Source organism: Hordeum vulgare, chromosome 5H, assembly GCF_904849725.1.
Source record: "Hordeum vulgare subsp. vulgare chromosome 5H, MorexV3_pseudomolecules_assembly, whole genome shotgun sequence".
Taxonomy (NCBI): Eukaryota; Viridiplantae; Streptophyta; class Magnoliopsida; order Poales; family Poaceae; genus Hordeum; species Hordeum vulgare.
This window is the reverse complement of record NC_058522.1, coordinates 549,839,629-549,911,430: the sequence shown is the minus strand read 5'-3', so window position 1 is coordinate 549,911,430 and position 71,802 is coordinate 549,839,629. Positions and strand designations below refer to the sequence as shown.

At 44.4% G+C, this 71,802-nt stretch overlaps 4 protein-coding genes and 1 pseudogene across 5 annotated transcripts; 2 read left to right on the top strand and 3 right to left on the bottom strand.

Moving 5' to 3' along the window:
* Positions 1-19,623: 19,623 nt before the first annotated feature.
* Positions 19,624-22,273, bottom strand: LOC123452768 (protein RTE1-HOMOLOG). Of its 2 annotated transcripts, none has more exons than XM_045129480.1 (3): positions 22,109-22,273; positions 20,299-20,579; positions 19,624-20,206 (listed from the first exon to the last, which is right to left on the bottom strand). In XM_045129480.1, exons 2-3 carry the CDS (start codon positions 20,530-20,532, stop codon positions 19,826-19,828), a joined length of 615 nt encoding a protein of 204 aa, XP_044985415.1. In that variant the 5' UTR covers positions 20,533-20,579; positions 22,109-22,273; the 3' UTR covers positions 19,624-19,825. The 2 variants fall into 2 exon arrangements, with proteins under 2 accessions (XP_044985415.1, XP_044985416.1); XM_045129481.1 differs by having other exon boundaries at positions 20,299-20,576.
* Positions 22,274-25,768: 3,495 nt separating this feature from the next.
* Positions 25,769-26,846, top strand: LOC123397247 (annotated as a pseudogene).
* A 4,231-nt stretch (positions 26,847-31,077) lies between these two features.
* On the bottom strand, positions 31,078-49,737 carry LOC123397246. The gene is made up of 4 exons (XM_045091872.1): positions 49,481-49,737; positions 49,133-49,409; positions 31,481-32,140; positions 31,078-31,386 (listed from the first exon to the last, which is right to left on the bottom strand). Exons 1-4 carry the CDS (start codon positions 49,735-49,737, stop codon positions 31,078-31,080), a joined length of 1,503 nt encoding a protein of 500 aa, XP_044947807.1.
* Positions 49,738-53,803: 4,066 nt separating this feature from the next.
* LOC123452765 lies at positions 53,804-58,280 on the top strand. Its single transcript, XM_045129476.1, has 15 exons — positions 53,804-54,002; positions 54,767-54,861; positions 54,962-55,075; positions 55,186-55,290; positions 55,377-55,448; positions 55,644-55,756; positions 55,856-55,987; positions 56,077-56,145; positions 56,260-56,347; positions 56,476-56,547; positions 56,625-56,725; positions 56,808-56,925; positions 57,040-57,099; positions 57,867-57,977; positions 58,093-58,280. Exons 1-15 carry the CDS (start codon positions 53,819-53,821, stop codon positions 58,201-58,203), a joined length of 1,545 nt encoding a protein of 514 aa, XP_044985411.1. The 5' UTR covers positions 53,804-53,818; the 3' UTR covers positions 58,204-58,280.
* Positions 58,281-58,608: 328 nt separating this feature from the next.
* Positions 58,609-61,595, bottom strand: LOC123452766 (succinate dehydrogenase assembly factor 2, mitochondrial-like). The gene is made up of 4 exons (XM_045129477.1): positions 61,321-61,595; positions 61,088-61,214; positions 59,127-59,195; positions 58,609-59,043 (listed from the first exon to the last, which is right to left on the bottom strand). Exons 1-4 carry the CDS (start codon positions 61,506-61,508, stop codon positions 58,900-58,902), a joined length of 528 nt encoding a protein of 175 aa, XP_044985412.1. The 5' UTR covers positions 61,509-61,595; the 3' UTR covers positions 58,609-58,899.
* Between the last annotated feature and the right edge of the window lie 10,207 nt (positions 61,596-71,802).

Below are 71,802 nucleotides of genomic sequence, written 5' to 3'. Positions count from 1 at the left end.
ATTCCTGAATAGAGTCTTAGTCATCTTGCCCATGAGGCACGGTTCGCATGTGTCAAATGATTCAAAGTCAAGAGACTCTAATAGTCCATCAGTATGGAGCTTCTTCATGCGCTTAACGCCGATATGACCAAGGCGGCAGTGCCACAAGTATGTGGGACTATCATTATCAACTTTACATCTTTTGGTACTCACACTATGGATATGCGTAACATCACGATCGAGATTCATCAAGAATAAACCATTCACCAGCGGAGCATGACCATAAAACATATCACTCATATAAATAGAACAACCATTATTCTCTGACTTAAATGAGTAGCCGTCTCGCATTAAGCAAGACCCTGATACAATATTCATGCTCAAAGCTGGTACTAAATAACAATTATTAAGGTTTAAAACTAATCCCGATGGTAGATGTAGAGGTAGCGTGCCGACGGCGATCACATCGACCTTGGAGCCATTCCGACGCGCATTGTCACCTCGTCCTTGGCCAGTCTCCGCTTATTCCGCAGTTCCTGCTTTGAGTTGCAAATGTGAGCAACATCACCGGTATCAAATACCCAGGAGCTACTACGAGCGCTGGTAAGGTACACATCAATAACATGTATATCACATATACCTTTAACGTTGCCGGCCTTCTTGTCCGCTAAGTATTTGGGGCAGTTCCGCTTCCAGTGACCCTTCCCTTGCAATAGAAGCACTCAGTCTCAGGCTTGGGTCCGTTCTTTTTCTTCTTCCCGGCATCTGGCTTACCGAGCGCGGCAACGGCTTTGCCATCTTTCTTGAAGTTCTTCTTACCCTTGCCCTTCTTGAAACTAGTGGTCTTGTTGACCATCAATGCTTGATGCTCTTTCTTGATTTCTACTTCTGCAGACTTGAGCATCGAGTACAACTCGGGAATGGTCTTCTCCATCCCTTGCATGTTGTAGTTCAGCACAAAACCTTTGTAGCTTGGTGGGAGAGACTGGAGGATTCTGTCAATTATAGCATCATCCGGAAGTTCGACTCCAAGTGAAGTCAGACGACCGTGTAACCCAGACATTTTGAGTATGTGCTCACTGACAGAACTATTCTCCTCCATCTTACAGCTAAAGAACTTGTCGGAGTCTTCATATCTCTCGACACGGGCATGAGATTTAAAAACTAGCTTCAGCTCTTGGAACATCTCATATGCACCATGTTGCTCAAAACGCCTTTGGAGCCCCGTTTCTAAATTGTATAACATGCCACACCTAACCAGAGAGTAGTCATCACTCTACGTTTGCCAGACGTTCGGAATGTCCTGGGCTGCTGCGGGAGCGGGAGGGTCACCTAGCGGCGCATCAAGGACATAAGCCTTTTTAGCTGCTTCAAGGATGAGCTTCAAGTTGCGAACCCAGTCCGCATAGTTGCTACCATCATCTTTCAGCTTGTTTTTCTCTAGGAATGCGTTGAAATTGAGGTTGACGTTGGCCATCTACAATATTTATAAAGACAACTTTTAGACTAAGTTCATGACAATTAAGTTCATTTAATCAAATTAAGTACGAACTCCCACTTAAATCGACATCCCTCTAGTCATCTAAGTGATACATGATCCATGTTGACTAACCCGTGTCCGATCATCATGTGAGACGGACTAGTCACCATGGTGAGCAACTTCATGCTGATCGTATTCAACCATACGACTCATGTTCGACCTTTCGGTCTCTTGTATTCGAGGTCATGTCTGTACATGCTAAGCTCGTCGAGTCAACCTAGGTGTTTCGCGTGTGTAAATCTGGCTTACACCCGTTGTATGCGAACGTTAGAATCTATCACACCCGATCATCACGTGGTGCTTCGAGACAACAATCCTTCACAACGGTGCACACTTAGGGGAATATGTTCTCGAAATTTGAAGAGGGGTCATCTTATTATGCTACAGTCGTTTTAAGCAATAAGATGAAAAACATGATAAACATCACAATGCAATCATATAGTGACATGATATGGCCATTATCATCTTTGCTCTTTTGATCTCCATCTTCAGGCATCGCAAGATCATCATCGTCACCGGCGTGACACCATGATCTCCATCATCATGATCTCCATCAACGTGTCTCCGTGAAGTCGTCACGCCAACTACTACTATCACTACTACTATAGCTAACCGTTAGCAATGAAGTAAAAGTAGTAAGCACATGTCGTTGCATCTCATACAATAAATTAAGACAACTCCTATGGCTCCTGCCGGTTGTCATACTCATCGACATGCAAGTCGTGAAACCTATTACAATAACATGATCATCTCATACATCATACATGCAACGTCACAACTTTGGCCATATCACATCACATGTCAAACCCTGCAAAAACAAGTTAGACGTCCTCTAATTGTTGTTGCAAGTTTTACGTGGCTGATTTGGGTTTCTAGCAAGAACGCCTTCTTAGCTACGTGACAGCCACAACAATAATATGCCAAAGCTATTTACCCTTCATAAGGACCCTTTTCATCAAATCCAATCCGACTAGAGTAGGAGAGACAGACACCCGCTAGCCACCTTTACGCACGGTGTGCATGTCTGTCGGTGGAACCAGTCTCACGTAAGCGTACGTGTAAAGTCGGTCCGGGCCGCTTCATCCCACAATACCGCCGGAAAAGAATAAGACTAGTAGCGGCAAGCAATTGACAAATCATCGCCCACAACCTTTTGTGTTCTACTATTGCATAGAATCTACGCATAGAAAACCAAGCTCGGATGCCACTGTTGGGTAACGTAGCATAAATTCAAAAAAATTCCTACGCATATTCAGATCTTCCTATGGAGAGACCAGCAACGAGAGAGGGGTGAGTGCATCTTCATACCTTTGAAGATTGCTAAGCGGAAGCGTTACTAGAACACGGTTGATGGAGTCGTACTCGCGGCGATTCAGATCGCGGTGTGATTCCGATCTAGTGCCGAACTACGGCACCTCCGCGTTCAACACACGTGCAGCCCGGTGACGTCTCCTGCACCTTGATCCAGCAAGGAGGAGGGAGAGGTTGGGGAAGATCTCCAGCAGCACGACGGCGTGGTGTCGATGGAGAGACGAGGTCTCCCGGCAGGGCTTCGCCAAGCACCGGCAGAGAGGAGGAGAAAGAAGAGCAGGGCTGCGCCGAGGGAGAGGGAAAACTGTGTCCCCAAAAGCCCAAGTGCCCACTATATATAGGGGGAGGGAGGGGTTGCGCCCCCTTGAGGGTTTCCCTCTCCTGGGAGGGGCAGCAGCCCTAGATGGGGGAGGTGCGGTGGCCAAGGGGGGAGGAGGGGTGGCGCACCCTTCCGGTGGGCCTTAGGCCCACGTGCGCTAGGGTTCCCCCCCTCTCCCTTCTTCTTGCGCCTTGGGCTGAGTGGGGGGCGCACCAGCCCACCTAGGGGCTGGTTCCCTCCCGCACTTGGCCCATCTAGCCTCCAGGGGTCGTTGCCCCTTTCCGGTGGACCCCCGGGGCCACCTCCGGTGGTCCTGGTGGTCCCGGTACGTTACCGGTGATGCCCGAAACACTTCCGGTGTACGAAACCATCCATCGTATATATCAATCTTTACCTACGGACCATTCCGAAGCTCCTCGTGACGTCCGGGATCTCATCCGAGACTCCAAACAACTTTTGATAACATCGTATAACAATTCCCTATAACCCTAGCGTCATCGAACCTTAAGTGTGTAGACCCTACGGGTTCGGGAGACAGGTAGACATGACCGAGACACCTCTGTGGCCAATAACCATCAGCGGGGTCTGGATACCCATGGTGGTTCAAACATACCGAAGGACAAAGGGAATGACATACGGGATTATATGAATCCTTGGCACTGAGGTTCAAACGATAAGATCTTCATAGAATATGTAGGATCCAATATGGGCATCCAGGTCCCGCTATTGGACATTGACCGAGGAGTCTCTCGGGTCATGTCTACATAGTTCTCGAACCTGCAGGGTCTGCACACTTAAGGTTCGACGTTGTTTTATGCGTATTTGAGTTATATGGTTGGTTACCGAATGTTGTTCGGAGTGCCAGATGAGATCACGGACGTCACGAGGGTTTCCAGAATGGTCCGGAAACGAAGATTGATATATAGGATGACCTCATTTGATTACCGGAAGGTTTTCGGAGTTACCGGGAATGTACCGGGAATGACGAATGGGTTCCGGGAGTTCACCGGGGGGGGGGGGGGCAACCCACCCGGGGGAAGCCCATAGGCCATGAGGGTGGCGCACCAGCCCTTAGTGGGCTGGTGGGACAGCCCAAAAGGGCCCTATGCGCATTGGAAGAAAAATCAAAGAGAAAAGAAAAAAAAGGAGGAGGTGGGAAAGGAAAGAAGGACTCCACCCACCAAACCAAGTAGGACTCGGTTTGGGGGGGAGTCCTTCCCCCCTTTGGCTCGGCCGACTCCCTTGGGGATCCTTGAGCCCCAAGGCAAGGTCCCCTCTCTCCCACCTATATATACGGAGGTTTTTAGGGCTGATTTGAGACGATTTTTCCACGGCAGCCCGACCACATACCTCCACGGTTTTTCCTCTAGATCGCGTTTCTGCGGAGCTCGGGCTGAGCCGTGCTGAGACAAGGTCATCACCAACCTCCGGAGCACCGTCACGCTGCTGGAGAACTCTTCTACCTCTCCGTCTCTCTTGCTGGATGAAGAAGGCCGAGATCATCGTCGAGCTGTACGTGTGCTGAACGCGGAGGTGTCGTCCGTTCGGTACTAGATCGTGGGACTGATCGCGGGATTGTTCGCGGGGCGGATCGAGGGACGTGAGGATGTTCCACTACATCTACCGCGCTCACTAACGCTTCTGTTGTACGGTCTACAAGGGTACGTAGATCACTCATCCCCTCTCGTAGATGGACATCACCATGATAGGTCTTCGTGCGTGTAGGAAATTTTTTGTTTCCCATGCGACGTTCCCCAACAGTTTCCTGTTAACACAATTATAGCATGAACAATAGACGATTATCATGAACAAGGAAATATGATAATAACCATTTTATTATTGCCTCTAGGGCATATTTCCAACACTAGAGTCCTACGTGATTGTTGTCCAGACTTTCACAAAGCCCCCAAGTTAGTTCCAACTTTACTTGAAAAAGAGCGTCCGAACCGATCAACGGATCAATGCAGACCCATGTTAGATGGCTAAACACATATCCAGATGGTTGCGGGCGGTTTGAGGGCATGTTTTGGAGATGCCCTAAGAGAAACTCTAGCATGCCCATATAAGTGGTCAAACCCATACATTTTCTACATTTTACAGTTTTGATCGAAAAAAGTGTTTAGAACAGAAACCGTAAAAATGGTCCAACCCGTACATTTTTTAAGGGGCACCAAAAATCCACACCCGAAACCCTTATATTTGAAGGCTGGAAGGCCGAACCGAGGGGCCCCCGTATACCGGTCAAACCTCGTCGGAGCAAGCATGCTGCCGCGGAGTTTGCCGAAATTCGCCCTAAACTCGCTGGAATTCATCACCGCACATCGAAAAAGGCTGATGTATGCCGGAACCGATCACCGCCGGTTCGAATTGGACGAGCTCGACCTCGTCGTAGTCTCCCATGACCTCAGCATGGCTGCCGGAATCCCTTCGACATGGCTCGGCTGGCAACGGAGCAGGGCGTAGCCGGCGGGCGACGGAGCACCCGGATGGCGACGGGGCGCAACCGACGAGGTTGGGCGTGGCTGACTTGCTGATGGGTGCTACTTCTCAAACAACATCGCCAGAAATTGACACGTTGACGGAGACTGGGCTTGCGTTGGTTTTTCCCTTGAAGAGGAAAGGGTGATGCAGCACAGGAGAAGTAAGTATTTCCCTCAGTTTGAGAACCAAGGTATCGATCCAGAAGGAGGGTCTCGTCAAGTCCAGAGTACCTGCGCAAACACAAACAAGCTTGCACCCAACGCTTCAAAGGGGTTGTCAATCCCTTCAAGATTGTTTGCAAAGTGAGATCTGAAGGCGGAAAGTGCAACGAAGTAAAAAGTGTAAGGCTGAAAATATGGTGTGGAGTAGACCCTGGGGGCCATAGTGTTCACTAGAGGCTTCTCTCAAAATAGCAAATATCACGGTGGGTGAACAAATTACTGTCGAGCAATTGATAGAACCGCGCAAAGTCATGACGATATCTAAGGCAATGATCAAACATATAGGCATCACGTCCGAGAAAAGTAGACCGATACTTTCTGCATCTACTACTATTACTCCACACATCGACCGCTATCCAGCATGCATATAGTGTATTGAGTTCATGACAAACAGAGTAACGCTTTAAGCAAGATGACATGATGTAGAGGGATAATCTCAAACCAATGATGAAAACCCCATCTTTTTACCCTTGATGGCAACAACACGATGCGTGCCTCGCTACCCCTTCTGTCACTGGATGAGGTCACCGCACGGTATGAATCCAAAACCAAGCACTTCTCCCATTGCAAGAATCATAGATCTAGTTGGCCAAACAAAACCTGTTGGAAATATGCCCTAGAGGCAATAATAAATTAGTTATTATTATATTTATTTGTTCATGATAATCGTTTATTATCCATGCTATAATTGTATTGATTGGAAACACAATACATGTGTGGATACATAGACAAAACATTGTCCCTAGTAAGCCTCTAGTTGACTAGCTCGTTGATCAAAGATGGTCAAGGTTTCCTGACCATTGGCAAGTGTTGTCACTTGATAACGGGATCACATCATTAGGAGAATCATGTGATGGACTAGACCCAAAGTAATGAACGTAGCATGTTGATCGTGTCATTTTGTTGCTACTGTTTTTCTGCGTGTCAAGTATATATTCCTATGACCATGAGATCATATAACTCACTGGCACCGGAGGAATACCTTGTGTGTATCAAACGTGACAACGTAACTGGGTGACTATAAAGATGCTCTACAGGTATCTCCGAAGGTGTCCGTTGAGTTAGTATGGATCAAGACTGGGATTTGTCACTCCGTGTGACGGAGAGGTATCTCGGGGCCCACTCGGTAATACAACATCACACACAAGCCTTGCAAGCAATGTGACTTAGTGTATGTCACGGGATCTTGTATTACGGAACGAGTAAAGAGACTTGCCGGTAAACGAGATTGAAATAGGTATGCAGATACTGACGATCGAATCTCGGGCAAGTAACATACCGAAGGACAAAGGGAATGACATACGGGATTATATGAATCCTTGGCACTGAGGTTCAAACGATAAGATCTTCGTAGAATATGTAGGATCCAATATGGTCATCCAGGTCCCGCTATTGGATATTGACCGAGGAGTCCCTCGGGTCATGTCTACATAGTTCTCGAACCCTCAGGGTCTGCACACTTAAGGTTCGACGTTGTTTTATGCGTATTTGAGTTATATGGTTGGTTACCGAATGTTGTTCGGAGTCCCGGATGAGATCACGGACGTCACGAGGGTTTCCGGAATGGTCCGGAGACGAAGATTGATATATAGGATGACCTCATTTGATTACCGGAAGGTTTTCGGAGTTACCGAGAATGTACCGGGAATGACGAATGGGTTCTGGATGTTCACCGGGGGGGCAAGCCCACCCGGGGGAAGGCCATAGGTCTTAGGGGTTCCACACCAGCCCTTAGTGGGCTGGTGGGACAAATCAAGAAGCCCTATGCGCAGGAGAAAGAAAAATCAAAGAGAAAAGAAAAGAAAAGGGGAAGTGGGAAAGTGGAGAAGGACTCCACCTTCCAATCCTAGTTGGACTAGGATTGGAAGGGGAGGACTCCCCACCCCCTTGGTTTGGCCGAACCCCTTGGGGCTCCTTAAGCCCCAAGGCAAGGCCCCTCCCCTCCCACCTATATATACGGAGGTTTTAGGGCTGATTTGACACAACTTTTCCACGGCAGCCCGACCACATACCTCCACAGTTTTTCCTATAGATCGCGTTTCTGTGGAGCTCGGGCGGAGCCGTGCTGAGATTAGATCACCACCAACCTCCGGAGCGCCATCACGCTGCCGGAGAACTCATCTACCTCTTCGTCTCTCTTACTGGATCAAGAAGGCCGAGATCATCGTCGAGCTGTACCTGTGCTGAAGGCGGAGGTGCCGTCCGTTCGGCACTAGATCGAAGCGGATCGTGGGACGGATTGCGGGACGGTTCGTGGGACGGTTCGCGGGGTGGATCGAGGGACGTGAGACGTTCCACTACATCAACCACGTTTACTAACGCTTCTGCTTTGCGATCTACAAGGGTACGTAGATCGGAAATCCCCTTTCGTAGATGGACATCACTATGATAGGTCTTCGTGCGCGTAGGAATTTTTTTGTTTCCGATGCGACGTTCTTCAACAGTGGCATCATGAGCTAGGTTCATGCGTAGATGTTATCTCGAGTAGAACACAAAAGTTTTTGTGGGCGGTGATGTGCGATTTTCTGCCCTCATTAGTCTTTTCTTGATTTTGCGGTATTGTTGGATCGAAGCGGCTCGGACCGACATTACTCGTACGCTTACGAGAGACTGGTTTCATCGCTACGAGCAACTCCGTTGCTCAAAGATGACTGGCGAGTGTCGGTTTCTCCAACTTTAGTTGAATCATATTTGACCGAGGAGGTCCTTGGATGAGGTTAAATAGCAATTCATATATCTCCATTGTGGTTTTTGCGTAAGTAAGATGCGATCCTACTAGATACCCATGGTCACCACGTAAAACATGCAACAACAATTAGAGGACGTCTAACTTGTTTTTGCTGGGTATGCTTGTGATGTGATATGGCCAACGACGTGATGTGATATATTGGATGTATGAGATGATCATGTTGTAATAGTTAATATCGACTTGCACGTCGATGGTATGGCAACCGGCAGGAGCCATAGGGTTGTCTTTTAACTAACGTTTGTGCTTGCAGATGCGTTTACTATATTGCTAGGATGTAGCTTTAGTAGTAATAGCATGAGTAGCACGACAACCCCGATGGCGACACGTTGATGGAGATCATGATGATGGAGATCATGGTGTGACGCCGGTGACAAGAAAATCATGCCGGTGCTTTGGTGATGGAGATCAAGAAGCACATGATGATGGCCATATCATGTCACTTATGAATTGGATGTGATGTTAATCCTTTATGCACCTTATTATGCTTAGAACGACGGTAGCATTATGAGGTGATCTCTCACTAAAATTTCAAGCTCAAACTGTGTTCTCCCCGACTGTGCACCGTTGCGACACTTCGTCGTTTCGAGACACCACGTGATGATCGGGTGTGATAGACTCAACGTTCACATACAACGGGTGCAAAATAGTTGCACACGCGGAACACTCGGGTTAAACTTGACGAGCCTAGCATGTGCATACATGGCCTCGGAACACATGAGACCGAAAGGTCGAGCATGAATCATATAGTTGATATGATTAGCATAGAGATGCTTACCATTGAAACTATTCTCGACTCACGTGATGATCGGATTTGAGATAGTGGATTTGGATCATGTACCACTAAAATGATTAGAGATGTGTACTTTTTGAGTGAGAGTTCTTAAATAATATGATTAATTGAACTAATTGTCATGAACATAGTCCAATGGTCTTTGCAAATTACGATGTAGCTTGCGCTATAGCTCTACTGTTTTTATATGTTCCTAGAGAAAATTTAGTTGAAAGTTGATAGTAGCAACTTTGTGGACTTAGTCTGGAAAACTGAGGATTGTCCTCGTTGCTGCGCAGAAGGCTTATGTCCTTAATGCACCACTCGGTGTGCTGCACCTTGAGCGTCGACTGTGGATGTTGTGAACATCCGACATACACGTTTCTGATGACTATGCGATAGTTCAGTGCAAAATACTCAATGGCTTAGAAGCAAGGCGCCGAAGATGTTTTGATACGTCACGGAACATGAGAGATGTTCTAAAGAGATGAAATTGTGATTTCATGCTTGTGCCCTTGTTGAGAGGTATGAGACCTCCGACAAGATTCTTTGTCCGCAAAGTAAAGGAGAAAAGCTCAATAGTTGAGCATGTGCTCAGATTGTCTGAGTACGACAATCGCTTGAATCAAGTGGGAGTTGATCTTCCAGATGAGATAGTGATGGTTCTCCAAAGTCACTGCCACTAAGCTGAGAGAGCTTCGTGATGAACTATAACATATCAAGGATAGATACGACGATCCTTGAGCGATTCGCAATGTTTGACACTGCGAAAGTAGAAATCAAGAAGGAGCATCAATAGTTGATGGTTGGTAAAACCACTAAGTTTCAAGAGAGGCAAGGGCTGAAAGGGATACTTCATGAAACGGAAAATCAGTTCCTGCACTAAATGAAGAGACCCAAGATTAAACCCAAACCCGAGACTAAGTTCTTCTGTTATGAGGGGAAACGGTCACTGAGGCGGAGCTACCCTAGATGCTTGGCAGATAAGAAGGCTGGCAAAGTCGAAAGAATTATATTTGATATAAATGATGTTGATGTGTACTTTACTAGTACTCCTAGTAGCGCAAAGGTATTGGATACCGGTTCAGTTGCTAAGTGATTAGTAACACGAAATGAAAGCTACGGTATAAACGGAGAATAGCTAAAGGCGAGGTGACGATTAGTGTTGGAAGTGTTTCCAAGGTTGAGGTGATCAAACGTCGCACACTCCCTCTATCATCAGGATTGGTGGTAAAACCTAAATAATTGTTATTTGGTGTTTGCGTTGAGCATGAACATGATTGGATCGTGTTTATTGCAGTACGATTATTCATTTAAAGAGAATAATAGTTGTTCTATTTGCTTGAATAATTACCCTCAATGGTTTATGGAATCTCGATCGTAGTGTTACACATGTTCATAATATTAGTGCCGAAAGATACAAAGTAATAATGATAGTACCACTTAGTTGTGGCACTGCCACTTGAGTCATGTTGGTGTGAAATGCATGAAGAAGCTCCATGCTGATGGATCTTTGTACTCACTCATTTTTGAAACGTTTGAGACATGCAAACCATACCTGTTGGTATAAATGCATGAAGAAACTCCATGAGAGATGGATCATTTGGACTCGCTTGATTTTGAATCACTTGAGACATGCAAAACATGCCACATGAAACAAGAAGAGTAACATGTTTGGAGTAATGCATTTTTGATGTGTGCAGTCCAATGAGTGCTAAGGTACGCAGTGAATATCATTATGTTCTTACTTCACTAACGATTTGAGTAGATACACGAGTATTTACTTGATAAATCACAAGTCTGAAATATTTAAAAGTTCAAAGCAATTTCAGAGTGAAGATCGTCGTGACAAGAGGATAAATTGTTTATGATATGATCATAGAGATGAATATATGAGTTACGAGTTTTGGTACGCAGTTAAGACAATATGGAAATTGTTTCGCGGTTCATGCCACGTGGAACACCATAGTGTGATGATGTGTCTGAACGTCATAGCCACGCCCTATTTGATATGGTGCATACTATGATGTCTCTTATCGAATTACCACTATCGTTTATGGGTTATGCATTAGAGACAACCGCATTCACTTTAAATAGGGCACCACGTATTTCCGTTGAGATGACACAGTATAGACTGAGGTTTAGAGAAATCTAAGTTGTCGTTTCTTGAAAGTTTGGGGCTGCGATGCTTATGTGAAAAAGGTTTCAATCTGATAAGCTCGAACCCAAAGCGGATGAAAGCATCTTCATAGGATATCCAAAACAGTTGGATACATCTCCTATCTCAGATCCGGAAGCAAAGTGTTTGTTTCTAGAAACGGATCCTTTCTCGAGGAAAGGTTTCTCTTGAAAGAATTGAGTGGGAGGGTGGTAGAACTTGATGAGGTTACTGAACCATCACTTCAACCAGTGTGTAGCAGGGCGCAGGAAGTTGCTCCTATGGCGCCCACACTAATTGAAGTGGAAGCTGATGATGGTGATCATTAAGCATTGGATCAAGTTACTACAAACCTTGTAGGTCGACAAGGTCGCATACTACTACAGAGTGGTACGGTAACCCTGTCTTGGAGGTCATGTTGTTGAACAACAATGAGCCTACGAGTTATGGAGAAGCAATGGTGGGCCCGAATTCCGACAAATGGCTGGAGGCCATGAAATCCGAGAGAGAATCCATATGTGAGAACAAAGTATAGACTTTGGAAGAACTTGATGGTCGTAGGACTATTAAGTAAAGATGGATCTTTATAAAAGAAGACAGACGATGATGGTGAATCGTCACTATTAAGAAAAGATCGACTTGTCGCAAAGATGTTTCCGACAAGATCAAATAGTTGACTATGATGAGACTTTCTCACTCGTAGTGATGCTAAAAGTCTGTTGGAATCATGTTAGTAGTTGCTGCATTATTTGTGAAATATTGCACATAGGAAGACAAAACATTGTTTCCTCAACGGTTTCCTCGAGGAAAGATTGTATATGATACAACCAGAAGGTTTTGTCGATCCTAAGGATACTAGCAAGTATGCAAGCTCCAACGATCCTTCAATGGACTGGTGCAAGCATCTCGGAGTTGGAATATACACTTTGATGAGATGATCAAAGATTTTGGGTTTGTACAAGGTTTATGAGAAACTTGTATTTCCAAAGAAGTGAGTGGGAGCACTATAGAATTTCTGATAAGTATATGTGGTTGACATATTGTTGATCAGAAGTAATGTAGAATTTCTGTAAAGCATACAAGGTTGTTTCAAATGAGTTTTTCAAAGGAATACCTGGATTGAACTACTTGAACGTTGAGCATCAAGATCTATGGAGATAGATCGAAACGCTTAATAGAAGTTTCAACAAGATGCATGCCTTGACAAGTTTTTAAAGGAGTTCAAAATAGATTATCAAAGAAGGAGTTCTAGACTGTGTTGTAAGGTGTGAATTTGAGTAAGACTCAAAACCCGACCACGGCAGAATAAAGAGAATAGACGAAGGTCGTCTTCTATGCCTTAGCAGTAGACTCCAAAGTATGCCATGCTGAGTACCGCACCTGATGTGTGCCTTGCAGCAAGTCTGTTAAGAGGTACACAGAGTGATCCAGGATTGAATCACTGATCAACGGTCAAAGTTATCCTTAGTAACTAAATGGACTAAGGAATTTTTCTCGATTATGGAGGTGGTTAAAGAGTTCGTCGTAAAGGGTTACGTCGATGCAAGCTTTGACACTAATCCAAATAACTATGAGTAGTGAAACGGATTCGTATAGTAGAGTAGATATTTGGAGTATTTCCGAATAGCACGCAGTAGCAGCATCTATAAGATGACATAAAGATTTGTAAAGAACACACGGATCTGAAAGTTTCAGAACCGTTGACTAAAACCTCTCTCACGAGCAAGACGTGATCAAACCCCAGAACTATATGGGTGTTGGACTCGTTAGAATCACATGGTGATGTGAACTAGATTATTGACTCTAGTGCAAGTGGGAGACTGTTGGAAATATGCCCTAGAGGCAATAATAAATTAGTTATTATTATATTTCTTTGTTCATGATAATCGTTTATTATCCATGCTATAATTGTATTGATTGGAAACACAATACATGTGTGGATACATAGACAAAACATTGTCCCTAGTAAGCCTCTAGTTGACTAGCTCGTTGATCAAAGATGGTCAAGGTTTCCTGACCATAGGCAAGTGTTGTCACTTGATAACGGGATCACATCATTAGGAGAATCATGTGATGGACTAGACCCAAACTAATGAATGTAGCATGTTGATCGTGTCATTTTGTTGCTACTGTTTTTCTGCGTGTCAAGTATATATTCCTATGACCATGAGATCATATAACTCACTGGCACCGGAGGAATACCTTGTGTGTATCAAACGTCACAACGTAACTGGGTGACTATAAAGATGCTCTACAGGTATCTCCGAAGGTGTCCGTTGAGTTAGTATGGATCAAGACTGGGATTTGTCACTCCGTGTGACGGAGAGGTATCTCGGGGCCCACTCGGTAATACAACATCACACACAAGCCTTGCAAGCAATGTGACTTAGTGTATGTCACGGGATCTTGTATTACGGAACGAGTAAAGAGACTTGTCGGTAAACGAGATTGAAATAGGTATGCAGATACTGACGATCGAATCTCAGGCAAGTAACATACCGAAGGACAAAGGGAATGACATACGGGATTATATGAATCCTTGGCACTGAGGTTCAAACGATAAGATCTTCGTAGAATATGTAGGATCCAATATGGGCATCCAGGTCCTGTTATTGGATATTGACCGAGGAGTCCCTCGGGTCATGTCTACATAGTTCTCGAACCCGCAGGGTCTGCACACTTAAGGTTCGACGTTGTTTTATGCGTATTTGAGTTATATGGTTGGTTACCGAATGTTGTTCGGAGTCCCGGATGAGATCACGGACGTCACGAGGGTTTCTGGAATGGTCCGGAGACGAAGATTGATATATAGGATGACCTCATTTGATTACCGGAAGGTTTTCGGAGTTACCAAGAATGTACCGGGAATGATGAATGGGTTCCGGATGTTCACCGAGGGGGGGCGGGAGCAAGCCCACCCGGGGGAAACCCATAGGTCTTAGGGGTGCCACACCAGCCCTTAGTGGGCTGGTGGGACAGCCCAAGAAACCCTATGCGCAGGAGAAAGAAAAATCAAAGAGAAAAAAAAGGGGAAGTGGGAAAGTGGAGAAGGACTCCACCTTCCAATCCTAGTTGGACTAGGATTGGAAGGGGAGGACTTCCCCCCTTGGTTCGGCCGAACCCCTTGGGGCTCCTTGAGCCCCAAGGCAAGGCCCCTCCCCTCCCACCTATATATACGAAGGTTTTAGGGCTGATTTGAGACAACTTTTCCACGGCAGCCCGACCACATACCTCCATGGTTTTTCCTCTAGATCGCGTTTCTGCGGAGCTCGGGCGGAGCCGTGGTGAGATTAGATCATCACCAACCTCCGGAGCGCCATCACGCTGCCGGAGAACTCATCTACCTATCCATCTCTCTTGCTGGATCAAGAAGGCCGAGATTATCGTCGAGCTGTACGTGTGCTGAACGCGGAGGTGCCGTCCGTTCGGCACTAGATCGGAGCGGATCGTGGGACGGATCGCGGGACGGTTCGTGGGACGGTTCACGGGGTGGATCGAGGGACGTGAGGACGTTCCACTACATCAACCGCGTTTATTAATGCTTCTGTTGTGCGATCTACAAGGGTACGTAGATCAGAAATCCCCTCTCGTAGATGGACATCACCATGATAGGTCTTCGTGCGCGTAGGAAATTTTTTGTTTCCCATGCGACGGTGGCCAAACAAAACCCATAACTCGAAGAGAATTACAAGGATATGAAATCATGCATAAGAGAGATCAGAAGAAACTCAAATAAGATTCATAGATAATCTGATCATAAATCCACAATTCATCGGATCTCGACAAACACACCGCAAAACAAGATTACATCGGATAGATCTCCATGAAGATCATGAAGAACTTTGTATTGAAGATCCAAGAGAGATAAGAAGCCATCCAGTTACTAGCTATGGACCCGTAGGTCTATGGTGAACTACTCACGCATCATCGGAGAGGTCATGGTGTTGATGAAGAAGCCCTCCGTGTCCGAATCCCCCTCCGACAGGGCACTAGAACGTGCCCCAGATGGGATCTTGCGGAGACAGAAGCTTGCGGCGGCGGAACAGTGCTTTCGATGATCTCCTGATTTTTTTTGGGATTTTTAGGGAATATATAGAAGCAACCCCTAGGGCAGAGGGCACCCAGGGGGCCCACAAGCCTGTGGGTCACGGCCTACCCCCTGGTCGCGGGGTGGGGGCTTGTGGGGCCCCTGAGGCTCCCCTGCCTTGGCTTCCAAGCTTCTCGATCTTCTTCCGTTACAGAAAAAATCTTTTCGGGGATTTTCTTCCGTTTGGACTCCGTTTAAAAATCTCCTCTGAAAGGGGTCAAAAACATGGAAAAAGCAGGAACTAGCACTTGGCACTGAGTCAATAAGTTAGTCCCAAAAAAAAATATAAAAGGCATGCAAAACATCCAAAGTTTGACAAGATAATAGCATGAAACCATCAAAAATTATAGATACGTTGGGGACGTATCAAGCATCCCCAAGCTTAACTTCTGCTCGTCCTCGAGTAGGGAAATGATAAAGAATGAATTTTTGATGTGGAATGCTACCTAGCATAGTTGTCCTTTGCAACTTCTTTCACGTGACATGAATGTTCAGATTCGTAAGATTCAAAACAATAGTTTGCTATTGACATGAAAACAATAATACTTCAAGCAAACTAGCAAGGTAATCATGAACTTTCAAAATAACAAGGACAAGGAAAGTTATCCCTACAAAATCATATGGTCTGGCTATGCTCCATCATCCTCACACAACTAATGTAAATCATGCACAACCCCGGTATTGGCCAAGTAATTGTTTTCGCACTCTTACTTTCTCAAACTTTTTATAACTATCATGCAATACATGAGCGCGAGCCATGGATATAGCACTATAAGTGGAATAGAGTGTGGTGGTGGTTGTGAGACAAAAAGGAGGAGATGGTCACATTGACTAGGCGTATCAAAAGGCTATGAAGATGCCCATTAATAGATATCAATGTGAATGAGTAGGGATTGCCATACAAGAGATGCACTAGAGCTATAAGTATGTGAAAGCTCAAAAGGAAAACTAGTGGGTTTGCATCCAACTTGCTTGCTCACGAAGACCTAGGGCAATTTTGAGGAAGCCCATCATTGGAATATACAAGCCAAGTTATATAATGAAGATTCCCACTAGCATATGGTAGTGACAAAGCAAGAAGCTCTCAATCATGAAGAACATGGTGCTATTATGAAGCACAAGTGTGGAAAAAGATAGTAGCATTGTCCCTTCTCTCTTTTTCTCTTTTTTCATTCGGGAACTTTGCCCTCTTTTTTCTCTTTTTTGTTTTGTTTTTGGGCTCTTTGGACTCTTTTTTTATTTCCTCACATGGGACAATGCTCTAATAATGATGATCATCACACTTTTATTTACTCACAGCTCAAAGATCACAATGATGATGACTCCATAGGAAATTCCTCCGGTAGTGTACCGGGATGTGCAACGATCTAGCATGGCGTATGACGTTGAAACATCTCGCTAGCTATCTTACGATCATGCAATGGCAATATGAGAGTGACGGCACAAGTCATGAGACGGAACGGTGGGAGTTGCATGGCAATATATCTCGGAATGGCTATGAAAATGCCATAGTAGGTAGGTATGGTGGCTGTTTTGAGGAAGGAATTTGGTGGGTTTGTGCACCGTCGAGAATTGCGCGGCACTAGAGAAGCTAGCAATGGTGGAAGGTGAAAGTGCATCTATACCATGGACTCAGTCATGAAGAACTCACATACTTGTTGCGAAAGTTTTTATTAGTACTCAAAATAAAGTGCTAAACGCAAACTCCTAGGGGAAGGGTTGGTAGGTGTAAACCATCGCACGATCCCGACCTCAACACAAAGGATGAAAATCAATAGATCAATTATGCTCCGACTTCCTAACATAGCGGTTTACCATACGTGCATGCTACGGGAATCACTAACTTCAACACAAGTATTTATAGATTCACAACACCCTACTAACATAGCCCTTAATATTACCAAATCCACGTCTCAAAACTATTTGAGAGGAATCAAAACTTCTCTTTCTATTCAATGCACATGAAGATGGAGGTTTTTGCATCCTCTTTGGGTACCTATCACATTTGGTACTACTTTCATAGCATAAGCCAACTACCAAATCACGCACCGCCGTGCTCTAAAAGATATAAGTGAAGCACTATAGCAATATTATCTAGCTCAAAAGATATAAGTGAAGCACTGTGAGCATTGTAGCAAAATCGCGATGAGTGCATGTCTCTCTCTCTCAAAAAGGTGTGCAGCAAGGATGATTGTGACACAACAAAAGGAAAAGACTCCTACGATACAAGACGCTCCAAGCAAAACACATATCATGTGGTGAATAAAAATATAGCTCCAAGTAATGTTACCGATGGATTGAAGACGAAAGAGGGGATGCCTTCCCAGGGCATCCCCAAGCTTAGGCTTTTTGGTGTCCTTGAATTTGGCTTGGGATGCCTTGGGCATCCCCAAGCTTGAGCTCTTTCAACTCCTTATCTCATTGTCCATGAGAACATCACCCAAAACTTGAAAACTTCACAACACAAAACTTAAACAAAAACTTGTGATAACATTAGCACAAGAAAACAAACTACCACTTCTTTTGTTATTGTAGCAAACTTGAATTCCATCTATATTGGTGTTGGGCTACTGTATTCTCACTTTTCCATGGCTAGTACCCCCGATACTAACCATAGTTCCATCAAAACAAGCAACCAACTCAACAAAAACAGACCAGTCTGTAGCAATCTGTATACTTCGTATACTTCTGGTACCTCAAAAAATCTGAAAATTTACGACGGCCTGGGCAAAAAGCATATCAACCAGCAGAAAAAAGAATCAACTCAAAAGCTCTTTCTTAATAAAAATGAAAAATCATCTCGTGAGCGAAAAGTTTCTGTCTTTTTCCAGCAGGATCAAACAACCATAACAAAGACTGGTCATAAAGAGAGAGAAGAAGCCATCTAGTTACTAGCTATGGACCCATAGGTCTATGGTGAACTACTCACGCATCATCGGAGAGGTCATGGTGTTGATGAAGAAGCCCTCCGTGTCTGAATTCCCCCTCCGACAGGGCACCAGAACGTGCCCCAGATGGGATCTTGCGGAGACAGAAGCTTGCGGCGGCGGAAAAGTGATTTCGATGATCTCCTGATTTTTTTGAGATTTTTAGGGAATATATAGGCGCAACTCCTAGGGCAGAGGGCGCCCAGGGGGCCCACAAGCCTGGATGGCGCGCCCCCTGGCCGCGGGGTGGGGGCTTGTGGGGCCCCTGAAGCTCCCGTGCCTTGGCTCCCAAGCTTCCCGATCTTCTTTCGTTACGGAAAAAATCTTTTCGGGGATTTTTCTTCCGTTTGGACTCCGTTTAAAAATCTCCTCTGAAAGGGGTCAAAAATATGGAAAAAACAGGAACTGACACTTGGCACTGAGTCAATAAGTTAGTCCCAAAAAATATATAAAAGACATGCAAAACATACAAAGTTTGAAAAGATAATAGCATGAAACCATCAAAAATTATAGATACGTTGGAGACGTATCTATGGGGCACGACCGGCGGGGACAGGGCGCGGCCGACGGGGCGCAGCCGACGGGGTTGGGCACTGCTTGGCTGGCTAGGGGAAGGAGCGGCAGCGGACGAACCGGAGGAAGGAGCTCTTTATCCCAGTTTTATAGTTTGTTTTAGAATATCTGTTTGACCGTAGCTAAAATGAATCCTTAAAATGTTTTTTCCGATCATTATCTCAGTTTTAGGGTTTGCAATAATTTTAAATGGTCTGCTAGAGATGCTCTAATGCCCCAAAAAATTGACTTAACCAAGATAAGTTTTCAAGCGAGTTACGTATGGACGATCCGGTCCCAACTAGCGCCCTGAGAGCGTCAAGGTTTGATAACTACTTTAAGCCAGACAAAAAAAGACCAATTAGTTTAAGCCAGACAAAAAAGGCATTCCCGCTCATCTATCTACTAGTACTCCTACTTGCTTATAAAAGCACAACACGAGTTTGGCGAATCCAAATGATTTTATTCAACGTCTTACGTTGCACACCACATCATTGACAATCTGGAAACATTAATTACATTAATCATGATTTGGAAACAGCATTAATTATATTAATTGAATTAGTTTTGGAATCAACATTAATTGTAGCACATTTAATGTTAGATGTACAATGTTACGAGAAGATGCACAAGTTAAAGAGAAGGTTACAAGAAGGCACAAGGAAAACCACATCTATGAATCACAAGACCCCCCCAAGTCCCCAATCCAAACTCAAGCCCGGTGTACTGCAGCTACAGCTCTACAAGGCCCTTGATGCAGTAGGTGCCCACGAGGAACCACCCGGTCATGGCGGCAGCGAAGGCGAGGAGGCCCACCAAGAACGTCATGCCACCGAAGAGAACCCCGACCGTGAGCACCACAACGAACGGTGCCAGGGTCTTTGCCGCGGCCCCCACGCTCACCCAGCGGCCCCGTAGGAACATCACCGCGGCTAGGCTCACCACGTTCCACTTGTCATGGCCGGCATAGAAGAGCCGGTTCAAGTTGTTGGCAACGAAGGAGTGGCAGTTGCAGGTGAACAGGTTGTAGTTCCTGTTCTGGAACTCCTGCACACCTTTCCTCAGAGCACCATCCCATGTCGCCTCTGCGCCGGTGCCGAGAAGCTTATAGCACTGCGTGGGACAAGAGATTAACGGCTTGTGAGTAATAGTATGATTCAAGATTGAATGTTGCCTAAATATTAGTCTAAACACAAAGTACAGACCTCATCGCCATTTAATTGGATGTAGCGTGTAACAGCTCCAAAGGCAAAGTTGTCAACTGACACGAAATTTGGACCGGCAAAGTCCAAGGTTACACCATCTTCTCTGCAAATGCCAATGTGACCGATAAATGGCACCAGCCATGTGATGAAAGGTATGGGAGTCCACACTATGCAACAAGGAAACCGAGCTCTTCTTGGGTCTATTGGACTTAGCTGGCTTCTTTCAGCTTCCATCAGCTCACTCTAGTTCAAGCTGCTGATCCAGATGCAAGGGAGGACTGCTGCATAGGAATGCCAGAAAAATTAACATCAGAAGAAGAATGCGCATTCATGCTGTCAGGAATACAAGAAAAAAAAAACATGAAATGGATGCCAAGCACTTGACATATATAATGGCCTGCAGATGCAGAATTGAGGAAGTTCTACTCCACAAGGAACAGAAAACAAGTGCAATAACTAAAATACACAAGCAACATTTAGGCAGGCAGACGTCCTTATTTTGAGAAATAAATCTACCTTTTGTATTTTAATAGTCAAATACACCTTATATAAATGTTGGCTCAAATCTACCAAATGGTTACTGCAAGTGAGGTTAAAAAAAATGTTACTGCAAGTGTGATGTACCAATATAAAATAGAAGGAGATACTTAAGATGCTGAAACAATAACACAAACAGCATGAACACAGCACATTCGCAGTAAATCTGCTCTACTCTAGATATCTATTAAGTTGAGGAGAACTGCAAACCAAAAAAGTTGTGGACTAACTTGATTGCTGCTACCGACAGGCTGGTGCTAAAATGCGACTAAATTACATAAGGAAATCACCATCTATTTCCTATCGCTATGCAGCGTAAGACAAAATGATGCTCCTGTTCTCGGAAGAAGCATGAGTTCAGTCATAAGGTTTCTCCCTGCATTGTCATCCCAGAGTGATTTCTACAATCCTCTGTATGATTGAACCATGGTCAGACATTCTGTGTAATTCTCTAATTAGACTTTTTTTTACATGCTTGTCTTTGTCAAGATTACTATAACAGCCGTCAATCACTCAAGAAATGATATTAGACCTTAAATCATGTCATTTTGCACACCGATGCACCTAGATGATCCATCGGGGAACTTTCTTCCACATATCTAATCCACTCTAATATTTGGAATCAACGAAGCAGGAAACCCACTGTGGTTAAGGAAATTTAGCATGGTTGGTAGGCACATCGCACCGGTGTTTGGTTCCTAGTACTCCCTCCGTCCCAAAATAACTGTCTTAAACTTAATACAATTTTGTATTAGAGCTAGTACAAAATCAAGACAGCTATTTTGGGACGGAGGGAGTACATTTTAGTCCCCGTTCTAGAAAAGCCAGCATATCTCCCCATACCTACACAGGTAAAGTGTCGACTCGAATACCTCAACACAATTCCTATCTGATTTGAATTCCAATTTTGTTCCGGCGCATCCAGTACCACAGGAGACAGGACACATGATAACACCAATTCGCCCAAATCCCAGACCAACAAAGGACCTGGACCATTGGCTGTTTCACCGATCCAAGAGCAGCAAGGAAATCCCAAATCCCCTAACTGAACCAGTACATTCGAGACAGCCAGCAGCATCTCCGGCACGGCGCTTACTGGGATTCAAGAAAAACTGGAGGAAATTATATTTATACGAAACCTAACGAGGGCCGAGGGGGGTCATAGATGGGGTTAGGCCGTCCGGTTCACGCTGGAAAGCTGGAAAACACAGGAGCAGACAGGGTAGGTATGATTCCGATTCCGATTCCGCTATCTCCTGCCGATTGGACTTACCGGGAGAGGAAGTCCTCGCGGAGATCGACCTCGCGCCTTCTCCTCGGCGAGGACCGGCGGCGGCGGCGGCGGCGGCGATGGGGCCTGCTAGTGCTAGGAGATGCAGCGGTCGGGGTTGGGGGAGGCTCGTGCTTGGAGATGGGTGCGGTGGGGAAAATAACCTGTGATACGAGCCATGACATGCTACCGTGCTCCTACACTATGTGGTGCGTCCGATGTGTGGAAGGTGGAGAATATCATCACGCGATACCAACACATAAAATGTTTCAACAAAATTCCGAAAAAAACATGTATGTTCACAGTCACAGCACATGTGTCTACAAACCCTACAAAAATTCTGATCCAAATTCGATACAAAAAGACAAATTTTATGTGAATAATATAATTTTTCACACTATTAAATTTTTAGTCTTTTTTTGCGGGGTAAAACAGAGTTTTATCCCATGGTAATAGGGTTACAATATGCTAATGCAAGATTCAGAATAAATGGAGGGCCTTGCTGTAACCAACAAGCGGCCACGAGCTGTGCAAGCATAATTAGCTAGACAGCGAAAAAACCTATTTTTAGAACGAACTATCTTAATCGAAACAAACTCCCGCTCCAATACGCGCATCTTTATATCCTCCATCAAGTCGCCATAAGGCAATTTGGCGAGGAAAAATATTAACAAAGAGAAAGAGCCTCCACCGAGTTAGATTGTAACAAAATACGGAGAGTAGATTGTTCAATGGCCATTGACATCCCTTCCCGTATAGCTCGAGACTCCGCCTCGAGCGCATTGCTGCAAAAGAAAAGCAAGTGACAAGCTGCGAAAATAACCTCTCCCTTGTTGTTGCGGAGAACCATCCCTGTCCCTGCGAAACCGTCCTTCGGGCAAAAGGACTCATCCACTCGAAGAGCTACGCAGTCCAAGGGGAGCGGAGCACAGGCTGGCTCTGGTAGTTTTCGTTGTTTAATTCGGTTAGGGATGGAACCATTCATTGGGGTCTTGCCCTTGATCATCTCCTCTACATTCGATACTTTCACGTCAGATGTAATTTAGACAAATGTTTAAAAAGATCCCTCAAAACTTTTGTCTTTATTGACACTATTTCATGATCATCCCGAATATTGATATTACTTTTCGATCTCACTCTTCAAATATCCCCTTTTTGAAAGTCTGGAGACTGACAATAATACTTTGCTACGTAAACGAGGATCCCTTCTTTCGCCCTTCCTTATAGTGATTCCCATCAAGATAATATTTAGCTCTTAAAACCCTTGCACATAGAGTGTCAGGATTTGATAACAGTCTCCAAACATGTTTTGTGAATATCACAAGATTAAAAACATGTAAATAAGTAAACCCGTTACCCCTTTCTTGGGGATACACATCTTTCACCATGCCCACCAATGCATCTTATTCTTCTCCCCGGTATCACCCCACCAAAAGCCTAAGATAGCACCAGTGATTTCCTTGTAGCTTTTCTTAGGGATCTTGAACATTGAGATAGCAAACACCGGTAAAGACTTTATAGCTTAATTAGGATCTCATTTCCCCCTAAAGATAGGATCTTTTCCTTCCAACCTTGCATCACTCTTTCGACCAAACACAAGAAATTATTACTTCTATCCGCACACATCATAGTAGGAATCTCCAAGAATCTCCAAGTTTTTATTATACATTGCTTTGGTCATAATATTCATCTCAACACAAATATCAATTTTTAATGTGGACACACACATTTGGGCTGAACTATATGCTACACTTTGCATCACTAACCAGTTGACTAGAATTTGCACAATACTATTGATCAAGTACTGGTCTTAGTGAGGAGTCATCACTGAATAACAATTGTGAAATTGACGGTGCATTTCTGCAAACTCTTACCCCCTTTATGCCACGAACCTCCCCTCCACGAGCCAAGAAATAAACTTGATAACCCTTCCATGCATAGCAAAAAAAAATACGGTGATAAAGGTCCCCCTGTGGAGGCCCCTAGTGGAAACAAATTGTTATGTCTCCCGGTCATTGAACTTGACATTATATTTAACAGAAGAAACACAATCCATAAGAAGGTCAACGAAATCCTGTTAGAAACCCAATCCGAGCATCATCTTTTGTAGAAATATCCATCCAGATCTTTCATAGGACTTATGCATATCCAATTTAACTGTACAATATCCATAATTATCTTTTTTTCTTATTCTTGATTGTGTACATACTTTCATAAGCCACCAAAATATTATGAGTAATAAGGCGCACTAGTACGAAGGTACTTTGGACCGAGGATATCATCTCGTCAAGAATTACTTTCAACCGGACTGCGATCATCTTTGAAATAATCTTATACCAAACAATACAAATGCTAATGGGCCTATACTGAGTTATCTTCTCTCGAACATCAACTTTTCGAATGTGAATAATAACATTATCATTTCAACCATCAGGAATTACCTTATTCCTAATTCAATTCAGTACCTCTTTAGCTAGTAATGGAATCCCCAAGAATGTGCCAACACTTTTTAAAGAAAGTAGCATGCAAGCCATCTTTGCACGGGGGCTTCAAATCGTCAATGGAAAAGATGGCTCGTTTGACGCCATCCGCTGAATATGTCTGATTCAAAGCATCATTCATAGCCCGATTCACACGTGGTACTACCATCTCTAATAAGTTAGGATCAACGTCATCCATCTCCGAAGAAAATAAACCGAAAAAATAACTAGAGATCATGGGGTTTAGGTAAGCAAGACCCCTCTTGCCAAGCACCATGATCATCCTTCAGTTTATCTCTTTTATTCCACTGGCAACGCATGCTAGCGTAATTATGGAAATACGATGTATTGCGATTATCAAATTTTAACCAATTTAATCTGCTCCGCCGCGACCAATATATTTCCTCTTGCTCCAGTAACTTTTCTATCTCTTTAGACAACTCCTTTTGTTTTGCCATGTTTCTGTCATTCATCTCTAACCGAGTTACCTTCTCAAGCTTGAGACGAACATTTCTCAGTTTGCGTTTTAGAGCTCTTCAAAAGAGCTTTGTCCCAACAATGTAACTGATCATGAACAAAGTTCAGTTTTCATGCCAAGTCGTTTCCTTGTAAATGAGGTCCCGCACGGTTCCATCTTTTTTTAATAATCCGGTCCCAGGCTTCTACCACCATATATATCAAGTCGCTCTCTGATATTACCTTTTTTCCAAGCGAATTTATCACCAATAAAACTGAAATCCTCCAGTTTGCAATCATCGAGGGAATCACAGAACATTATTATTACCCACCAAATCCACCAAGACATCAATAAAACACGAGCATGTACGTTTATTGGGGAACCGATTGGTTTACACTTTGCAGAGCTTTATCCTCCTCCATTATTTACTCCTACATACCACTGTATTTCCCACGTGTACGTGATTGTGTTACAAGCAGCTAGGACACTTGATAAAGTACAATAATACTATTCGGTGACGAATACTAACCCTTCTTGCATTGGAGATTCGGTGACGAACACTAATCCTACTCGGAGCTCAGAGGATTTGGTAACCCGGTCCATGTACTGATGCGTACCTACGAAACTACCTACCCGATCGAGATCGATCACCGCGCCAGCCAGTTTCCAGTAACGCGCGATAGCCGATAGTGTCTGCAAGAGCTCGATCGTATGGCCGGCACGGCGATGGCGATGGCGACGCCCGACGCCAAGTCAGCGTACCCGTCTCACATGCCGGGGAGCCTGGCGCTCACCACCGAGGCGGTGGCCATGATGATGCGGCAGTGGAACTACCGGGAGGGCTCCGGCCTGGGCGCGCGGGGGCAAGGGATCATCGCCCACATAGAGCCCGTGGCCGGTACTGCCGGACCCGAACGCCGGGATCGGCCACGACGACACACCGCACGACAATGGGCTGCCGGGCACGCCGCCGGTGGTCGAGGACGTGTGGTGCCGCCGGTGGAAGGACCTCTCAGGAGCGTTGTCCCTTGAACGCGAGTGCTGCGACAAGACCATCGCCCTGCTGTGTTTGGTCCAAGTCCAAGGGGATGGAAGCGCGGAAACGGCGGGCGCGCTGGCGGCCGTCGTCGAGTCGGCGAAGGTGTTCGACGGGAAGCTCGTTCCGGGGACGTGGGAAGCGACGCTGCCTCCTGACGCGAAACGCTACGTCGTCGAAGAGGTGATCACGCCGAGGATGGCCGCGGACGCGCGGGAGTGGGAACCGCTGTGGGACCCGAACTGCCGGCACTGGCTGCGCCCGTGGGTTCCCCTCGTCGGGCACTTGCCGGACTGCCTCTACGGCACGGTGGAGAGCAAGCTCGTCGCCCACGCCGATCACCACGACATCGTCTCGGCTTGGAAAAAGTACCTTCACCCGACGCGATGGGACGCCTTTGCCCGGCGTCACATCCTGCCGAGGCTCGCGCGTCAGCTGCGGGAGCTGAGGATCACGCCGCCCAAGCAGATGGACTGCTCGTTCAGCAGGGTGATGCTGTGGGCGCTCCTCGTGCGCACGCAGGACGTGGTGACCATCCTTGAAGTTGAGTTCTTCGACAGATGGGAAGAGGCGCTGCTCCACTGGCTGCGCTCCGCCAGGCCGTCGATGGAGGAGGCCGTCGCGTGGTGCGCCGGCTGGAGGAATGTGTTCACGCCGGAGCTGCTCGACGACGAGCGCGTGCTCGCGCGCATGGAGGCCGGCGCTGCCATGGTCGATCGTGAAGCGCAGGGCCTCAACAGCCTTGTAGGCTATAGGGTATACTCCTAGATTTGCATGCATGCATCGGCCATGGTTTGTCCTGTAAATTTGGAAGTCTTGTAGGCTACCATATTTTCTTTTTTTGAGCCGAGGCTACCAGTTGTTGAAGTTGTTGAACACAAAAGATGGCTCTATTTTCGAGCATGCACTTATCCCGTATACATACACATTTTATTCTATGAACATCTTTTAAAACTAAACCGACGCATCATTCTAAGATTAATGAAGTCGGACGATCGTTTGATTTTGCTTTGTTTCCTATAAGGACGGAGAAACAAAAATTCAGAAAAGGACAATGAAATTCATTTTGTTTGTCCCTATATGAGATGATACGTAATCCCTCGCAGAAAACAAAAAAGAAAGATGGTACGTAGTAGTATTTTGCTGCAGGAACGAAGAAATCCTTGGACGTGTACATCGGTACAAAAAGAGTTTGGCTATTTATCAAGGAACCGACATTTCCTTTACCGTCAGTTGGTTCCGTATGTCAGTACAGTTTTCTTTTTTGAAAAGTATGTTTTTCTTTTGAAAAGTACGTTAATACAGTTGGTCCTCTTGTCGGCAGGCAGCAGCTGTGCCCGTCATATATGTGCAAATTTTTTACCATCGTTTAGTTCATAACTTTGGTTCCTAATCACACATTGTCACATTTTGTCATACCTCATCCTGAGACAAGTTTGATCAAGTAATCCCATAAAAAAGTTAGATCAAGTAAGGGCATTTTCAATGGCAACCCGTAAAATTTTCCCCGCATGTGTCCACGGATAGGGAAGGATCAGTCCTCGGACACGGATACGGAAGAGTGACATCCAACAGTAACCGCATACATTTCAGCCCGCATTTTAATAAATCGGATGATACTCATCAAAGATTGGATAGGAAATAACACAAATCATGCAAATTAAGTCTAGGTACATCAAGGTCTCAAATTAAGCACATGTTCAACAAGATTTTATCAAAAGATCCTATTGTTACACACAAATTGCCCCTTCAGCCTCATACAACAGTGTGTGAAGGTAAATGGTCGTCCCTCTTTCGCGTGATACGCCACGACAGTGTGTGTAAGATACATATAATGTGTAGACTAACAGTGAGTGAATGAATCAATCAACAAGTTAAGCAAGAGTAAGCAAAAGACTTACGAGCCCTTCTTCCGTCCCGTGCAATGGTCACCTTTCCTCGAGCTGTCAAACCACACGTCGCAAAACTTGATGACACTGATCTGGATCATGTGCCAACAATACGAGAATGACTTCATGTTGTGTGGTTGAATGATGTAGATGTCGATGTTGTAGGATGCAATGTCCTTTCATGCGTGAACCGTTTCGTGCACTTGCCGCAAGAGGGGCTCCCTCTGGTCCTGCCTACGAAATCCGCGGATCCGGCCAACCACGCAACATGAAGTAGCTCACCATCCTCTGAATTCTAAAAAAACGACATAGCACTTGAAAATAATCTCAATGGCATTTGATCGAACACCTGCTCGGTGCGGTGACCGTCATGAAGGTCGTCGACAGGGGGCGGAGTGTACCTGGGTACAAATCGCTCCAGGATGGAAAGCTTCGCCGTAGACGGCTACCGGGCGCGCCGGTACTGGTTGCGGATGTCGGTAATGCCTCTCTGACGGCCAGAGACGTACAAGGAGCAACGACAACGGACATGGAGGGCGGAGTGCAAGGAAATGGGACCGGGAAGGGGAATTGGGTGGGCCATGGGTGTCGGATAGTGACGTTTCTCGTGTCCGTATCCCGCAGACATCTCCCACTTTTGTTTCCAATTATCGAAAGAAATCGCGTTTGGACCGCGTCGCTGACCGATACATGACCGTGTTGGACGGCTTCAGCGGTTCAAACCGCGCACTCCGGACCGTTGCGGGAGGTTTGCGTGTCCGCCTTGGAGATGCTCTAAGGTTGGCGATTGGTTTAGCCACACGTAAGGCATATGAATAGTAAGCTTCAAATGTGATAGACATAAAAAGTGTGACAAGATTTACTAAGGCAAAATAAAGTGTGGCTAAGTATTGGAAACAACTCAAACAAGGAAAATGTGTCAAAAATAATGTGGCACTATGTGACAAGGATAGACAATCCAAACATGCCCTAAGTTTTCTTCCTTCTTTTAAATAAATATTGATCCATTAATTCATTCTAGGTTAGAATAATATTTTTTCTCGCTTTTATTAATTTATGTTCCCATTTTCTTGGTTCTGCTAATATTGCTGGCTCAAATTATTATTCGGCCTAGTCGTTTTTCTGGCTCAAATTGTTATTTCTTCTTTCAGGTAATACCAACCCTATAATTCATTCTATCTTAGATTTTTTTAATGTTTTTGTTTTCTTGCTTGGGCTAATATCGTTGGCTCCAAATTTTTGGCACATTCAAATTGTTTTTAATGAAAAGAGCTTCCTCTCTGATTTCTATATATCAGAAACCACTTGTTATGAGTGTCTTCAAACTCAGGCCTCGGTTTGTGATGAGCTAACACGTATGATACGTCAGTACTGGTGAGGAGTTGAGGATGGAAAGAAGAAAATGCCCTGGATGATTTGACAAATTGAGGCTTCCTAAACCCATGAGGGGAATGGGTTTTAGGGACACGAGGGCTTTTAATGAGGCCTTGTTAGCTAAACAAGCCTGAAGGTTTCTGGACATGCCAGAGAGCTTGTGTGCGTGACTTCTAAAAGTAAAATATTATCCTTCTGGTCAGCTGCTAGATACAGTATTCCTGAGCAATGAATCTGAGGTCTGGAAGGGTATATTGCATGGTCTTGAACTGGTTAAGAAAGGTGTCATATGGCGAGTAGGAAACGGTACACGAATCCATACATGGAGGGACCCTTGGATCCCGCGGCCTTACTCTTTCCGCACACTTACTCCTAAAAGAAATTGTCATTTTAATCGGGTGTCTGATTTCTTGAATGATAATGGTGCATGGAGAGCTAACCGACTAAGTGAGTTCTTTTGGTCAATGGATGTTGAACATATTCTAAAAATTAGAACTTCATCGCGTCAGAGGTGTGATTATCTGTCTTGGTCTCCAAAGAAGAGTGGTATGTTTACAGTGAGAAGCGTATATAAGTTAGCAACATATAATCACAATGCTACTTTTGCCAATGGTGCTTCTAGTACTAATCCATACGGGAATCGAGCCTTATGGAATCATGTTTGGAAATCTGTGGTTCCTCAAAAGATGAAGATTACTGCTTGGAGATGCACGACGGGGACACTGGCAACACAACAATGTAAGAGACACAAACACTTGTCGACAATGTCGACCTGTCCGCTATGCAGTGTTGAGGAGGAGAATTCATGCGTTGATTGCATATACACATGCGAGAATCTTGCGGGATAACATACAGAGAAGATGGCCAATTCGAGAAGACGACCTACTATGAATGGTTCATTGCCGAAGGATGGAGCTGGAGGAGGCGAAGGACGAACGACAGGTGATGGAGGAGGAGGAGCGCGCCCATGCTGCTGTGTTGCCACCGCCACCAGCACAACCCATGCCGGCAGGACAGACGACGGAGGCGCGGGCAACTCCGCTCTGGACCACGACATTCCCATAGGCCGGCCCCGCGCTTACGCTAATCGACCTCACCGGCCCTGACGATGAGGCCGCCGCCTAGGGCTGCCTCATAGTTTTAGTTTTTTTATTTTTAATTAATGTAATCCAGACGCATGGACTCTCGCCACAAATACTTTATATTTTTTTCGCACACCGGCAAAAATGAATCAGACAGCGTTGGGCGCAAGCACCGACTCAAACGATAAAACGGATACCAGTATTCACTAGGCCAACCCAAATGAATAAAAAACAGACAAAATAATCGTCCTTTTGGATCGGACGGTTAGAGTTGCTCTAAGAATTTGAAGAAGGCATCAAAAAGTGAAGGCCGCCTACCGACAAGGCGACAAGGCCATGATACTTTGGGTCTCCATGGTCCTAAAACCAAACGAGACGTACCGAGAGCGAAGGTCAAAACAATTTCATCTCTTTTCTCCATGTCTCCATCTTCCATTCAAAGGAGAAGCCTCTGCACATGTTTTCAGACTACACCTGACAAATTTCTACGCGGAGTGGACAAACAGAACATTACAGTTACAGGAAAGCACATGACCACTGGGTCAAGTTTAACAAAGCCAAATCAATTATCACCAGAACTGAAAAACAACAAACGATTGCACGACCAATCTTCGTCCCAACCTGCTGTAGTCGTCAAGTTGACTGTATGATCTATCACTTGTTGAAAAATTCACTGGTGATGGTACATTCCCTGTGGAGATAGTAATCGGCAACGGTGCACGGGTCTTTGAGATATATGCCACCGTAGACCAATTCATGGCGACACCCCGCAGGAATGGACACCCTATCCTTGATGCTGCTCTTGACGGTGGCAATGGTGTCAGACCTCGCAACCACCACTGTTATGGTCTTGCCCTGGCGGACCTTGACAAAGATCTGCATCTTCTGTTTCTCTAACTTGTTGATAAACACTTTGGTCAGTGCAGTCTTGGAAGTAAGCGCGGTTCGCAGCAGCGCAACAGCCTGCAATACCAACGAATATCATTGGCAAAAGACATCAACAAACTGAATTTAATTACATACTATTAGTTCTACACCAATTTGCGAGCTAAATTACCTCCAGCTTCCCGATGGTAATGTCCATTTCCAGTACCGAAGCCTTGTTTCTCCCCGACCAATACTTCATCACAGACATGGCAGTGGCCTGATGTATAAGCAGATCATCTCCTACAACATACCTTCGAGCCTTGACGATCTCAGGATGGAAGCAATAACATGCTAGCTCTGGCATTGTGTCCTTCCGACACCGACAGTGAAGCGGTCGGCACCGATCGGACATGATGTTGCTCAAAATGTCAAATGGCATAATGCTTGGATCCTGTAATATCACACTAGGGAGGCCACCTGTTAAGCTCCCAGCATTGGTTAGATTGGAAACGCTACTGCAGAGATTGTCAAAGCACCTGCAAAGATGGCAAGTGCCAGCTCCTGTGTGCTTGATCACACAGCTCACACGGTAAGTCAAGAAACCCATGAGAAGGTCCACGAACTCACGGTTGCATTCAGCATACATGACCTTATTTTTGTAGGTGTCGTAGAAAATCTTGATCTTGCTTTCCGGGAAAGAACCTGCGGAATCTTGATCGGACGGTGGAATTTTCTGATGGATGCTCGGTTTCGCAGTAGCATGAGCTGTCTTGCCATCATGTTCATTTGATAGAAACACATCACTGAGCACGGTATCTGATAAAAGGAAGGCCTTCAGCATGAATGAAACCTAAATCATAATTAAGTCCAGATATATTAGAAAAAGGGCCAATAGCTCCTGTGCGACGTCTTTCCTGGTAATTGGAAGCAGTGCGACATCTTTCGATGAAATAGCTCTCGTGTGACGGTTTGCAGGGAGAAAATAGCTCATGGCCACACATGCGATAAAACCTTAGTCAACTAGTCTAATTTACGTTAAGTCATGTCTTACCTAATTTGGGTCCAAATTAATTAGCACCGCATCTCGTGAAACTGCCCGACTAGAACTGTCCGAAACTGCCCGACATCTTCAGCTCCGGCGGCGGCTACGGCGGAGGAGCCCTCTTTCTCGGCGGCGGCGGAGCCCCCTTTCGGTGGCGGCGGCGGCAATGGTGGTGAGTGAATTCGATACTCTAGTCCCAATCCCCTCCGCCTTGTAGATCTGAGCTCTCTGTTTTGCTTGGTGAAATCGATAGAAGGTGAGAGGGGGCGGCGCGGTGAGAGGAGCCCGTGGTCAGGTCGAGAAGGAGCCGCCAGATTCAGCTTCGAACAGGTAATGCGCCTCCCTTCCGCCCATTTGTGAGTGCGATTGAAGGCAATCTTTGCTCTGTCTCACGCTGCCCGTCCGCCTATAACAGAGGGAATGCTGCTGAAACATTTGAATTTGCAATCAATTTCTTTCCATCGACGGCAAAATTAGTTGATAGTAGTATTGAGAACATCCAGAGAGACACAATTGTGAAATGGGAGGTTGATTGTGTAGAAATTGATCCCAATGAGATACAGTCGATGGAAGAGAAGGCAGTGAGGACATTGGTGGAGAAAATTGGGGAAACTGTGCTTTGGGGTCCAGAGCAAGAGGTTTCACTATTACGGTATGATGATTTCAAAGGAGAGTATGTCAGAATTGAAGATGGTGAAGATATTCTTGTTGAAATCGATAGGCAAGAGGGCTGGGCAAGCCTCAGGGCTGAATTTTTTGCTGAGCTCGTTGATCTGAATATTGACTCGAAGGTAGGTTATGTGCCGTCACACTTGGCTATGCAGAAGGCATATGATGATTGGGCTTCGCAGAGGCATATCGTTCCCATTATTACGGATCTAACAGTAATAGCCGATGGGGCTAATGCACATGCAGAAGAGGGAAATGTTAATGTTGTTGATTGGAATGCAGTTGAGTTGGAGGAGCCTACTGATTTGGTCATTGCACCAATTGCTGACACTGAGATGGCCAAACTATTTGGCATTCCAGTCGATGACAGAGATGAGGAGGAGAGGGATGAAGCTAATACAAGTGATAATGATGACAGAGAATTGAGTGATGTAGATGAACAGTTGATGAAAGATGTTGCACATGATGTAGATGATGCACATGATGAAGAGCTAGTGCATGTGTATGACAAAGAAAAACCATGTCATTCGAGTGGGGAAGTTGTGGCCAAACATGGATGAGTTCAGGTTGTCTTTCAAGACTTATGCAGTCAGACATCAGTTTGATGCCAAGACAGTTTGGACTGATAGAAAGAAGTTTTATGCTAAGTGCAGAGGTTTTGATGGTAGTGGTAGGAGGGCTTGCAAGTGGTACATATCTGCTAGTCTGCAGCCTGATGGAAGTACTTTCAGGGTTAACCAAATCCCTAATAAACATACTTGTCTGACAAGTTCACAGAAAAAATCAAGTATGACATCACATATTTGGGTTGCAGAAAAGATAACTCCAATTTTGGCCAAAACACCCAACACTATTGCAAAAAGACTCCAAGTAGACTTGGAAAAGTTGTACCCCATTAAACTGCATTATACCACAGTGTGGAAGGCTAAACAAAGGGCAATGAAGAATTTGTATGGTGATTGGGCAAACACATTTAGGCTGCTTTTCAATTTCAAAGCAGAGGTGGAGAAAAGGTCACCTAGCAGTGTTGTCGAGATAGATACTGAGGTATCAGAGGATGGCAAGGTTTATTTCTCCAAATTTTTTATGGCTTTAAAGCCTTGCATCGATGGCTTCAAAGCAGGATGTCGTCCATATTTGAGCATAGACTCATCATTTTTGACAGGCAAGTGGAATGGTCAGTTGGCAGCATGTAATGCTCTAGATGGACATAACTGGATGTTTCCAGTTGCTATTGGCTTGTTTCAGTCAGAGACAGAGGCTTCATGGACATGGTTCATGATGCAGTTGAAAAGATGCTTAGGGCCAGTGTCACCTTTGGCAATACACACAGATGCATGCAAAGGTCTAGAAAATGCAGTTAAAAATGTGTTCCCACATGCTGAGCAAAGGGAGTGCTTCGGCCATTTGTGGATGAATTTGATCAAAAAATTTAGAGGAGATGAATTTGGGAGAATGTGGCCAGCAGCAAGATCTTACACTAAACAGACACATTCATATCATCTTAGTAAGGTAATGACAACATGTGAGGAGTTTGGTACATGGTTGAACACCTACCATTCTTTATTATGGTATAGGTCAGGATTCAACACTGCCATCAAGTGTGACCATATCAACAACAATTTGGCAGAAAGTTTCAACAATAAGGTGAAGTAGCTAAAAGATTTGCCTGTGCATGACATGGTTGATCAAATCAGGATCATGCTCATGCGGCTGTGGGAATTGAGAAAAAAGATTGCTGATTGTCTGCAAGGTGATAAACTTCTAGCAGTGGTGCAACAGGTGGTCAACAGAAGCAGATGTCTTACACATTTGTGTGTTGAAAAATCATCACTGTGGGGTGCTGAAGTTAGAGATAACAAGACTGGAAGGAGGCATGTTGTTAACACTGAATTGCATGATTGCAGTTGCCTCGAATGGCAGGCCACTGGTAAACCATGTGATCATGCCATTCTATTCTTAGCCGGCCAAACAAAGATAAATATGCATCCATATCTCCATGAGTATTATTCGGTAGCAAAATTCAGAGTTGCATATGCAACTCCAATTCCACCTCTTACAGATCAGGAACAGTGGCCAGAAGTGCCTCTTGAATATTCCATGTGTCCTCCTCTAACAAAAAGAAAGGCAGGCAGACCTAAACAGAGTAGACTCAAAGCATGGTTTGAAAAAGGTGGGAGTAGTAAGAAGGGCAAGAAGAACAAGAAAGATGCAAAGCCAAAAAGGGCTCAAAAGGGTAACAAAAACATATGCAAAAGGTGCCAAATACTTGGGCACAGAGAGGGAACCATACTATGCATTTTCTCTCCTCCTAATCCGAGAAAGTATGTGCTTGTTTATTTGTGTTTGTTCATATTCTGATTTTGTTTAAATTATAAATATGTGGCATGTTTTGTTGTTTTCAGGAGGAAGCTTCCAAGTCAGCCTATTGTTGTTGAACAGTGTTGGCCAACAAAAAGAGCAAGAGTGAGTGGCAGCAGAAGGCAAACAAGTCAGTGGATGGAACAGTTTGGTGCTGCAAGTGACGAAATTGAAGCTGTGCACACTGTCGAAACTGTCGAAACTGAAGCTGTGCACACTGTCGAAACTGAAGTTGTCCACACTGTCGAAACTGAAACTGAAGTTGTGCACAATGTCGAAACTGAAGTTGTGCACACTGTCGAAACTGAAACTGAAGCTGTGCACACTGTCAAAACTGTCGAAACCGAAGCTGATGTCGAGTTTCATGAGGCGATAGCATCGAGTCCAGTGAAGAAAACCAAGATGATCAGTGAACTTGTGTGTGTGCAGTGCAACCAAAAACAAGAAATGCCAAGGCGAAGAAGGGTACACGGCGTGGTCGAAAGAGATAGAACTGTTGATCATTTGAAATTTATAGCATGTAGTAAAATTTGTTGGGCACTATGTGCCCATATACCCACATGTTTCCATCAAAACTTGTTTGATTATTATTGTTTTCAAACTGAATTTCAAATTTGATGAAAAATAAAAATTTCGGTTTAAATTCAAATTTGGAGTAAGTTGAACTTTTGACTCGGGTATGATGTTTTAATGCTACCACAACAACTCAAATATGGTTGCTATGTCATCATTTTGAGCTCTTTTGTTAAGTTAGAGCCATAGTCATGAAAAATGTGTGACAAACGACCTCATAAGGTAGGGTAAACGTCATCTTCTTAAAGGCATTTTCCTGCAATTGTATATATACCATGTTTATATATTTTTTTGATTGCTATGCAACATAATAGGACTATGGGCAGAAGTTTTGATTTTTTTTGAATTATTTGTGCTCATTTGAAAAATAGTCAACTTTTTCACAAAAACATTGACCGACTCAAAATCAAAGTTTATATTTTTTTTGCTAAGTATGTGATGTAAAATGACAATGTGTGCTGGTTTTATTTATTTTTTTATTTTTTTGAATTAATTATGTTCAACCCTAGCTCATTTCGTCGATATCGTGAACGTGTGAATTTTGGTTTTAAACTTTGCATATAACAAGTTTCCATTTTTTTATAGCAACTCAATTGAATAAGTACACAATGTGCGCTGGTTTTGTATTTTTTGAATTACTTATGATCTACCCTAGATCATTTCATCAATAACATGAATTGTGTGAATCTTTTTCATTTAAACATGGATATAACATGAATCAATTTTTTTATAGCAACGTAGTTGCATCAGTAGATATGGGAGAAAGTTTCATATTTTTTTGTTTTTTTTTGAATTTTTTGTGCTCAACCCTAGCTCACTGCAACACTAAACCCCATAACCCCGGAAACCCCATCCGAAACCCCGCCATGTTTATAGCCGTCGATCATTGCTGAGTCAGCGGTTGGATCTGACCCCGCCATGTTTTTGATCCGCCCGTGATCCGCGTGTGCTGATTGGCTGGCGAGCGGGGGTTTGGATCGAGGGCCCGAGTGAGGGCCTGTCCGTTGGATTTAGTCAGTTCGGTGAAGATCCGACGATTGGAAATGAATCAGTGCATGGATGTGGCGTACACGCCTCTGACTTCGTGTGCTTCTTTGTTTCATGACACGCGTCGGTTTTTCTGCATGCATGCACGCGTCGCATCAGAGCCATTAGCAGCGCATCGAGGACCGCAGTCTGAATGGGCTCTGAATATGAGGGGGGCGTGCTCGACGCGGTGCACCGACGAAAGTCTGAACGGCGGGCGTGCTCGACGCAGTCCTCGAAGCAGTGTGTGAATCGGCGACGCACCCTTTGATCCAATAGGCAAATGCAAATGGGCGGCATCCATTAATTGCTGCAACTGAATCGACGAACCGCAACCGACGCAGCCCAAAACCTGCTATTTAACCCTCCTCTGCCCCGTGCACATCTTCATCTTCCTCCTTGCCCTCCTCACATCCAAGCAACCGCAAGCCCCGGCATGGAGTTCCACGGCCCGACGTTCCAAGCGCCCGGCACCAGGCCGGAAAGGATGTACCCCGCTGGGGTCGTCGTGGAGAACCAGCTCCGGGTTTGGGCCATGTCGCGCTGGCGGGGTGGACGGGAGTTCGCGGGGCTCTTCCTTCGCGCCCTTTGTCGCCACCTCCCTGTGGGAACTCCGCAGATGTTCACCATCGACGAGTCTCGCATGGGAGGAACGGGCATGATCGTGCGCTTCCGCAACCCTTACGACGCGTATCACCTCCTCGGCCGTGTCTGGTTTGGCGGGTGCGAGTTCATCTGCTTCACCACCTACAACATCTTCACCGACCTCGACAGCATCTGTCCCAACGAGCACGCCATGAACACCCTCCCCTACAACCTCCCGCCGGCCGACGACGAGGAGTGAAGACGCGCGCCCATCGCCCCTCCATGCCGGGTTTATCGTAGTTTAATCTTTCTTATCTATCGTATCTGTAATGTTAAACACTATCTTATTTGTAAGTTTATTGTAATCGCCCGTACTATTGTGCCCTACGTACTGTTGTGCCAGTTTATGTGATGCCCGTGCCTGTTTATATCGGGCCCGTTTATATCTTTTCTATGTTGTGCACATCTATGTGTTTATCTGGGGCTATCTGTCAGTTTATATATTTATCAGTGACCGTGACGCAGTGCACCAGGTATTGGGCTGATCCTTTCTTCTCACCATTCATGGTTCTGTGTTTATCTTGTCACCATTCACCAGGAACTAATCTCTCGTTTGGTTGACCCAGGAGCAGCAGGGCCCGGAGCAGCAAGGCAGCAATGGAGGGGGGGACAATGGAGCGCAGCCGCAGCGACCAAGGGGCTCCGGTTTGGCAGCCAGAACCTGTTCCAGCCGGGCCCATTCCAGCCAGAACAGGCGATTCTGCAGAAAAGAACAACGAGTAAGGGCCAGAAAAGAAGCAGACAGAACCTGTTCCAACCACTGTTCCACGCATCACACGCGTTTGTTGGTGAACATAGCATAAATTCAAAAAAATTCCTACGCATGTTCAGATCTTCCTATGGAGAGACCAGCAACGAGAGAGGGGTAAGAGCATCTTCGTACCTTTGAAGATCGCTAAGCGGAAGCGTTGCTAGAACGTGGTTGATGGAGTCGTACTCGCAGCGATTCCGATCTAGTGCCGAACAACGACACCTTCGCGTTCAACACACGTGTAGCCCGGTGACGTCTCCCGCACCTTGATCCAGCAAGGAGGAGGGAAAGGTTGGGGAAGAAGACCAGCAACATGACGGCGTGGTGTTGGTGGAGAGACGAGGTCTCCCGGCAGGGCTTCGCCAAGCGCCGGCAGAGAGGAGGAGGGAGAGGAGCAGGGCTGCGCCAAGAGAGAGAGAGATTCAACCGTGTCTAAAACAGCCCCGAACCTCATCTATATATAGGGGGAGAGGGAGGGGGCGCAGCCCTTAGGGTTCCCACCCCTAAGGCGTGCGGCAGCCCTTAGATGGGAGAGGGGTGGTGGCCAGGGCAAGGGGGAGGGGTGGCGCACCCCTCTGGTGGGCCTAAGGCCCACCTTAGTTAGGGTTCCCCCCTTCCCCTTTTTTCTGGTGCACATGGGCTGGGTGGGGGGCGCACCAGCCCACTTAAGGGCTGGTTCCCTTCCCCACTTAGCCCATCTAGCCTCCCGGGGTCGTCACCCCCTTTCGGTGGTCCCCCGGGACAACCTCCCGTGGTCCCGGTGGTCCCGGTACGTTACCGGTGATGCCCGAAACACTTCCGGTGTCCGAAACCATCCGTCCTATATATCAATCTTTACCTCCGGACCATTCCGGAGCTCCTCGTGACGTCCGGGATCTCATCCGGGACTCCAAACAACTTTCGGTAATCTCGTATAACAATTCCCTATAACCCTAGCGTCATCGAACCTTAAGTGTGTAGACCCTACGGGTTCGGGAGACAGGCAGACATGACCGAGACACCTCTCTGGCCAATAACCATCAGCGGGGTCTGGATACCCATGGTGGCTCCCACTAGCTCCACGGTGATCTCATCGGATGAACCACGATGTCAAGTATTCAATCAATCCCGTATACGATTCCCTTTGTCTGTCGGTATAGAACTTGCCCGAGATTCGATCGTCGGTATACCTATACCTTGTTCAATATCGTTACCGGTAAGTCTCTTTACTCGTTCCGTAGCACGTCATCGTGTGACTAACTCCTTAGTCACATTGAGCTCATGATGATGTTCTACCGAGTGGGCCCAGAGATACCTCTCCGTCACACGGAGTGACAAATCCCGATCTCGATTCGTGCCAACCCAACAGACACTTTCGGAGGTACCCGTAGTGCACCTTTATAGTCACCCAGTTACGTTGTGACGTTTGATACACCCAAAGCACTCCTACGGTATCCGGGAGTTGCACAATCTCACGGTCGAAGGAAAAGATACTTGACATTAGAAAAGCATTAGCATACGAACAATACGATCTAGTGCTAGGCTTAGGATTGCGTCTTGTCCACCACATCATTCTCCCAATGATGTGATCCCGTTATCAATGACATCCAATGTCCATGATCAGGAAACCATGATCATCTATTGACTAACGAGCTAGCCAACTAGAGGCTTGCTAGGGACACATTGTGATCTATTCATTCACACATGTATTACTGTTTCCTGTTAATACAATTATAGCATGAACGATAGACGATTATCATGAACAAGGAAATATGATAACAACCATTTTATTATTGCCTCTAGGGCATATTTCCAACAGTCTCCCACTTGCACTAAAGTCAATAATCTAGTTACATTGTGATGTATCGAACACCCATAGCATTATGGTGCTGATCATGTTTTGCTCGTGGAAGAGGTTTAGTCAACGGGTCTGCAATATTCAGATCCGTGTGTACTTTACAAATATCTATCACTCCACTCTGGACATGGTCCTGGATGGAGTTGTAGCGGCGCTTGATGTGCTTTGTCTTCCGGTGAAACCTGGGCTCCTTGGCTATGGCAATGGCTCCAGTGTTATCACAGAAGAGTGTCATAGGACCCGACGCGCTTGGAACCACTCCAAGGTCGGTGATGAGCTCCTTCATACAAATTCCTTCATGAGCCGCTTCTGAAGCAGCTATGTACTCCGCTTCACATGTAGATGCTGCCACGACTTCTTGCTTGCTGCTGCACCAGCTCACTGCCCCACCATTCAACACATATACGTATCCGGTTTGTGACTTAGAGTCATCCGGATCTGTGTCGAAGCTAGCGTCGACGTAACCCTTTACGACGAGCTCTTCGTCACCTCCATAAACGAGAAACATTTCCTTAGTCCTTTTCAGGTACTTAAGGATATTCTTGACCGCTGTCCAGTGTTCCGCACCGGGATTACTTTGGTACCTCCCTACCAAGCTTATCGCAAGGTTTATATCAGGTCTGGTACACAGCATGGCATACATTAGAGAGCCCACGGCTGAAGCGTAGGGGACAGAACTCATCTTCTCTCTATCTGCTGCCGTGGTCGGCGACTGAGTCTTACTCAATCTCATACCTTGCAAAACTGGCAAGAACCCTTTCTTTGAGTTTTCCATATTGAACTTCTTCAGTATCTTGTCAAGGTATGTACTTTGCGAAAGACCTATAAGGCGTCTCGATCTATCTCTATAGATCTTGATGCCTAATATGTATGCAGCTTCTCCAAGGTCCTTCATTGAAAAACTCTTGTTCAAATAGGCCTTTATGCTCTCCAACATCTCTATATCATTCCCCATCAATAATATGTCATCCACATATAGTACGAGGAAAGCTACAGAGCTCCCACTCACTTTCTTGTACAAACAGGCTTCTCCGTAAACCTGTATGAACCCAAACGCTTTAATCACCTCATTAAAGCGAATGTTTCAACTCCGAGATGCTTGCACCAGCCCATAGATGGAGCGCTGGAGCTTGCATACTTTGTTAGCACCTTTAGGATCGACAAAACCTTCTGGTTGCATCATATACAACTCTTCCTTAAGATTCCCGTTAAAGAACGTTGTTTTGACGTCCATTTGCCAAATTTCATAATCATAAAAGGCGGCAATTGCTAACATGATTCGGACTGATTTCAGCTTCGCTACGGGAAAGAAAGTCTCTTCGTAGTCAATTCCTTGAATTTGTTGAAAACCCTTTGCGACAAGTCAAGCTTTGTAAACGGTTACATTACCGTTTGCATCAGTCTTCTTCTTGAAATCCATTTATTTTCTATGGCTCGCCGGTCATCGGGCAAGTGCACCAAAGTCCATACTTTGTTCTCATACATGGATCCTATCTCGGATTTCATGGCTTCAAGCCATTTGTTGGAATCTGGGCCCGCCATTGCTTCTTCATAGTTCGAAGGTTCACCGTTGTCTAACAACATGATTTCCATCACAGGGTTGCCGTACCACTCTGGTGCGGAGCGTACCCTTGTGGACCTTCAAGGTTCAGTAGTAACTTGATCCGAAGCTTCATGATCATTATCATTAACTTCCTCTTCAGTTGGTGTAGGCGCCACAGGAACAACTTCCCGCGCTGCGCTACTATCCTGTTCGAGAGGGGGTGTAATTACCTCATCAAGTTCTACCTTCCTCCCACTTACTTGTTTCGAGAGAAACTCTTTCTCCAGAAAGGATCCATTCTTGGCAACAAAGGTTTTACCTTCGGATCTAAGATAGAAGGTATACCCAACAGTTTCCTTAGGGTATCCTATGAATACGCATTTCTCCGCTTTGGGTTCGAGCTTTTCTGGTTAAAGTTTCTTCACATAAGCATTGCAGCCCCAAACTTTAAGAAACGACAACTTAGGTTTCTTGCCAAACCATAGTTCATACGGTGTCGTCTCAACGGATTTAGACGGTGCCCTATTTAAAGTGAATGCTGCAGTTTCTAATGCGTATCCCCAAAATGATAGCGGTAAGTCGGTGAGAGACATCATAGATCGTACCATATCTAATAAAGTGCGATTACGACGTTCAGACACTCCGTTGCGCTGCGGTGTGCCAGGCGGCGTCAGTTGTGAAACGATTCCACACTTCCTTAGGTGTGTGCCAAACTCGTGACTCAAATATTCTCCTCCATGATCGGATCGTAGACATTTAATTTTTCTGTCACGTTGATTCTCAACCTCACTCTGAAATTCCTTGAACTTTTCAAACGTCTCAGATTTGTGCTTCATCAAGTAGATATACCCATACCTACTCAAATCATCGGTGAGAGTGAGAACATAACGATAACCACCGCGAGCTTCAACGTTCATTGGACCACACACATCAGTATGTATTATTTCCAATAAGTCGGTTGCTCTCTCCATTATTCCTGAGAATGGAGTCTTAGTCATCTTGCCCATGAGGCACGGTTCGCATGTGTCAAATGATTCAAAGTCAAGAGACTCTAATAGTCCATCAGTATGGAGCTTCTTCATGCGTTTAACGCCGATATGACCAAGACGGCAGTGCCACAAGTATGTGGGACTATCATTATCAACTTTGCATATTTTGGTACTCACACTATGAAACGTCACGATCGAGATTCATCAAGAATAAACAATTCACCAGCGGAGCATGACCATAAAACATATCACTCATATAAATAGAACAACCATTATTCTCTGACTTAAATGAGTAGCCGTCTCGCATTAAGCAAGACCCTGATACAATGTTCATGCTTAAAGCTGGTACTAAATAACAATTATTAAGGTTTAAAACTAATCCCGACGGTAGATGTAGAGGTAGCGTGCCGACGGCGATCACATCGACCTTTGAACCATTCTCGACGCGCATCGTCACCTCGTCCTTGGCCAGTCTCCGCTTATTCCGCAGTTCCTGCTTTGAGTTGCAAATGTGAGCAACAGCACCGGTATCAAATACCCAGGAGCTACTACGAGCGCTGGTAAGGTACACATCAATAACATGTATATCACATATACCTTTAACGTTGCCGGCCTTCTTGTCCGCTAAGTATTTGGGGTAGTTCCGCTTTCAGTGACCTTTTCCCTTGCAGTAGAAGCACTCAGTCTCAGGCTTGGGTCCGTTCTTTTTCTTCTTCCCGGCATCTGGCTTACCGGGCGCGGCAAAAGCTTTGCCGTCTTTCTTGAAGTTCTTCTTACCCCTGCCTTTCTTGAAACTAGTGGTCTTGTTGACCATCAACACTTGATGCTCCTTCTTGATTTCTACTTCTGCAGACTTGAGCATCGAGTACAACTCGGGAATGGTTTTCTCCATCCCTTGCATGTTGTAGTTAAGCACAAAGCCTTTGTAGCTTGGTGGGAGAGACTGGAGGATTCTGTCAATGATGGCATCATCCGGAAGTTCGACTCCAAGTGAAGTCAGACGACCGTGTAACCCAGACATTTTGAGTATGTGCTCACTGACAGAATTGTTCTCCTCCATCTTACAGCTGAAAAACTTGTCGGAGACTTCATATCTCTCGACACGGGCATGAGCTTGAAAAACTAGCTTCAGCTCTTGGAACATCTCATATGCCCCGTGTTGCTCAAAACGTCTTTGGAGCCCCGTTTCTAAACTGTATAACATGCCACACCTGACCAGAGAGTAGTCATCACTCCGCGCTTGCCAGACGTTTAGAATGTCCTGGGCTGCTGCGGGAGCGGGAGGGTCACCTAGTGGCGCATTAAGGACATAAGCCTTTTTAGCTGCTTCAAGGATGAGCTTCAGGTTGCGAACCCAGTCCGCATAGTTGCTACCATCATCTTTCAGCTTGTTTTTCTCTAGGAATGCGTTGAAGTTGAGGTTGACGTTGGACATCTACAATATTTGTAAAGACAACTTTTAGACTAAGTTCATGACAATTAAGTTCATTTAATCAAATTAAGTATGAACTCCCACTTAAATCGACATCCCTCTAGTCATCTAAGTGATACATGATCCATGTTGACTAACCCGTGTCCGATCATCACGTGAGGCGGACTAGTCACCATGGTGAGCAACTTCATGCTGATCGTATTCAACCATACGACTCATGTTCGACCTTTTGGTCTCTTGTATTCGAGGTCATGTCTGTACATGCTAAGCTCGTCGAGTCAACCTAGGTGTTTCGCGTGTGTAAATCTGGCTTACACCCGTTGTATGTGAACGTTAGAATCTATCACACCCGATCATCACGTGGTGCTTCGAGACAACGAACCTTCGCAACGGTGCACACTTAGGGGAATACGTTCTCGAAATTTTAAGAGGGATCATCTTATTATGCTACCGTCGTTTTAAGCAATAAGATGTAAAACATGATAAACATCACAATGCAATCATATAGTGACATGATATGGCCATTATCATCTTTGCTCTTTCGATCTCCATCTTCAGGCATCGCATGATCATCATCGTCACCGGCGTGACACCATGATCTCCATCATCATGATCTCCATCATCGTGTCTCCATGAAGTCGTCACGCCAACTACTACTATCACTACTACTATGGCTAACCGTTAGCAATGAAGTAAAATAGTAAGCACAAGGCGTTGCATCTCATACAATAAATTAAGACAACTCCTATGGCTCCTGCCGGTTGTCATACTCATCGACATGCAAGTCTTGAAACCTATTACAATAACATGATCATCTCATACATCATACATGCAACATCACAACTTTGGCCATATCACATCACATGTCAAACCCTGCAAAAACAAGTTAGACGTCCTCTAATTGTTGTTGCAAGTTTTTACGTCGCTGAATTGGGTTTCTAGCAAGAACGCCTTCTTACCTACGTGACAGCCACAACGATGATATGCCAAAGCTATTTACCCTTCATAAGGACCCTTTTCATCAAATCCAATCCGACTAGAGTAGGAGAGACAGACACCCGCTAGCCACCTTTATGCACGATGTGCATGTCTGTCGGTGGAACCAGTCTCACGTAAGCGTACGTGTAAGGTCGGTCCGGGCCGCTTCATCCCACAATACCGCCGGAAAAGAATAAGACTAGTAACGGCAAGAAAATTGACAAACATCGCCCACAACTTTTGTGTTCTACTCGTGCATAGAATCTACGCATAGAAAACCTGGCTCGGATGCCACTGTAGGTGAACGTAGCATAAATTCAAAAAATTTCCTACGCATGTTCAGATCTTCCTATGGAGAGACCAGGAGCAGCAGGGCCCGGAGCAGCAAGGCAGCAATGGAGGGGGGGACAATGGAGCGCAGCCGCAGCGACCAAGGGGCTCCGGTTTGGCAGCCAGAACCTGTTCCAGCCGGGCCCATTCCAGCCAGAACAGGCGATTCTGCAGAAAAGAACAACGAGTAAGGGCCAGAAAAGAAGCAGACAGAACCTGTTCCAACCACTGTTCCACGCATCACACGCGTTTGTTGGTGAACATAGCATAAATTCAAAAAAATTCCTACGCATGTTCAGATCTTCCTATGGAGAGACCAGCAACGAGAGAGGGGTAAGAGCATCTTCGTACCTTTGAAGATCGCTAAGCGGAAGCGTTGCTAGAACGTGGTTGATGGAGTCGTACTCGCAGCGATTCCGATCTAGTGCCGAACAACGACACCTTCGCGTTCAACACACGTGTAGCCCGGTGACGTCTCCCGCACCTTGATCCAGCAAGGAGGAGGGAAAGGTTGGGGAAGAAGACCAGCAACATGACGGCGTGGTGTTGGTGGAGAGACGAGGTCTCCCGGCAGGGCTTCGCCAAGCGCCGGCAGAGAGGAGGAGGGAGAGGAGCAGGGCTGCGCCAAGAGAGAGAGAGATTCAACCGTGTCTAAAACAGCCCCGAACCTCATCTATATATAGGGGGAGAGGGAGGGGGCGCAGCCCTTAGGGTTCCCACCCCTAAGGGGTGCGGCAGCCCTTAGATGGGAGAGGGGTGGCGGCCAGGGCAAGGGGGAGGGGTGGCGCACCCCTCTGGTGGGCCTAAGGCCCACCTTAGTTAGGGTTCCCCCCTTCCCCTTTTTTCTGGTGCACATGGGCTGGGTGGGGGGTGCACCAGCCCACTTAAGGGCTGGTTCCCTTCCCCACTTAGCCCATCTAGCCTCCCGGGGTCGTCACCCCCTTTCGGTGGTCCCCCGGGACAACCTCCCGTGGTCCCGGTGGTCCCGGTACGTTACTGGTGATGCCCGAAACACTTCCGGTGTCCGAAACCATCCGTCCTATATATCAATCTTTACCTCCGGACCATTCCGGAGCTCCTCGTGACGTCCGGGATCTCATCCGGGACTCCAAACAACTTTCGGTAATCTCGTATAACAATTCCCTATAACCCTAGCGTCATCGAACCTTAAGTGTGTAGACCCTACGGGTTCGGGAGACAGGCAGACATGACCGAGACACCTCTCTGGCCAATAACCATCAGCGGGGTCTGGATACCCATGGTGGCTCCCACTAGCTCCACGGTGATCTCATCGGATGAACCACGATGTCAAGGATTCAATCAATCCCGTATACGATTCCCTTTGTCTGTCGGTATAGAACTTGCCCGAGATTCGATCGTCGGTATACCTATACCTTGTTCAATATCGTTACCGGTAAGTCTCTTTACTCGTTCCGTAGCACATCATCGTGTGACTAACTCCTTAGTCACATTGAGCTCATGATGATGTTCTACCGAGTGGGCCCAGAGATACCTCTCCGTCACACGGAGTGACAAATCCCGATCTCGATTCGTGTCAACCCAACAGACACTTTCGGAGGTACCCGTAGTGCACCTTTATAGTCACCCAGTTACGTTGTGACGTTTGATACACCCAAAGCACTCCTACGGTATCCGGGAGTTGCACAATCTCACGGTCGAAGGAAAAGATACTTGACATTAGAAAAGCATTAGCATACGAACAATACGATCTAGTGCTAGGCTTAGGATTGCGTCTTGTCCACCACATCATTCTCCCAATGATGTGATCCCGTTATCAATGACATCCAATGTCCATGATCAGGAAACCATGATCATCTATTGACTAACGAGCTAGCCAACTAGAGGCTTGCTAGGGACACATTGTGATCTATTCATTCACACATGTATTACTGTTTCCTGTTAATACAATTATAGCATGAACGATAGACGATTATCATGAACAAGGAAATATGATAACAACCATTTTATTATTGCCCCTAGGGCATATTTCCAACAGCGTTCTCAAGCGAGTAAGCCCCAGAAAAGGAGCAGTGAGAAGACGTGCCTGACGTTCCTCACGTGTAGTTGCCCCGTGTAGTACGGGCCCGTGTAGTACTTGCTCTGTAGATTTTACACTTGTATCTTGCAGGCCGCTTAGGCCATGTTTGTAAATAATACAAATCAGATTAGATGTTCAACCATGTTAAGATAAATGAACTTGGATTGTTGTATATAATCCGTTGTTTTTATTTCCTATTGAAAATCATACATGACCAGTCAAATAATTTTGGGCCTGGTTATTCGTATTGAAATCAGTAGTACCTTTTGTAAATTACACCTTTGGGCCTGGTTATAATCCGTCGTTTTTATTTTGGGCCCAATATCTATTCGTCAGCCCACGAATAATTTTTTTATACTGAAACTGAACTTTCTTTGGTCTCGCACTCGGCAGCCCAATTTTGTTTTTTTACTGCAAACTGAATTTGGGTGTGTATTCTGTTAAGAACAAAAAACAGAGGAAACACAACATGAAAACTGAATAATTTATGTTCCAAACTGCTGATTCATTTAAGATACATGAACTTGTCATGGCACACAGATCACATCATCTACACTGGACAGACCTAAATGCCCCCTGTAATGACGATACATAGCAAGTAAAACATAAACAGAGCAATGCCACAGCAATAAAAAAACACTGCCATGATATTTGCTTGCTTCTGCAAATCGATCATCTCCCTTTGATTTTTCTTTATCTTCTTCAGTTCATCGGTCAGTTCAGACTCCAAGTACCTCGCCATCGGCACAACTCTGCCCGCCTCTCTGTCCAAGCTCCCCCAATTCTCCATCTGCGGCACCCCGCCCAAATTGAGCTCCCAGGTTGCGGCCACGCTAGAATCAATGTAGCCCTCAGATTTAATCCTGTGAACATATTCATCAATCCACTCGAAATGTGTGCATTTGTTCAGGATCTGCAAACCACAAAATAAACCCTAAATCTCAAATTCGAGGAGAAAAAACAAAATATAAAGAAATCAAAGCAAACAACAGCGAAAGAACGGGCTTAGTACCGAGATCTAACCTTGCCATCCCTTCCTGCCATTGCTTTGCTCAAGCATTTCACAAACTCCCGCCCAATATTGCCATTCTCATCCGTCTTAGTCACCAACCGTTTGAGAGGCTCTGGGCGTGGGCAGTTAGGGCACCTTGTGAGCATCACTGGACCATACTGACGCCAGTTTGATTGCGTGGCCGAGGAGGTGAACATTTGCACTAGATCGCCGGAGACCCGAGGAAGAAGAAGAATGGGGAAAGGGGAAAGCAATGGGCGGCGGCGGACGGACGGGCACGGGCGGAATCGCTTCTAGCCGCGAGGAGGTAGGTCCCGCGCTTACTGGACAAGTGGTGGGTCCTGCGCTTACATGGATACGTTGTGGGTCCAACCCATAACAGCTAATAAGGATATCAGTTCAGCTTAAGGACCATGTCGCACAGGAGCTATTTACTCGCTCAAAAGGGTCGCTGCCGAACCATTCTATCGAACAACGTCTCATTCCATCCAATTCCCAAGAAAGACGTCGCACAGTAACAATTTCGTATTGTACAACAGTTAATTAATATGGATAGGAGGAAGTAGTATTCTACTGATTAAATCGATCATCTTACATTAAGCCAGCTGACGGTCACTTCGAGCTCCTCAAAGCCATGGGCGATTCCATTAGAACCGAACGCCTGAGGCAGCGACTGTATGATCCTGGTAGATGCGGGCTTGATTGTCATGTCATCACTGATCACAAACCGTCTCGTGCGACGTGCAAACGTCTCTTTTATGCTCACTACTTGCTCGCAGTCGTAGACATGCAAAACTCTGGCCGTGACTAGGCAACACTTGCAGGCCGTGTCGAGGGCTTTGTTGCAGTACTTTTTAGCTGACTTACAGCCCCTGACAATGAGATTTAATTAGTCAAGAAATCAAGAAGAATAACTGAAATGACACTTGGTACTACTACATACTGGAGCTCATCGTCGTGAGCAGGCGTGAGAAGCATGCCATGGCAGGCCTCGACCTTGAGCAGACGGCTGTTCCTGAGGCGGTCGACGCTGTCGCAGAGGTTGGAGAGGCACCCGGGAGATGCTGCGCAGGACTGGAGGGCGGAGAGCGGCAGCGTGAGGAAGGAGAGGAAGACGTCGACGAAGTCGGAGCGGGCGTCGGCGAACACCACGCGATTCCGCGACCTGTCCACGGCGAGCTTGATCTTGATGCCGGCCATAGCTCAGGTAGAGTCCAAGGGGCGAGACGACGGAATGCTGGTAACGTCTTGCGCCTTGCGGCGTGTTTAAGTACCGAAGGAAACGAGGAGATCACACACGCACGCATGGGGAGTTGAGCTAGTGATTAAGTGTGACGTCTTGGGAGCTTGGAGAGCCGCCATGCGTAATCAAGATTCAAGAGTGGTCGCCGAATCCGATGAGGCCAACCTCGAACTGCGGACAGGTTAACCGTTGTAAAGTTGCCAGGTCTCGTCTCCGATTACATGATGAGCATTTTTTTTTTCTCATCTCGTTACTATTTTTGTTCGTTAATATTTTTCAGTTTGTCGATTTTGTTTCTCGAGAAAACCTTTTTTTTTTCTATTTCATGTTCGTATGCCCATGGGCACAATTATCGCAACTTGCATACGGTGTTGAAAACCATTCAAACTTGACGTGGATGCCCATAATGGCTATGGCCAACCTTATTGCAAAAGTTAAGGTCGTTTCAAAGATATCCAAAAATTGACCATGTTGAAGGGAGGATGTCCCTGTATGAGAGCACGTTCTTTCTTGACATCCTTAAAATGATCTTAATTTTTTTCGTGGACTTGTATGACCAATTCAAGGTACCATGTTAGGTTATTTTGGTTTTCAATAAATATCGAATTTTTTGAAGTTTTCTCTGTGAAAAAAAGACCGATAAATGTCCGGACGTTTCACAACTTGCATTCGGTGTCAGAAACCGTTCAAAACTAGCATGTATTCCTACCATGGCCATGCCCGCCTTCGTGCAAACGTTTGGTTCTTTTCATGACATGCAAAACTAGTCTATGTTCAATAGAGGGTAGGTTAGAAGGCTCCGTTTGAGAGCACATTTGTATTTTGACATCTTTGAAATGGCCTAGTTTTTTTCATGGCCTTGTATGACCAATTCAAAGTACCATGCCAACTTCTTTGAGTTTTTCACAAGTTTTACATTGTCTGGAGCTTTTTCAGTGAAAAAAGGTCAATAAATGGCCACATGGTGTCGAAAGTCGTTCACACCAGATATGAACGCGTAACATGGACATGCCCACCAGCTTGTAGAAGTTGGGATCGGTCTTGAGATTTCCAAAAAATACGATGTTCGACGAAGTGTGTTCGGGTAGCGAGAAGGGTCTGTTGGGAGAACCTCGTTTCTCGACATCCCTTAAATGACCCCAATTATTTCATTGCCACGCATGACCAACTCAAGGCACCATGCCAAGTTTTTTGAGTTTTTGACAAGTTTTGCATTTTCTCGAATTTTCTTTTAAAAATACCGATAAATGGTCAGACATGTTGCAACTTTTATAGGATGTCGAAGGTCGTTCAAACTTCAAACTAAGCATGTATGCTTACTAGGGCATGTCCGTCTGCTTGCAAAAGTTGTGATCATTTTAAAAATGTCCAAAATAGACCATATGCAATGGATGGAGCTTGGGTAGGGCGAAAAGGGACCGTTGGACTTGGACAGGAGATCGCTTTTCGACATCCATCAAATGGCCTTAAAAAAAATTCGCCAGCTTCTATGACCAACATTTTGCATTTTTTGGAGTTTTCACGGTGAAAAAGAAACGATAAATAACTGGACATGCGACAACATGCAAATGGTGTTGGAAGTCGTTCAAACATGGCATGGATGCCTCATATGTCCGAGCCATACTTCTGCAAAATTTTGGGGTCATTTTCCATAGTCCAAAAAAAACCAGCAATTGAGATGAGTGTGCTAGACTAGACTAGACGTGTGCATCCGTGAGTGTTTATTTTTAGATAATTTGGATGCTTCGGTTGTTTACAATTTCCGTAATTATCAATCAAAACGATATACTCTTATATCCTAACCATTTCTGAAAAATTATCAACAATTTTGGAATTTTGAACTGTGTATGCAAATTTTATAGGCTCGAACATTTTTTTTTAAATGTTAATAAAATCCCAAAAATCGATGGTAAACACAAAATGCAAAACACATACATTTAAAAAAAACTGGAACTCAAAAAAATCTTAAATTTGAAAAAAAATCAAAAACTGGAAAGTTTTATAAAATTGTAAAAAAATACTGTATAAAAATTCACAAGCATTAAAAGTTCATTGATTTGAAAAAACAACACGAGTTTGACACACAAAATCATAAAATTTTAAAAATTCATTGATTCAAAAAAATGTTCACGAATTTTAAAAAATGTTCTGGAAAGTTTAAACCTTTTAGGAGCACTATCAAAAAGTAGATTGAGCGCGTTCAAATTATGCACATGACTTTCATCGGTAGTAGTTTCAGCACTTATTAAGTTAGCTTCAAAAACAATTAGCTATTTCTCTATTTATATGTCAAACAATGACCCGTCCCACGTTTTCTGTGACTAGAAACCATCACAGAGTGTGTGCATCCTATTGAGGACCAAATGTGTTCCCTAAAATCAGGCAAGGACGATCACCAAAGATGTCGAGGGGGCTCCTATTAGGAGGAAATCATCTAGTGACAGTTTCCACCGCATAAAATGTTATTAGGCGATATTTGTTTTTTAATTGCGAGGAACTTTGTCACTAACAATCGCTAATTTTAACATACTCCACAAAATCGTTCGCCAGAGTGCATGCAACCCGCCGAAATACCATTCAGACTCTGGACTGCCCGAAGCATCATCCAAATGTTCCAAAAGATATTTCGTCCATCACAAAAATCCCCTGAGTGGATTTTCAGGGGACTTTCTTTGAGGACCTAATGGTGAACATATGATGGAGACAGAGATGATCAATTTGGCTATCTTGGTGGCAATGGGACATGTATAGGAATGTACAAAAATGAGTTCCACCATAGATCCAAGGAGAGACCCCCTCTTAATAGTGTGGCTTTCTAGGACTGAAATAAAAACAAAAAACCGTCTAGTCTTCGGAAAACCGAAGCCCTTTTTCCTTGAATTAGGGGGACTATCCATCTCCCACGATAAACACCAAGCAACCAATGTCCCGAGATAAACTTGCTAACCCATATTAGTTCTCTCTAATATTTTTTCTGTTAGTGATATAATGCACTTTCAACTTCATCATAGACATGGCAGAGGACCGATGTATAAGTAGATCATCTCCTACGGTATCGTCGACAATCCCAGGATGGAAGCAATAACATGTTATCGCTGACATGATGTCCTTCTGATAAAGACAGTCAAGGCCCCGACACCGACCGTACATGATGTTGCCCAAAATGTCAAATGCCATAACACCTAGATCCAATACGATCATGTTGGGTAGCCCTCTCAAGAGAGTTATATTGTGAAGCCCCCTCAAGAGAGTTGGACAACAAACGTTAGCCCACTTGATGAGGCATTTTCCTCCGAACAACTTTCCAGCCTCGAGCAAAGTAAAAAAAATCATTGCCTTTGTGGATGAGTTTGTCCAAAATATTTAGAGTGGTGAAGACATATTTCATTGGGACCATTTGGAGTGGTTAAACTCAGTTTCAAGGGTGTTCTCTCCTCTACACTCATTCTTCATAATCACTGGAACGAAGATATAAACTGAATGCTTCTCAAGATATTATTCAACTACTAGGTGTCATCGTCCTAACCGTAGACATCAAGGAAGGATTCAAAAATGGCAAGGCTATATGCCATCTTAGGAGTGCCTATATATCTATCACACGACCCGCCCTAACGCCGTGAATTCATCTCCGGATGGGTCATCAGCCATGAAAGTGGTTGCGCAAGTGCGAGGAATTCACATGTCAGACGTGCATGACGACAATGAATGAAGTAGGCTGTGAGATGGAAAATGGTCTAAAAATAGTTTGGAACGGCATTCCTGAAAACGGAAGTATAACGTTGTTCTGGGTCATGGATTCAATTTGCGTTCTATCCAAGGATGAAAGCTCAAATTGTGGGGTCCTCGGGTTGGCCCACCCAGCAGACCGTTCGGCCTTCGTGCTCGTGCCACGGGTCGGGAAAGGCCCTCCCTTTCTCTAACGCCCCCTCGACGTCGTCGATCGCTTTGTTCCCTCTCGCCTCGCCCCGACGCCATTCCTTGCCTCGATCCCAAGCTTCGAACAATCCCGGTCGGCGCCGCTGCTATATAACGTCGCTCATGTCGCCCGCGCCGACGGTGGAGGCGCTGGGGAGGCAGCCGGACGTGCCCGGGACGGCGGCTGCGGCGGTGATGGCCAAGGAGAAGAAGGACGGGGTGGTGAAGGAGGTGATACGGCTCGAGCGGGAGTCCGTCATCCCCATCCTCAAGCCCAAACTCGTCATGAAGCTCTCCTACCTCATCGGTATACCGCCTCCCCCCGCCTCGTTGATCCGGCCGTCTCTGCCTCTTTCTTTTTCGGTTTCATTTCGTTTGATCGCCCCTTGGGCCTAGGGGCGTCGCATTTCTTGCAACTGGTAGACCAGTCCGTTGTTTCTCTGAATGAATGTGTTGTGCAGTTCTAATTAATTGGGCTGCACGGCTGGGCAAATCCATGCAAATTTCTGCAGTGCCAACTCTCTGACAGTTAGGATTGAGAGTGCATGGTGGCTGGTTCACAAATTCAATCTCACGCATTCATTAGTTTATTACTACTACTACGTTATGGCATAGAAAATACCAATGGATCAGATATCAGATCTTTCCATTATTTCCTGCATCAGTTAATATGGGGTGTTTGTGTGTGCACTGCAACATTTCAGTTAATCAGTCAAGAAGTGTTTGTTAGTACATGGAAAGAATTTAGTAGTGGACTGTTTTTTGTGCGTCCTACTTTTTCTCTTTTTCTGCTTGCTGTTTCCAGGTTTTATTTGTCAGTTGGTCATCTAAGCTTTTGACTGAACCAGGATGTATTGTGGTATTGTAATGTCTTTTGCAATCTAATGTGACCTACCGAGTGCCACTTACAATCATTGGTGCCGATCTCTGTCTCGCCGTTCATGAGTTGAATTGCATTTCAGTTACCGGGCGTAGAGGCCATAAACATAACCCCCAAAATGAGAGATTGGATTCTTAAGAGTTCTACATTCCGGTAATTCACGCATGGGCCTGATCTGTTTTCCTCTTCAGAGCAAGATAAAGACCGTGCCGAGTTTTTGAAGCTATGTAGGAGGGTGGAGTACACTATACGTGCTTGGTATCTTCTGCAATTTGAGGATCTAATGGTAGGCCCGTTCGACTATTTCCTTCTTTTATTATTCTGTAACCGTTTCCCTCCGAGCTCGTAAAATTTGTGGCAGCTGAATATTTTGTTTTGTGGTTCAGCAATTGTATGCCCTGTTCGATCCTGTTTCTGGAGAGAAGAGTTTGGAGCAGCAGAGCCTGACACGTGATGAGACTGAAACTCTTGAACTCAATTTTCTAACGTACCTTTTTCAGGTTAGATCGCCATCCGTACCTTTCGGTGCTAACAAATGCAATTTTCTCCATTTTATCTGACGACCAACCAATACTCACTCTGTTCCATATATGTTCGTTGTGTTAAGTAGATAATGGACAAGAGCAACTTCAAGTTGTTGTCTGATGAAGAGAATGAAGTAGCTCATTCTGGTCAGTATCTTCTGAACCTACCGATCAAAGTTGACGAATCGAAGGTCAGAAGCTACTTCTATAATAGTTTCAAATCAGGTTCAGAGCGCTTGCGCCCATATGATATTGACTAATTTATGAACAATTGCAGGTTGACAAAACGTTGTTGACCAAGTACTTTAAAGAGCACCCACATGATAACCTACCAGCATTCGCCGATAAGGTAAGTTTAACTGGCGCGTGCCATACATTTACTTTCTGGAAAAAGCTAACCATTTTATTTTGACGATTTCATTGGCAGTTTTGCTTAACATCATAACTCACCGACATGTAAAAGTTAGATTTGATGCTGAAAGCATTTCCTCAGTTCTTTATAATCTTTTATACGAGCTCTGATCACATCGACCATACATTGTAGTATATTGTGTTCCGCCGAGGCATTGGAATCGACCAAACAACAGATTACTTCTTTATGGAGAAAGTGGATGTGATCATATCTCGAGTTTGGAGATTCTTGCTAAGAGTCACAATGTATGATAGCTTGATCCAGAATCAACATGTTTTTCCTTTTAAGCTGGACTTATCATTTAATATGACATTTCACCAAAATGACAATTCTATTTTAAATAGGATTGAGAAATTGTTCTCTAGGAAGCGAAAATTGAAGCCCAAAAAAGACACAAAGAAGACTGACGAAGTCAATGACGAAGAGCCAGCAGACCTCTTTGTTGAGCGTATACGCCTTGAAAAAATGGAGCTGAGGTAGTAGATTAGGACTCTCCTCGACAGTAATATTTTTGGGCTAAAGTTGAACTCGCTATCTATTGAGTGTTTCTCCTTTCTTACGGCAGCATAAGGAATCTACTAAGTCAGATGACAATTCAAGAGCCTACATTTGAAAGGATAATCGTGGTGTATAGGTTATTCTCTATAAATATGTTTCCCTTATCTGGCTTAAAAATGAAGCAATTTCTTATCCTCAGTATTGACATATTGATGCAACTGCTTATTCTGCTCTGATCATAATATCATAGGAGGGCCAGCAAAGAAACTAATAAAGATCGGGGAATATTTGTAAAGCATTTCAAGAACATTCCAATGGCTGACATGGAGTTAGTTCTGGTAATATAATTTACCTTATAAGCACTTCATATGTGATCGTGCTTTTCACATATTTCTTTTGGTAGGTTCTGCTTATCTCCTATCTGACATATCTAACATTGTTAATTATATATGTGTATGTGTTCTAGCCAGAGAAGAAGAACCCTAGTTTAACGCCAATGGATTGGGTCACGTTCCTAATTTCTGCAGTGCTTGGTTTGGTATGTCTCTGATTATTTAGATACCAAACATTTTACGGAGTTTCTCTTTGACCATATCAACTGCCTTTTCTTTTCAGGTCACTCTAGTAGGTTCTCTTGAAATGCCAAAGGCCGATATATGGGTTGTCACCGCCATAGTTTCCGGTTTGGTTGGATATTGTGCTAAGATCTACTTCACGTAAGTGATTTAAGCTTACTTTTATTCACCAGCATGGTGAGTTCCTGGACTCATATGTGATGGATTTTCTTTTGTCAAATAGATTTCAGGCGAACATGGTTACTTACCAGAATTTAATTACAAAGTCGATGTATGACAAGCAGCTTGACAGTGGCAAAGGAACGCTTCTACACTTATGCGACGACGTGATCCAGCAAGAAGTATTTAATCGATCCCCGAACACATCTCTTTGTTGCGTGTACATGCCTGGTTACTCTGGTTTGTCGTGTGCATGTCTTGTATGTGGCGCTGACATACCGCAAACTCCTCGACAGGTTAAAGAGGTCATTGTCTCCTATTATATTCTGATGGAGCAAGGAAAAGCGACTATACAAGTAAGTGTATCTACCTGATGCTAATTCCTATGTCATACTTCATTTATCTACAGTTTTCCTTAGTTGCCTCCGTTGACACCTATGTTCTTCGGAATTTCCTGTTGTACTCGGTGAATATTATTCGGCGCAGCCTAATTATCCTATAGATTGCATTCTCCGTTTCATCTGAAACTTGCAGAAACTAAGTTACATGGATATCTCTTTGACATCGCCGTTAGCCAACATCATTTATTTTTCACTGTGTACATTCTTGTTTGGGAAAATTTTGTTTTTGCCAATTTTGCTTATGCCACTCTAGACTTTGACATTTCAGTTTTGCCACTCTTAGCTTTTGACAATTATCACAATTGCCATTTTGTGGCATAAACAAAAATTATAGAGTGGCAATTGTGATACATTGTCAAAGCTAAGCGTGGTAAAAGTGAAATAAAATCATTTTGTTTTTGCCACAGAATGCAATTGTGACAGTTATCAAAAGCTAAGGATGGCAAAAGTGAAATGTCAAAATCTAGAATGGCATAAGCAAAATGGGCAAAAGCTAGTGGCAAAAACAAAATTTTCCCTTCTTGTTTTCATCAATATGGGGGAGAAGAACAGCCTCACACAAAAAGCTATTGAATGTCTCACATCTGAGTAAAACACACATGTTTAGAGAACAAGTGCTATCAATTTTTTTTTACCCTGTAGGACCAAGTAAAGTATATTTTTTTGCACAAAGATGACATGCCCTTTGTGCTTTTGACATATGAATTAACTGATCTTTGCAGGATCTCGATTCGCGTTGCGAACAGCTCATCAAGGAAGAGTTCGGTGTGGAGTGCAATTTCGACGTCGTTGATGCGGTGAAGAAGCTAGAGAAGCTTGGAATTGTGTCCCGGGTAAGATTGCCAGAAGTTACTCTACGGAGTCATCCTCCATTGCCAAGTACCACAGTAACTTTTTTCTCTCCTAAATTCCGAAGTTCTTGATCACTTTAGTAAACTTCTCTACCAGGACTCAATCGGGAGGATCATGTGCGTTCCGCTGAAGCGCGCAAATGAGGTTATAGGGACTACGACCGAGGAAATGGTGATGCGTGCCCAACAAGCACCAGCTGGTTCTTAGGCTCTGCAGAGTGGCAGAGAGAGTGACATCTGTTCGCAGGAAGACGGTTTATCTTAAAGCAATCTCCTCATGTTCCATAAATAATCTGAAAGTTGCATCATATTATTCTTTGATTTGCATTTATGTTTTCTTTTCTTTTTGGTGTATGCAAGAGCAATCTCTTTTGAGTTTTTATTTTATTTTTCTGTATAAGAGTTGGATAAACGATTTGTGCATCAAGATCCAAAATAATTGTATTGCGGTGCTTTGATGCATCAATTGCATAATATATGATACTCAGCGACATTCGCTCTTCCGACTCAAATCTGATATCAAACTTAATGATCACATTAATCTCTTAATTGTTCATCATCAATACCGCAATCCACGTAGGGGCCTAAAAGCATCTTCGGTGACGGTGATACCTATCAAACATTTCATACATCACATTATCAAATTTAGTGAAAATGCAACAATGATTTGTACATACATAAACTCAGATCTAGAAAACGAGGTCTATTTGGTTGCACTTACCTGTGCAAATCATACATTTCCCTCAACGGGAACAAGTGAAACCTTCTTACTAGAACAAGATCAAATGGGAATACAGATCATGGAGCATCACTAACCATGAGTTGCTTTATTTACACAAGCATTATACACACCGATGAGAACAAACTTATTTTTAAGACTGCAATAATGGTTTCAAGCACCTTATCACTGGTTTCCGTACTTGGGTCCATCAAGACCCCTCTTGTCATCCCACCCTCTCACCCAAGGCTGACCAGGCGCTGACCGGGTCTCTGGGGAAGAGTGCTTGCTCAGGTTATCCGTCACCTTCGACTTAATGGCAGCAAATACCTAGTTTTGGTGAAATTCGTTTAGTATAGAAACAATGAGAATAATAGAGGAACAGAAGAAGATTTATTTGTGGTATGACATACAGGATTAGAGTTTACAGTCTCTGGTGGTTGCTCTTGACCAGTAAGCCATTTCCACAAATCTGGGTTCTCCTGCAGAATCAAATGGTTATAGAATAAGAAACAACAATCTGCACAAACAATATACAAGAGCTAAGGGGTTCCTTGATGACCATGGGAGTTGGCATCAGAAAGTTCAATGTCATTAGGTCATGGCAGTTATTTTCCGGAATTAAAAGTATCTCTTCTGGTTTTGAACTTTTGATGCTATTGATACTCATCAACCACGAATGATGATAAGAAACAATAACACTTGTCTAAAGCAGCATCTAACAAGATAACTTGGAAAGCATAGTCTTAAAAAAAGGTATAAAAAAGTGTGAATATGTGACTGCTACCTACCATCATAACAATAATAAGACAGTTTGGCAGGTGTATGCTTCCGAAGAAAACTATGACTCTTGTTAGTACTCCCTCCGTCCGGAAATACTTGTCACAGAAATGGATGTATCTAGACATATTTTAGTTATAAATACATCCATTCTTATCCATTTCCGTGACAAGTAATTCTGGGCAGAGGGACTATCAAATAAGCAGCTCAGTCAGAATAGTCAGTACTACTTTTGCTAAGAGTACTTTAAGCTAAGAGTTTTCTGATAACCATAGAAGCCATGTCCAGATTTATAATCATTATGGATTTGGGCCAATAGGTCTGTAATAATATACGGAAGAAGCTCAGCAAGCAGAGTAGTTGGGTTCATGAATTATTAAACCAGCAAGCGACTGACATAATGTATAGAAACAGCACTAAAGATCAACTGGTAAGAAACATAATCTACACAGTAGAGAGTTTTGAAAGAAATTTCTATATGAGCTGGCAAGGAAAAATTACTGTACCATCTGGAAGGATATCTTACGGTGCTACAAACCATAATTACCTCAAGATTCTAATGTAAACTCTAACGGTGATCACCAAATATCTAAAGAGAGAAGTGCTCACTTTTTGTGATTGCCCCAAGATATGAACAATACAATACAAAAACTTGGTCTCAGAGAAAAAAAATGATGGGGTGAAATTGGTACTTCCTCCACCCCAATTTACATGGTGCCCTCGCTTTTGTTATTTAACTTTGACCGTCAATTAGACTAACAATATATGAGTAATGTGCCATAAAAATTATACACTGGGAAAAAATTCTAGCACATATGAATTTAATGGTATAATTTTTGTGGCACTTACTGTATGTTCCATTGGTCAAATTGATGGTTAAATTTGAACACGGAAATGTATGTGCGCCATGTAAATTAGGACGGAGGGACTATATGATTATGTTGATCCAGAAAGTAATTCATGCAGACACAGACTGGACTGATACCACACCGAACTAGATATTTTGTGAAGCATCTAGCAAGCTCAGTTCACGTTCAGCTGGCAATTCTACATATTATTACCATAAGAGATGGAAAATCTAACACAGGTGGGTTATGGCACTACAGAGGAACAAGATTGTAAATATGCATGTGCCTTTGAGAATGATTGGCTGGAACACAGGTAAGATCTCTGATACTAAACCCTGAGCACGAGCCGTAATACAAGTGTTTGGGTAGTCGATTCTTGCGAAGTGACGGATGGACATCAAACTACATCTGATACTCGCAGCATGCCTCACATCACACTGAACATTCTCACTGCGAATTTTTAACCAGCACGGTACATTACATATAAGCTGGTGTGGTGGTTCGGGGCCAATTTAAGTGGGTCAAGCATGACAGACACAGGCTGAAGTGATGAAGCCAGTACAAAGAAACAGTATGTTCTTAGCATTGCACTGGATAGAGGTTATTCAGAAACCAAGAATATCCCTACTGGCTGATTTTTTTCAGTCTGAAGTATGTTACAGATACCATAGTAACGCAGAAAAGCAATCAGATGACGAGCTAGATCAGTAATGAGGGGAGGGACAGGGCAGGGCGGGGTGGCTCACGAGGTCGAGGATCTGGAGCAGGGAGCGGATGTTGGCCTCGTCCATGGAGCGGACGTGCTGCTCCACCCAGGTCCCGAGCACCAGGTCCAGCTCCAGGAAGCCCCTCTGCTTGCTCCTGTACATCAGACTGCACGCACGCACGCAGGTACACGAGGACGTACGCGGCCTCCCAATCAGCAACCGTGGTCGGTGGCCCGTAAGTTGGAGAGGAGATGGGGTAGGAGAAGACGCACCTGTTGACGAGGCGGCGGCGGCTCTCGTCGTTGGAGAGGTCGATGGCGGTGCCGGCGGTGTTCTGCTGGGTGGAGGCGGTGACGGAGAGGAGGCGGGTGGAGGATGCGGGGAGGAGGGCGCGCGAGGAAGCTGGCGACGGGAGGGCGCGGCGGAGCTGGAGCGCCCGGCGGAGGAGCGTGGCCGCCATGGCAGCCGCGGGGGAGGGAGGGGATCGCGAAGCGGGGAGGGGGAGGGGGAGGGGGAGGGGCGTGGCTGGCTGGTTGGTGGGCCGTGCCGCCTCTTCACAAGTCGGGCTCGGTCGGTGACTTTGGGTTCGTGATGGTGCGCGGTGCGGCGTGGCGGCGTTCTGGGCCAGACGACGACAAAGCCACGCGGTGCGGCAATGGGGCCACGTCGACACCGCCACGATTCCAAAGCCGGACGCACGGTTTGTTCTTTTTTTTTATAGATCATGAAAGACGCGCGTTGCTGCACCCGTCTATTATGAATTTAGGATGAAATTATTATTGATATATTTGTATAACAGTAATTATTTTTTTGTGGTTTGCGATGTTTATTTTGTTGCATTTTATTTGTTTTATTTTTTTAAAAAAAATTGTGATGTTATGGGCCACTAATAGTAATTTTCTTATTTGTGTGTAATATTTAAATTAGGCTGGTAGGGGCCTGTATAGGTATTAATACTTTTGCAGCAGCAGTTTTTGTGTATTGATGTGTATGTTGAACGTTTTTAGTGAGGGTTTAATTCTGTATATTTATGTAGGATCGTAATCGCTTAAGATATATTTGTATTACATTAATTATTTTCTTGTGGTTTGCGATCTTTATTTTGATTCAACTTTTTTGTTTTATTTTTTGGAAAATTTGGCGTCTGGATCACACCACCCGCGCTGTTGCCTCGTCTGGAATACACCGCCCGTGCCGTTGCCTCGTCTGGATCAATCGAGCCCTACAACGCGTACACAGATGGGCTATCATACCAGCCCATCCAAAGTCCAATCAACCACAGCCCTTCGAAAAAATCGCCAGAGTAGCAGCCCCTTAGGACATGCGGCCCAAGTCACGGTAATCAAGTGCTGAAACGATCATCTGACGACCAGAAATGATTAAAAGCAAAATCTGACGGTCGTTAGTGTTGGGAGCGTGAGAGAGCTCGCTTTAGGTGTAGTTTTACTGTCCTAAATTTTTGGTTGAATCGGTTAGGCATTTGTTGTCCGTTTATGTATGGTGATCGGCGCTCCCAATCGACCGAAACAATATACATCTGCTATGACAAATATTTGGAATTTAAACTCAATGCCTAAAGATACAACAAAATAGATAAAAAGAATTGACAAACACTACGAACAGTATGCGATAAAAATGGACCAAATCAATGGCTCTACATAACTTGATCTACAATGGAAGAAGAGCCAACACCTTACAGAAATCAAAAGCAAAATTTCATAAGAGATGGCATGAACATCAAGTAAAACAATTAATATTGTACAAAGTTGAATATTAATCATGAAGCTTCAAAATTTCATAACTAGATGTCACAGATCAATCATGAAGCTCGAGCATCTCCCTATCTCTCTTCTCGAACCAAGGCCTCTTCCTCGGGGACCGTGCTCAATTCTATCGTCATGATCTCCACCTCCTTCATCATGTAAGCGAGCGCCACTTGTTTTGCTTTGGTCTAGGCCTAATAGTCTCGATCTCGAGCTCATTCCAGGAGAAGTCCAGCATATTCGTTAAGTCTTCAATAGTGGCTACCAAGTGGGTGGTGGGTGGGAAATAAAATTCCCTGTGACCGGGCTCGAAGCCGAACTAAGCGTAGGCCAGGCCCGGGTCGTCCGAAATTTCCACAATTCGGATCCAGGTTCGCATCTCGTCAGATAGGAGAGGATTATCCATACTAGTCTTCGAAGTTTTGGGAAAGCCGATTTTTTGTTTGTTGGCACAAGGAGTGTGCTTGTCCTGGGTTAACCCCTGATCTTCGAACACCGCGGTCAGATCCATGCTCGATGCATAATCTTGAGTGGACACCATCCTGGGCACGAAGTGGGGGAGGGGATCCGAAGTCAAGGCTTCGGGGTTTTCGGGCTCAACGGGTGAAGTCGTGAACCCAACAAGGACCACATCACCTTGGGCATGAACGACATAATCTAAGTCGCCGAACTTGATTCCCTGACCCGGGGCAAGCCCGTTGATCTGGCCGAGGTCATGAGCTGCCTCGACATGATGAACAAAACTGGTCGGGGAGAAAGATATCCCCGGTAACGATGTCGTCGCTGGTGACCGAGCAAGCCTTCGATCCTTCTGGCAATCCTAAAGCGGAACTCTCAATGAAAGCACCAATGTCAGTGTCAAAAACTGTTGGCAGATCTTGGTTAGGGGGTCCCGAACTGTGGATCTTGGATTGATGGGTAGCATGAGACAAAGGAGACGATGTTTACCCAGGTTCGGACCCTCTTGATAGAGGTAAAACCCTACGTCATGCTCTTGTTTATATTGATGGTGGGGTATCGAGTACAAAGTTGATCTACCTCGAGATCGTATGTTATGGTCTAAACCCCTAGGAGTAATGATCTTAACTTGTCCTATGAACTAAAGCCCTCCGGTTTATATAGATTCCAGGGGTACTAGGGTTACACAATGTCGGTTATACCAAGGATAAAACATGTCGATTATCATCTTGCCGTGGGGCACACACCAAGTCTTCGACAGAGTCCGACTTGGATATACAACGTCATCTTGTATTCGGATTCCAGTGATAATTACATGACAACCCAGGAGTCCGCCCCATGAAAATAGGTAAGCGCCCCGAGGACCCCTTAATCCTGGACTCCCTCAGTGTGCACCCATCATCATAACATGGCAATAAAAGAAATAGAAAGATCATATGCTTATCTCATGAGGAGTAATGACTTCACATAGAAAAGGGTATACGTGATAAAAGTTGTTGAGAATAAATAAACACAGTATTCGTCATTGTTACAATCTAAGCAAGATGACGATATAGGAGAGGAGATTCTCACATAAATACACTATCTTGGACACCTTTTATGATTGTGATCCCTCACCAAATATTGTATAACGATCTAGTGTTGATGTTGGACATGGAAGACAACGTAATTATCATGATAGTTTATATTCACATAGAAGTTATATAGTCTTAGATCCTTTAACATGTGGTGCTTGCTTTATATCCCTTTCTAGCCATAACCCCGAGACCTAGTTTCTTGTCATGAGAGTCCAACAAGCCTACCTATGGATTGAATAAGATCCTTCAAGTAAGTTGTCATCGGTGCATCAAGCAATAAAAATTGCTCCAAAAAATGTATGATCTTTTATTGCAAGGAAAAATAAGCTTTGTACGATCTTGTGATGGCAAAAAATTAAAAGCGGCAGAGTGCATAATAAAGTTTGCTATCATAAGAGGCAATATAAAGTGACGTTCCTTTGCATTAAGAGTTTACATATCCATAAACTTAAAAGCGCATGACAACCTCTGCTTCCCTCTGCGAAGGGACATCTTTTATCTTCAGGAGTTCACTCCTGTGCATGAGTCAATAAATTTGTTACTCTTCCTACCTATTAACTCTATAGTGGAAAGATTCAGACTTATATATCCAGGTGGATGTAGATGATCATGATTTATTACTGTTGACATTATCCTTGAGGTAAATGAGTTGGGCGGCAAATCATTTATTCCCCTATCTTCCTATGTTTCCTATGGAAACATGAGCCCCAAAAATATGTCTTGAGCGTGAGCAATCATAGAAGATTAAATGATAGTTGAGTATGTGAACTTGCCAATAATAAAGCTCTTACATAGACTCTCCTCTGAAATATGATGAATTGTGATGGTCCCAATGACTGAGAATATAGTTTCTTGATTGCCAATAAGGTTTATGCTTCATACTCCAATAATTGTGAATGGATAATTACTTGTTTATGAGGAGATATATGATAAAATACTTGCTGATATGCTAATATTCATGATGCTCTCATGTTCGTATTTTGTTTTTATTGACTTCTCCCTCTCAAATCATGTGGCCATTTTTTTCGATCTCGGCTTTTGCTTGAGGACAAACGAGGTCTAAGCTTGAGGGGAGTTGATACGTCCATTTTACATCATTATTCCTTATTGAAATTTTTGCTATTGAAAAGGACGTGGATGTCGCCTAGAGGGGGGGGGGGTGAATAGGCGCTTTAAAATAGTTAAGGTTTAGGCTTGAACAAATGCGGAATAAAACTAATCGTTTAATATGTCAAGCACAAAACCTACAAACAACTAGGCTCACCTATGTGCACCAACAACTTATGCTAAGCAAGATAAACAACTAAGTGATAGCAAGATATATTACAATAAAGAATAAGTCTATCACAAAGTAAAGTGCATAAGTAAAGGGTTCGGGTAAGAGATAACCGAGGCACGGGGAGACGATGATGTATCCCGAAGTTCACACCCTTGCGGATGCTAATCTCCGTTAGAGCGGTGTGGAGGCACAATGCTCCCCAATATGCCACTAAGGCCACCGTAATCTCCTCACGCCCTCGCACAATGCAAGATGCCGTGATTCCACTAAGGGACCCTTGAGGGCGGTCACCGAACCCGTACAAATGGCAACCCTTGGGGGCGGTCATCGAACCCGTACAAATGGCAACCCTTGGGGGCGGTCACCGAACCCGTACACGTGGCAACCCTTGGGGGCGGTTACCGGTACCCGTACAAATTGCTCGGGGCAATCTCCACAACCTAATTGGAGACCCCGACGCTTGCCGGAGCTTCACACCACACTGATTGAGCTCCGAGACACCACCAAGCTTCTAGGACGCCAAAGCATCCACGAAGAACAATATCAAGGGTACTAAGTACCAAAGGTAGTAAGCTTCTCAACTTCTCACTTCCACGTATCACCGTGGAGAACTCAAACCGATGCAACTAATGCAATGGCAAGAACACACGAAGTGGTCAAGTCCCTCACACTCAAATCCCTCCACAACAACAAAAGCTATGGAGAAATATGAGAGGAAGAACAAGGAGCTCACAAAGAACTCCAAGATCAAGATCCAAGGGGTTCCCCTCACATAGAGGAGAAAGTGATTGGTGGAGATGTGGATCCAGATCTCCTCTCTCTTTTCCCTCAAGAACAAGCAAGAATCATTGGAGGGATAGAGAGTAATCAAGCTCTAAGAATGTCAACAATGGAGATAGAACAAGAGCTCAACAGATGGATAAGGCCAAGGGGGAAGAAGACCCCCTTTATATAGTGGGGGAAAGAATCAGACCGTTACCCCCACTCTCTGCCCGAGCTCCAGCGGTACTACCGCTGGCATTCCAGCGGTACTACCGCCAGCGAGCGGTACTACCGCTGGCACTCCAGCGGTACTACCGTTGGGCCCCTGGTAGTGCAAAGGCACTACCACCGCCAAGAAAGTCTTCGCAAAAAGGTCCGTCCACGAACAACCGCTAGGCAGGCGGTACTAAGCTCCTGGAGCGGTACTACCGCTGACCAGGGGCGGTACTACCGCTAGGGCCAGCGGTACTACCGCCAACTCTAGCGGTACTACCGCTAGGTCCAGCGGTACTACCGCTCGCCACTGAAACAACCATAACTTTCGCATACGAGCTCCGAATCGAGCAAACCCAAGCTTGTTGGATTCAGGACGACAAGGGCTATCCAAACAGGGACTGGAAATCTTAAGACCATGCGGTTATGAATATGCCAAAGATATAGAGATGTGAGATCTCTATGAATGAAGAACCGGCAAAAACTCCAACATCGAAAACATCATAGTAGATGCATATGGACTCCGTTTTCGATGAACTCGAGCTTGTCACGAAGATGACCATAAGCTCTAAAACTCACAAAGAGAAACACCAAACCAGAACCAAGAAGTATGATGCAAGGATGCAAATGGTTTGAGCTCTCAACGAACGATACGATCAAGCTACTCACTTGAGAGCCCCCCTTGATAGAACAGCAATCTATCCTAACCAGAAAACCTATCAAGGGCAAACCTATACCTTGCACCTCGTCCTCTTGAGCTAGATGATGATGATCTTGGCTTCCTCAAGATGGACCACCTTTCTTGATTGTGTTGGCTTGATGAAGACTAGTTGATTGCTCCCCCATACTCACTATGGGTGAGCCACTCTTCAGCATATCTTCACAAGTCCATTGCCACCACAATGGACGGCAAGCTTCAAGCATGCTATCTTCGTGCTGATCCACTTGAACTTGCACATCGCAATCTTGATGACAATCACAACTTGACGTCATACTCCATGGGTTGTATGAGATCTTCCCTTTGACGCAAGCCCATGGAAACACACCTAACCCCCACATAGAACTCTCACGAAGACCATGGGTTAGTACACAAACACCTAATGGACAATGCTTACCATACCATGGGATCACTTGATCCCTCTCGGTACATCTTGTACGCTTTGTGTGTTGATCATCTTGGTTTACTCTTTGTCTGAGATCTTGATCAACCATTGATGATGATCACAACTTGACGTCATACTCCATGGGTTGTATGAGATCTTCCTTTTGACGCAAGCCCATGTAAACACACCTAACCCCCACATAGAACTCTCACGAAGACCATGGGTTAGTACACAAACACGTAATGGACAATGCTTACCATACCATGGGATCACTTGATCCCTCTCGGTACATCTTGTACGCTTTGTGTGTTGATCATCTTGATTTACTCTTTGTCTGAGATCTTGATCAACCATGTGTCTCTATGACCATTCTTTGGATAATACCTTGAATACCATCTTGGTCATCATATAAACTCCTTGAACCCAACAGATGGGCTTCAAGAAGTGCCTATGGACAAATCCATACCATGGGATCACTTGATCCCTCTCGGTACATCTTGTACGCTTTGTGTGTTGATCATCTTGATTTACTCTTTGTCTGAGATCTTGATCAACCATGTGTCTCTATGACCATTCTTTGGATAATACCTTGAATACCATCTTGGTCATCATATAAACTCCTTGAACCCAACAGATGGACTTCAAGAAGTGCCTATGGACAAATCCTATAAATGTAACTTAAGGCAACCATTAGTCCATAGGAATTGTCATCAAGTACCAAAACCACATATGGAGATATATGCTCCAACAACTATTCTTGTCCATTGTTCCCTATTATCATACAATTACTATGACCGTTCTCTCTGTATATGCAAGGTACATCACAAAGAGGGAAATATCTGGAAACTGAAATTCTGGACTGGGAAACCAAGAATAAGGCAAAAAAACCGAGACTCCAAATGACCTGAAACTTCACAGAGATTTTTTTATGGAATATTTAAGAATTATTGGACCAAAAATATACTAGAGGGGGGCCACCTGCTGGCCACAAGCAGGCGCGCCCACCCCGTGGATGCGTCGTGATGGCTTGTGGGGCCCCTGCTACCTTCCTAACACCCCTCTTCTCTTATATGGTGTGTTTTACCCTAGAAAAAAAATCATAAGGAACCTTTCGGGATGAAGAGCCACTGTCTTGAGGCGGAAACCTGGGCAGAGGCCCTTTTGCTCACCGACAGAGAGATTCTGCTGAGAGGATTCTCCTCGGGGGGGGGGGGGATCGAAGCCATTTTCATCACCAACGGTTCCTCCTTCGTGGGAGGAACAATCTTCATCAACATCTTCACCAGCACCATCTTATCTCCAACCCTAATTCATCTATTGTATTCAATCTTTGTCTCAAAACCTCAGATTGGTACCTGTGAGTTATTAGTTGTGTTGATTACATCTTGTAGTTGATGCTCGTTGGATTACTTTATGGAAGCTATTATGTTCAGATCCTTAATCATTATTATTATACCTCTAATCTTGAACATGTTGATGAGGTGTGGGTAGTTGTCATTGTTCTTAGGACATGGAAGAAGTCTTGTTATAAGTAATCATGTAAATTTGGTATTCGTTTGATATTTTGATGATATGTATGTTGTTACTTCTTTTAGTGGTGTCATGTGAACGTCGACTACATGACACTTCACCATGTTATGGGCCTAAGGGAAGTCATTATGGAGTAACATGTAGATGATGGGTTGCGAGAGTGATAGAAGCTTAAACCCCAGTTTATGCGTTGCTTCATGAGGGCTGATTTGGATCCACACGTTTAATGTTATGGTTAGATTTATCTTAATTATTCCTTCATAGTTGCGGATGCTTGCGAGAGAGGGTAATCATAAGTTGATTGTTTGTTCAAGTAAGAACAACACCTTAGCACCGGTTCATCCACATATCAAATTATCAAAGTAGCGAACGCGAATCAACTCAACATGATGAACACGACTAGACAGAAATTCCCATGTGTCCTCGGTAGCGCTTGCTTAATATAAGAGTACTTTCAGGCGTGTCCTTTGCTACAAAAAGGATTGGGCTACCTTCCTGCACCTTTGCTATTATTGTTACTTGTCACTTGTTACAAATTATCTTGCTAGAAAACTATCTACCACTGTTACTTACACCACTTGTAGAGAATACCTTGCTGAAAATCGTTTGTCATTTCCTTCTGCTCCTCGTTGGGCTCGACACTCTTACTTATCGAAGGGAGTACGATTAATCACCTATACTTGTGGGTCATCAAGGCTTTACTTGACAATCGAGAAATCTTCACTCATATTTATCAATTTGTTTGTTTTTTACTTTCTTTGCCATTTGCCATTTATTTTCCTTCTTTTTTATAAATAAAATAAAATAAAATAAATTTGTGTCGTTATGTTTGCTTGAATCTCCATCATGTCTACTCCAGAAAAATACTAAATTGTGCGCTTTTCAAATACTGATAATAATGATTTTATCAATACACCCATTGATCCTTCTGCCATTAGTGCGTAGTCATATGATATAAAAGCTGATTTGTTAAATCTTGTTACGAACAAAACAATTTGCTGAAAATCCTAATGAAAGTTATGCATTCCATTTTAAAACTTTATTAAACTATGTTGGAAAATTTTATATAGAAGCGCTGCACGGTCCCGTGCGGCGACTTGGTTGTTCACTTTTGGCATGCATGCATACATGATGTCATCAGATTCGTTTTATATGATCAAAATTAATATTTTTTTATTTCTTAAACTGTTAAATCGATCGATGATCCGTTTTCGCCGTTGACTTTGTTTCGACGAAATCTTCAAAACTAGATCCCATGTTGACATGTTTCGAGAACTTCTTTTTCCTCGTACTTACCACATTTGTTGCACTTACTTGTCATATTAATAAGTATTTACTTGTCTAATAAAAAATAACTTAATCACCAAATTTTTGAAAGACATCTCTACATAATTAAAATGGCAAGTACAAATAACTTTTTTAGGCGGTTACACGTAAAATATGACAACTCAACATATTTAAAATCGGTGACCACAAAAAATCTTTTTTGTCATCGTTTGTAAATATGACAACTCGGCATAGTTAAACTAGCATCTTGACAACTAAGTTTTTATAAAATTGGCAACTATGCAATTTTAAACTACCAGTAGTAGTACTAGTACTAACCAGATGCATTTAGCTAGTGAATAAGGTCTGCCAACACATGTCTTCTGTGTAACATTTTTTCTACGTATTTTCTGTGTGACGCTTTGTATGCAATGCATATTTTTATGATGTCATCTGCATATTTTTCTAGCCCATGCTGCTATATGTTGAAATATGGATACATACGGCACATGGTTCACATCGAGAAAAAAATGGCAGTTAAGTTATTTTTTTCGACAAGTAAGTGGCTAATAATACGACAAGTAAGTCTAAAAATGTGGCAATTATGGATGAAGAAAAAAAGTTTCGAAACATGTCGACATGGGGTCTAATTTGAAGATCTCGTCGCGATAAAGTCAACGATGAAAACGGATTGTCAATTAAATTAACGGTTTTAGAGATAAAACTTTTTAAATTTTAAGGCAATATAAAGAATCTTAGTGACGTCATTTCATGCATGCATGGTAGAGAGAAGAAATTAACCACCTCACATGCGGCGCCGCTGTATAGTTAAGTCCAACTATATTATATGCAAAAATAGATGTGGATAATGATATTGTGAAACTGAAATTATTTTCTTTCTCTCTTAGAAATCGAGTTAAAGCATGGTTTTCATCTTTATCTTAAAATAGTAAAATGATTGATGATCAAAGTGTAAAGTTACCTTTATTGCTAAATATTTTCGTTCCGTTAAGGTAATATCTCTCATAAAAATCAAATTACGAATTTTAAACCATGCCCCCCTCAGCCGCCGGAGCATAACCACCTCGTCACCGACGCGGGCATCTGGAGGAGTGAGGGCATGGGGATGGTGGGATCATGAGGAGTGAGGTCATGGGCGTGGAATCATGGATAAGGAACAAAGGAGTGGAGAGAGGGATTTGATTTTCCAGAACGACCTCGTGTCGCTGACATGGCCATGTTCACTACTTTACGATGCGTGCTACTACAAATCCAACGGTGAAGAGGGCGTTCGGCGATGGAC

Coding starts and splice junctions, on each gene's coding strand:
- LOC123452768 (XM_045129480.1), bottom strand. CDS start 20,532: ATGGAAGCTGAAAGAAGCCAGCTAAGTCCAATAGACCCAAGAAGAGCT. Junction 20,207..20,298: donor TCCAATTAAATGGCGATGAG/GTCTGTACTTTG, acceptor TGTCCCACGCAG/TGCTATAAGCTTCTCGGCAC.
- LOC123397246 (XM_045091872.1), bottom strand. CDS start 49,737: ATGGCCGGCATCAAGATCAAGCTCGCCGTGGACAGGTCGCGGAATCGC. Junction 49,410..49,480: donor GCTCACGACGATGAGCTCCA/GTATGTAGTAGT, acceptor TCTCATTGTCAG/GGGCTGTAAGTCAGCTAAAA. Junction 32,141..49,132: donor TGACCGTCAGCTGGCTTAAT/GTAAGATGATCG, acceptor ATTATGATTTAG/GTTTCATTCATGCTGAAGGC.
- LOC123452765 (XM_045129476.1), top strand. CDS start 53,819: ATGTCGCCCGCGCCGACGGTGGAGGCGCTGGGGAGGCAGCCGGACGTG. Junction 55,076..55,185: donor TTCTAACGTACCTTTTTCAG/GTTAGATCGCCA, acceptor TGTGTTAAGTAG/ATAATGGACAAGAGCAACTT. Junction 56,348..56,475: donor CTGACATGGAGTTAGTTCTG/GTAATATAATTT, acceptor TATGTGTTCTAG/CCAGAGAAGAAGAACCCTAG.
- LOC123452766 (XM_045129477.1), bottom strand. CDS start 61,508: ATGGCGGCCACGCTCCTCCGCCGGGCGCTCCAGCTCCGCCGCGCCCTC. Junction 61,215..61,320: donor CGCCGCCGCCTCGTCAACAG/GTGCGTCTTCTC, acceptor GCGTGCGTGCAG/TCTGATGTACAGGAGCAAGC. Junction 59,044..59,126: donor AGACTGTAAACTCTAATCCT/GTATGTCATACC, acceptor CACCAAAACTAG/GTATTTGCTGCCATTAAGTC.